The 72,089-nt window shown below is 40.5% G+C and overlaps 1 protein-coding gene and 1 long non-coding RNA gene across 2 annotated transcripts; one reads left to right on the top strand and one right to left on the bottom strand.

The window, feature by feature from the left end:
* Nucleotides 1-10,331: 10,331 nt before the first annotated feature.
* LOC148224619 (uncharacterized) lies at nt 10,332-16,077 on the bottom strand. The gene is made up of 2 exons (XR_015800033.1): nt 15,990-16,077; nt 10,332-11,303 (listed from the first exon to the last, which is right to left on the bottom strand). It is a non-coding gene; the product is annotated as an uncharacterized LOC148224619 (long non-coding RNA).
* A 30,011-nt stretch (nt 16,078-46,088) lies between these two features.
* CXADR (CXADR cell adhesion molecule) lies at nt 46,089-69,284 on the top strand. Its single transcript, XM_014883614.2, has 7 exons — nt 46,089-46,234; nt 61,353-61,522; nt 62,242-62,446; nt 62,728-62,883; nt 63,897-64,019; nt 64,302-64,440; nt 64,798-69,284. The coding sequence occupies exons 1-7, from the start codon at nt 46,168-46,170 to the stop codon at nt 65,063-65,065; spliced, it is 1,128 nt and encodes a 375-aa protein (XP_014739100.2). The 5' UTR covers nt 46,089-46,167; the 3' UTR covers nt 65,066-69,284.
* The last annotated feature ends 2,805 nt before the right edge of the window (nt 69,285-72,089 follow it).

Here is a 72,089-nt window from a genome sequence, read left to right as displayed (position 1 = left end):
GGCTGCTCTGAGATTTCTTTGTCCAGCTAGGATTTTTATACCTCCATAGCTGATGATTCCAGAGCCTCTCTGAGCACTTGTACCAGTGTCTGGTCCATTGTCATTGTGAATTTTTTTTTTCATTATACCTAACCTCAGTTTCCCATGTTCCAGCTAGCCTGTGCTGTCCTTTCTCTGAGCATCTTTGACAATATTCTAGTCCAATTTTTGACCCATTAAGTATCTACAGAGAGCAGTTAGATCTTCTGCTTGGCCTTCTCTGAGTTGAAAAAATACAGTTCTGTCAGCATTCTCTCATACTTCATGTACAAATAAATATTTTTATAGAAATAGGGGAAGAAAGTGACAACTTGAAAATCACAGAAAGAGGAAAGAGAGAGAGGGAGGAGGAGAAGGATTTAGAGGGAAAAAAGTGACAGGAAGACTGACTTGATGTTGGCAGAAGATGAGAAAAGGCACTGAGGGAATCCTGAAGCAGAAAAAAAAATTAAAAAGGAGGACATGAAGCTAAAAATGTAATATGCAGAAGAGGCCTTAGAAGTTGAAGAGTTATAGAGGTGAGAAAATGGGTAGGAAATGGAGTGGTCACTTCTCTACCATTGTAGGAGAGGGTAAGGGATGTGCCTTCTGAAAAAAGATGCTTCTATAAGTAGAATTACAGCTTCATTTTGACCACAAAGCTCTTTTCTGCCCTAGAAAGAGGAAGATGAAGAAAGGCTTTCTGGGTAGAGATGTTTTATGAAGATGACATGACTGGTGCAAAAAATGAATGAGCACTGGAGCCTGCAAAGCAGACAGCTCCTTCATAGTTCCTGTTCCACTTGCAAAGTCTACAGAAGACTTTCTCTTTTTATCTTTTCACTTGCAAAGTCTACAGAAGACTTTCTTTGTCTCCAAAGTCTACAGAAGACTTTCTTTGCCTCTTTCATGTCTCTGTCCAACTCTAGAAACAATTATGACTATAGGACAGCAGGTTTAAGTGACAAACTTGGCACCTTTGTTTCAGGGTAATAGCAAGTTCCAAAGAACATCATCTTCCCATCGCCCTAGGCTGAGGTTAATTAAATTTATAGGTAAAAAAGGGCTGCAAATGTACTGGAACAAGGTTAGAATTCAAAGTACTCTTGACATAATGGTAGAGTCAGAAAACAGCAGGTTTCTAACTTTTCTTCTATTCTATACCCCTTCACAAATTTTATGATAGTTTAACCCTATTCACTAATGAAATTGCTCTGGATGGATACTAAAGCAAAAATAGCCTACAGGTTCTGAATTTTACAGCTCCTGTTTTTCATTCTTTATCCAGATGAATATTCATATTTCTTACAAAAATAATATAATGTAAAGCTGAAGAATATAGAAGTTAAACTACAAAGATATTCTTGCAATCAGGTAATATAATACAGTTTCTTTTGTATCTTTTTAGAGGAACCATTATTCACATACATTTGAAAGGAATGGAAATATAGCTATTCTCAGTATTTGACCTGGAAGAGTAGATTCAAGCCCATTAATAGTTCTTAAGTTACATTGCTCCATGCTGCTTCTTTTATTCCTCAGCTATGCATGTAGGAATATCAAATACACTCTGCCATTAGGCAAACGCCATTGGAAAAGTTGGCCTATTTTTCAGCAGCAAATCTTTCTTCTTCTTTCTTCTTCTGGGAAGAACTCCCCACCTTTCCCTTGGGCTGCTCTAATAGCTTTTTTGAACAATTTACTAAGTATATTATCTTGTTATTTTATTTTTAAATTTAATTGTTAACTCTGAATGTTTTAATGAGTTGAAAGTTCTTATGGCCATGCGAAGAAATCAGTGTAGTTTTTTCAAATATTTTCCTGCAATATGTAAGTGCTTGTCCCTATTAGTGTGGAGGAACAACAGTGCCAACCATGTGTATTTGGCCTTGAAGAGGCCAAAATAATTCTTTACTAAATTCTTGATTGTTTCCATTAGTTTAGTATGTTTAGCACTGTTGTAAGCAGGAGAGCAAAAAAAAATGGTTGAAGTGAACCAATGAAAAGAAAATTGTATCAGTCCCTATGTAACAATTTGACCAAAATATTGTTATGGTCATCTCTAAATTATTGCCAGATGAGTACTGAGAATGGAATTTCTGTGTTGGGCACTGTGCAAACCTTTGCCAAGGTTGACATAGTCTGTAAAGTCTTGGTTATTCTACAGTTATGCTGATAGTGTGCATCAAAGTGCAACACAATGCTCTGGATTAAACCAAGTATATAAAAATCATTAACAAACAGTATAGTGTGCTGTGCCAAACCACTGATCACACACTTGGTGGTGTAAACATATTTACTTTGCTCATTCCTGGTCTTCCATTAGAAGAACAACCATTTGAAGGAATGGAGCTCAGTAGTAAGCCTTTGACAACCACAATTTTAGAAGGTGGAATCCTATTTTCAGCCATGGACACCCAGCTGTGAAAGGGTTCTTTTCCATGGGAAGGAAAGCCTGGCAACCCAGTGTCTTGGGGGGAGTTGAGAGGCAGCCCCCAGAAAGCCAAGGCCAGCCAGGGCCATCAGTCCTGGCAGCTTTCATCTGGAAGAAATCCTCTTATGTTCACAGTTTTAAAAGGCATAAACCAAATTTAAGCAAGTGGAAGCTGGAGGAAAATGAAGGCTATTTCCCCTAGGAAAGAAAGCCTTACAACTCAGTGTCTCATAGGCAACTGAAAGGCTGCCAGGAGTCCAAGGCCAGCCAGAGCTGTCATTCCTGGCTGCTTTCATGTGGGAGCAACCCAAGAATGTTGACCATTTTAGGAGTCAGAATCCCACTTTCAGCCCTGGATACCTGGGCAGTAATGAGGCTCTTTTCCACAGGAAGGAAAGCCCAGCACCACAGTGTCTCATAGACAGATGAGAAGCACCCCTCAAGAAACCAAGGCCAACCCAAGCCATCAGTACAGGCATCTTTCATCTGGGAGAAATCCTTGGACATTCCCAATTTTAGGAGGCAGAATCCCAGTTTTGGCCATAGTCACCTGGCTGTGAGCTATGGCTCTTTTCCACAGGAAGGAAAGCCCAGCAGCACAGTGTCTCATGGGCAACTGAGAGGTGGCTCCCTGGAGTCCAAGGCCAGCCAGAGCCACTAGTCCCTTGTACAAATGGCTGGGATAAATAAAGTCAGTCCACGGATGTGCAACACTCGGTCCCCTGGGTGGATGAGAAATACATGCTTTTTTTCTGTGCTGGATTTATCTGGGTTTTCTCCCACTTGGATTTCTTTGTAGTCTGGATTTTGCAACTGTAGAGAGTTTAATATGGTGTTGTGAGCTGGTGCCAGCCAGCAGGTGAACTTCTACCCAGCCAAGTGGAACATGGGAGAAGAGAGGAAGAACAAGAGCAAGAAAGCTGATGGGTCAAGATAAGACAGGATGATCACTCACCCTATTTTGCCATGGGACAGACAGACTGCCAATTGGCTGGCAAAAAAAAGGGCTGCCCAGAGAAGTTGTGGATGCCCTGCATGATGGCTGCAGGGAAGATGGGAAGAGCAGCATGAGCAGCCAGTGCTCATCCTTCATGTACTTTGGCATCAAAGCAACCTCTTACTCCTGCTCTCCTCTTCTGGGGGATTGTAAGGAAGACAAAGAACCAGCTTAGGCCAAGAAGTCCTCAGTATGGAAATTCATGGACCATAATCAGGTGCAAGGTGCAGGCAGTCACCAGAGGCATCTCCTGGAGGCACTGATTGATGGGAACTGTGGAAGGGGAAAGAGGACCCAGGAGCTGAAGTATATAACAGTGTTTTGTTGCCTTTCCCTGCAGTTTCTCTCAGCTAGGTACCTGGATTTTAGGATGAATTTCCACAAATTGTAAGTGGGGAAAAAAATACAGGTTTAAAGGACGTAAGAGCAGGTTGAAGAAAATTTTGATGAATTAAATGTATTTAATTTGTCAGAACTTAATGAAATGTATTAAAGTACTTTGGAAACTAGCCCTAACATTTCTGAATCATCTTTTGGGATTTCCTAGTGGACTGGGGAGGCATAACCATGGCACATGAACTGAAATATGGAAAATGGATGAACCTGGAGAATTCTTGTTAGGACAGCTGAGAGAAGAAATGCAGCTAGCTCTCAGATTGAAAGGATCTGTCAGAGCATGGCCTCTGTTCAATCTTGCATTAATTTGCTGATGACAAAAGGGAAAAATGCACAAAATCAGCAAGAGAGGGACTGAAATTTTAGTGAAAATTGTCAGAATCCAAAACTTAACTTAGGGTGGTACACAGAAGGACTAGGATGGAGTCACCAAGTACATTTGTACAAATGGAAAATAAACAAAAAGAGCATAGAAGTTTGGAAAACATAGCTTCAGTGCAAGCTGGTCTCATGAATCATTCTCCAAACACCTTATCCTAAGATATCCCTGCCAATAGATCCTACATCAATTAAAATGGTGGTTTTTTTTTTCTATTTGCTACAACCTGAGAGAGCACTGACCTCAGTATGGCACATTAGATCCAACGTGGGCAAACCAGAGAAGATAACCACATCACAGCAAGAATGAATTATTTTATCATCACACCCCATGGGAAGGGATACAAAACTGAACTGTGTATTCCTAGAAAAAGAACGTGGGCAGTGGCTGTGAAGGCAAAAATGTGCAGGTGTGAGTACAGTGAGTGATCATAATTTTTTGTTACACACAATTTTAATGGAAACAATGACAAGTCGTTCATTCTATTGGAGAAGGAACAGTTATCTTGCTCCAATTATCAAGGCTCTGTGTGGAAAAAAAAACAAAATAAAACAAATCAAATTATCAAAACAGCTACAGAGATAATTTTTTTTTATTATTTTAATTAAAAAAAAAACTGTAAGAGATGCTCAGTGGCATTACAAGGGTAAGTCAAGGTAGGAGAAAGATTCATATGGCCATGCTGCACAAAATCCTTGTAAACTATGTGTCATTACAAGGGATTCACTCCAGCTCATGGAGCTCGTTTGAAGTAGCTGCCTGTGTGTCAGATGAGATGCAGAATTCCTGCCACCTCAGCTCACAATTGCTGTGTCCATGGTTTCCTGGCTTTCAGCTTCCAGAACTGCACAACCTAGGACTCAGATCACAGCTTCAGAAATAATAATTCACAGCTTCTCCTTCAATTGGTTTATTCACCTGTGTGTATTTATAAGGTTGCTGATTAGACAGTCCAAGAGTTGGAATTACTCCAATGGAATAAGAGTAATTCCAGAGAGCAAAAATATTGCTATTGTCTTCTTCAAAAAACAGGGATATTAATTTATTGACAATTAATACATAGTTAAACTGTGGGACATTCTCTACAAGAATTGCATGAAAATGACAAAAAAATCCAGCACAGAAAAAAAAAAAAACCAACCAGAGGCAATTTTTGCTTTTATACTTTTATTTTCTCTAATTATTATTTATATTTATTAATTGATTTATTTATTATTATATTTATTATTTATATTTTATTTTCTCTAATAATTAAATTAATATTAAATGGGGGGGGTTAATGGTGCTTGAATTGTCATTTTATTTATATCAATTATCAAATCTCGCTAGATCACAAAAAAATTTTCTCAAACAACTCAGCATTACTGTGCTCCAGAATCAAGAGCTGACCCACAGCCAGCCAGAGCCTCTCTCCCAAACCAGCCAACTGGACCACCTTGCCCAGTTGGCCAGACAAAGCATCTTGTTTTAGGCAGGCTCTGCTTCTCCAGCCACTCAGCCCCAGCCAGAGCCTCGACCCAACCAGCCAGAGCCACATTCCCCAGCTGCTCTGTGACATCCTCTTGCCATGCAGGGTCACTCAGCCTGTCTGGCTCACCACAGTTTCTCCTCCCTGGACAGCTGAAGCCTTTTTCCCCAGCCAGCCAGAGCCTGTTCTTCAGCTGCTCAGCCAGAGCCACTCAGCCCCAGCCTGGCAGCCAAAGATCCACCCTTGTCCCAGCCAGCCAGATTATCCTGCCTGGCCAGCCAGGCACCCAGCTCACCCTGGGCAGCCAGCTGGAACACCCAGCCTGTCCTGCCAGCCAGAGCTCCTTTCTCCAGCTGGGCAGCCAGCCAGAGCCAGCCAGAGCTTAGCACAGCACAGGATTACTATGGGAAACCAGTCACAAGTCCTACAGTCTGTACAGACAGCATTGTCTTACCTTCTGCAATGATTCATCTGTTTTAGCACTGAGGCCAATCAGATTGGTCAAGCATCATTTAACCTTAATGAATCCATATTGACTATTCTTGCTCATCTTGTTTTCACTCATTTTGCCCAGAGAGAACTCCGAAGAAGACGTTTCATCATTTTCCCATCAACTGAAGTGAAGCTGATATGTTTGCAGGTCCCCAGATTGTTCTTCTCCCATTTCTTTCTGTAGATGTAACATGTATCATTCTTTGGAATGTTCTGACCCCACCTCTGGTGTGGGGAAGTTTTCTCTCCTGAGCCCCCAGGTCTGTACTCCACTGCTGCCTCCTCCATACCCCTCAGGAACTCAATCTCCCTCTATGGTCTGTGCAGCCATGGTTCCCATTAAGACCCCTCACCAGAGAACCTTGAGAAATGTTATCACTCCATATCTCCCCATCGCAAACCTCTGGTGTGTGTGCTGCACAGGTCACAGCTCAGCAGCTGGCATTGTTACAACTCAGCTGCACTTTGCATTGTTACAGCTTGCTCTGAAGCTGCTGAGCCAGTATTTCCCAAAGCCTCTGCAATATTTCCCCTTCAGTTTTCTTGCACCATTATTTTCATCTACTTTTTCTCAGGGCTTTGTAAATCTCAATGGTGCTGTTATGGGAAGTTTTCACAGGAATGAAGAATTGGTTTTGGAGTGTGGGGACAAGGACAAAGCCTCCCCTTCACTATCTTGTTTTGTACATCTCAGTTCATGCTGGCAAAATCCAACCACAATGCACAACAGAATAGACAATCTATTTAGTTATTATTCAACAGTTTGGTTTTTTTTTTAATTTTGTATATTTGTCTAGCACAATTTAACTTCTTATTTTATCACTATTTAATTCCTCATTTAATTCATTATAGATAATTACTTTTTAAATTTTAATTTTTATTATGAGTATTATAATTTTATCATTGGATTATCTTTTTTCCAATAACATGCACAGTTGGAGATCAACTGATGTATGGTATTTGCACCTGATCACCCCATTCCAGTAAGCAGTAAAAGCATAATGAACAGCCAAAAGGGAGATTAAATGAATACTTGCAAATACAGCATAGCTGTGTCATCCTGCCAGACACCCTGTGGAGGGAGTCTGCAGTTCACTGAGGACCAGGCATCCCAGTGGCTCAGGAGTTCTACACAGATGGAGTCATAGAATCATAAAAGCATTAAAGTTGCTAGATACCTCCAAGATCATCAAGTCCAGCTTTCAATTGAACACTATATCAGATAAAGCATATCACTAAGTGCCACACTGAGTCATTTCTTGAATAATTCCAGGGATGATGACTACACCTATCCCAATTCCCAATTCCAATGCTTAACAAAAGCAGAGCAGAGTTTTGAGGCTCTTTCACATGCCCAGGCATGCCGTGACTCTTATTACACCCTGCTCCTCTACCATGGCCACACTGATCCTGGGACACTGCAGGGGGCCCCTAAACAGGCAGGAAAGCATATTTACATATTTACACATACAGAAGATTCTGCCCAGGAGAGCAAAATGGTCCTGGCAGGGTGCAGGTCCATCCACAGGGCTGGTGTTTGGGTATGAGGAAGGGCAGGAGGAACATCAGCTATCCCTCTCCTGCAGTTTTCTTGCTCTTCATTTTCCATGATGGTGAAATAACCTTTGGTGATTAAAAACTGCATGCAAAAGCTGTTTCCCCTAGCAAATGAAGACAACTATCAAATGCCTACTTGGCACATCCTTGCTGAAGCTGATGTGGCTTGGTCAGCTCAGGGTGCATTGTCTGCTTCTACCCAGCCATCCCTTCTGACAGATGCTCCCATCTCCACACCAACCCAACCCACGGGATTCTCTTGCCTTGTGGCTGAGTTGGCCTCTCCTTATTCCCTGCTTGGTTTCCTCTTGTGACTGCTGACTGAGGACTTCACCCTCTCACAGAAATGGAGATATGCTTGGAACAGGGACACACATGGCCTTCCTGACCTCTGCTTACACAAGCTTGTGTCACCTGGTGCTTTATCTTCCTTTATGTTCTTGGTTAGAGGTAAGTCTTCTGGATAGTAGAGATTTATGCTACTAAAGGAAATAGCTCAGGTGGTGACAGTTCACACCAGCTGGCAATTCAAATGAGTTTTCTTAGTGCCCTTCAATAGTGAGCCCCTGTTAACTGCAACTGTCTGTGATCCCTTGTTCACTGTTAAACTCACTCTTAAGTCTTCTGTATTTCACATCTGTCATGGATAATTATTTCTTCAGTATATTTACTCATTTTTAATGAGTAAATCCCATGCAGATGAAACGCTGAATTAATTTGTGGTCCCTCTGATTTCTGTGCCACTCCTCTGCTCTTTGGACTATCATGTCATATGCATTAATGTTATAGATTAATAAATAGAATCTTTGCTGTCAAATAGAGATAAATCATTCTAGTAACTTACATCTTTTGGGGTTTTTTTTCAAGGTAAATAACTGTTCAGGGTATCTTGCTTTTCCAGTATTCTCTAGACATTCCTATTTATATCTCCCCTTGCCAAATCCAGGTACTTACTTTATCTTACTGTCCACAAGAAATAGAAATGTCATTTTTACAGCATCCTCACCCTGCAATAGGTTTGTAGCTGGCCAGTTGATGAGCATCAGACCCTGAAAAGTGCAACCATCAAAAGTACACACAAGGTACTGAGTTTTTGATGTGTTTCTCGGCTGGCTAAAGCAGCTCAGTGAGCTGTTCTGCCCTGCTTAAAGTGACCTTTCCTATCTTGTGCTTCTCTGTTGCCAGCATCCAATTTCCAACCTTTATCCTAGTCCAGTCTCCTCATCACTCAGCCCCAGCCAGGTGTTTCTCATACTGGGTCTATCACCATCCTCAGGCTCCTCCTCTCTGCTCCTGCTCCCAGCCAGCCAGCCTCAGAGGGGTATAAAAGCATTATCTTGACCTTCAGTTGCCTCATTTTTTCAGGTTCCTTTATCCAGATCTTTAGCTCTGTCCAACTGGCCTTCTCTGATGTATGATTATGACTCACCAATTCAGCATCTGACTCCTCCCTCCCCAGACAGCTGTAACTGCTGGACTCAGCAGTTAGTGGGTCTGCCAGACACAACCCACCTTGTAGGTCTGCTCCCAAATCCCTTTTCAATTTTTAACATTTAAGTCTGTAGCTCTTCCTTATTTAGAATTGCTGTGCACTTACTTGGCAATTCAGAAATGTCATTATTTTATCAACCCTATCTATAACCTGGCTCACAAAGGCAAGCTCTCATATGCTGGGTTATTATATTTTTCTCAATCAATATAATGATTTTTTTAACAAAGGACTATGGCGAGATCAAACAGGAAAACAACACAAGCTTTCTATTTAGCATTTGTGCTTAAATGACAAGACCCATATCTCTCATTATTCAAGAGCTTTCCCTCTTAGCAATTATTCTAAATTATGTTCTTTCTTTCACAAAGGGCATTTGAGATGTTTAATACCTCTATACCTAGAGAAGCAAAACTGCAAGACCTGAACAAAGGATAAGGGTGTGATATATATAACCAGGAGAAAGCAATTCAGGGTGCAGTTCCTTTATCAGATGGTAGAATGGGGCTGCAGCCTCTACATTTTAAATCAGAGACAGAACATGCCACAATTCTTTACGTACATTGCTAAAGATATGGCCACAGAATATAACTGCAGCCGTGTGAAATGCATAAGCCAGGTCTTGTCCATGTGTAACACACTCAGCACTTCTACAGGGGTTCAATAATCCAGCCACCATTGAAACAGGATGAGAGAAAATACCTTAGGTGAGGGTGTTACAGGACTCAGAGCAATTGGTGGTTGAAGAGAAACTCTTATCAGTTTTACCTGGAGAAATATTATTTGATCAATGCTACCATCTTGAAAGGAGATGGATAAGAAAAATGGAAATGCATCTTGGAAAATATACCTGCTTTCCTCCTATTTCTGATAAGCATTCCTTGTTCTGGATTTCTGGATTTTTTTTGTTTGTTTGTTTTTGTTTGTTTTTTATTTTTGGGTTTTTTTTATATTAATCTAGCACCAGTGATCCTGAGGGGTCAAAAATTTCTTAATATACGTTGATTAAACATTGAATTACAGCTACCTTGAAATCACTTTTTCTAGGCTTCAGAATGTACCATGGGAAATCATTTGGAGATAGAACCTAACAAGCAGAACACAGAGCAGAGCTAGTTTATTCAAAGACAGATGGAAGTAATTCCTAAAAAAAAAATCCAAGAGTTCAAGAAGTGTTCCATTTGAGGACTGTATTTGACCTGGAAAGCAGAGAGCATGCTGGATTAGACAGCAATAAAATTATTACTCTTTGACATTTTTTTTAGCAGACAGAAGGTGGCAATTTCTTAGATATTTTTTGTGTCAGTTTTCTGAGATTTTCCAAAAGCTTTCCCGTTATGCTTTTGGTAAAATTTTCACTTAGGAACATAAGGAGTTACCATATTGGATCAGATTTGTGATCCATCTGGTATAGTAGTCTGTCTACAATAGCAAATAGTACCAGACATGTCAGAAGAAGGTGCAAAAACCAAGCAGTTGACAGAGGTCGTTTCATGCCTTCCCTAATTGTCAGGAATTTTTAAACCCTTAAAATAATTTGTCTGCATTAAATAACTCTAGATATCTTTATTGTTGCTGAAAATGGTCAATCCTTTCACATCCTTCTAAATGGCTTCCAGAATTGGCTTCCATTGTCGGTATGTTTAACAGCCAAACAATACTGGAAAAACTACTTTCTTTCTTAATTGTACATTTGTGACTTTTATTTTCATTAGCTGGTAGTTATATCAGTCAGTGTCCCACTGCATCACTGAATGTCTTAAAACAGATGGACTCTCTCTCACCCTTTCTACTCCAGGCATTGCTTTGTGCTCCTTTCTCTCACTCATTCTCTTTTTACCTTTCCAGAGCAGAAAAGGCCAGTCCTTTCTGCCCCTTTTGGTATGAGATTTCCCCCCGTGTCTGATAATTGTCTCCAGGCTTTGAGGGACCAGAGTGCAGCAGGAGATCCACTTGCCACAAAGTGCAGCTCCAGGAAAGGACAGGACAGGAGCAGAGGGGTCACATAAGAGCACAAGGCCTTGTTTTGCAGGAGGCTGAGTAAGAGTAAGAGGACACGAAGTCAATTCTGTCCTGCAGAAAGTAGAAAAAAGAAGCTAAGGTGAGATGGTGAACAGTCTCCCAGAGGGGCTACACGAGATATCCTAACCTCCACTGCCTTGAAATCTGCCTCAGCTGGAAACATTGTGAAGCTAGCCCAAATTTCAGGAATGCAGAACTTTTCCAGCAGTACTGACCATGGACTGAATGGAAAATAAGAATATAATCTCAATAATGAGAGCCTAAAAACCAAAAGCTTGTGTTAGAGGCTGATCAGAATGAGCTAGTTCTGAATCTTATTCTTGACTGTGGTTGATGCTGTGTGTTTCTTGAGATACTTTTGACCAGAGGAATACTTTTTTTATTCAGATCTCTTAGACAAAGCCTGTCATTAAGAGTAAAAAAACAAATTTCCAGATTTTACCAACTTCACTGTGTTTCTGCCAGCTCAGATAAATTTTTCCAAGCTGCTGACAGTACCACTGCTCAGCACCCATGTATTGAAAGTAACTCTAAACAATGTCACATGGCTGTGCACAGAACAGATGCCATTGCAAAATAATTCCTGGAGGCAAATTTAAATCTCTCTCTCAATTTCTTCTTAAACTGAAGAATGACATTAAATTTTTGAAAGAAGACCCAAACATTCTCTATGGGACTGATTGTTTCTTTGGCAGGCAGATGTAGGAAATGTTGCCACTTTTGTTTTTATAGAGTTTTCACAAGTGTAACCAAAGGATTTTGGTAACATGAACTGAGCAAATAAATTAAAAAGAACAGAAGAGAAAGAATTCCACTCCTATGTGTATTTACTTGTTCAAAAGTAAAATGACACAAGCAAATGAATATCCACAAAATATTAATTAATTCATTCAGAGAAAGGATTGTAGAATGAGTAATGGACAATGGATAGCAGAAACACTGAGAATATCTGTAAAATATAATCTTTTGACTGTACAATTCTTAATTGTCATTATTTTCATTTATTGGATTTAATGCATGCGAGTAAATTCCAATACAACATAAGGAAAGATAAAAAAATCCTTCTTCAATTAGTGCATATTAAGAGTACAGCTTATATGTCTACATTCACACTTTTACATTAAACTATGTTTAAAAATGCAGCTTAAATGCCTTAGTTGGTGGGATGCTACTGAATTGTAGAGTTTATCAGGATCCTGGAAGGTTATTAACACTGATGTAGATGAAATCCATCACAAGATCTTATAGTATTGCTAGACAGTTGGGTTCTGAAAAGTGTAAAATCTAAGGATTTCAAAAGTTTTTGAAAAAGATCACTTCTAAAACAAGATTGCAAGTTAAGTAAATATTTAATTTTTTTTTATTCTGTTGCATAAAGGTTTCAATTTAATAACAATTTAATTTCAATAATGTATTGATCTCTTATTTTCCTTCTATTTACTTCTAGACTACTGATTTTAGGTGTGAGTTGGAACTTTTTTTAAATGTAATAAGTAGTGTGTTTGTAGTTGATCATTTACTTCTATAGAATTATAAATCATGCTCAGTTTTATTATTGTTTTAATAACTGATAAGACTTGTTTTGTCATTGTTCACTAATAGGTTCAATTAGTCACCTGCAATTTAGTCAGTACTTTGGTGCAAAGCTCTTTAAAACAAAGGTGTGGAGAAAGAACCACAGAAATAATGTAAAATATAATGTGGTGGAGGACTACCACCAACAGTAGATATCTATGTCTATAGGTATTAGAGAGTAAGAAAAGAAGAGTGGCAACTTCTGTGTGTGTGAAGGAAAAATATACCAAGACACAGCACACACAAACGTGCATTTACACGTGACATGGGAAACTTCATTTGAAAAATTATCTACAAGATTTTGATATCAGGAAAGCTGTGTGATGCTCATTTGTGCAATCACTGGGGATTTGTTTGTTTGTTTGTTTGTTTGTTTGTTTTAGTACTTGGCCTTCCTTGTTCAGTTCACAGGCTACCCAGAACTGGCCAAATTCACTACTCCTTGAGGTTTTGTGTTCTCTTACTAAGTTTACAAGTTGAGACCTTCATTATACACTCTTTTCAAACCGTCTCCTAAAACACAAAGCAATGTTCATTTTTATTAATTTAATAAATTTATTAATTAACCTAGGGTCTTGTTTCCATGCACTAACTCTTCCATCTGTTAGTGTTCACAATAATTTTGAATTAAGAGGTTTTTACAAGACTTCTCTGAGCTGACAGACAGAGGGGGCTTATGTCCACTTTACAGATGGTCAGCGAGTCACTGAGAGTTGAAAGTTTCCACCCATTTTTGATGCTCGTAAGGATTTATTTTGTGGAGTATTTAACATTATGCTAAACATTATACCTAGACTTACAGTTAACACTATACTTAAAGTCAGCTTTCACCAATTCAGCTTTATTTTACAGCTAGGTGCTCTTTGTTTCTACAGGTTAGCTTTCTAGATGCCAGTCAAGAAACAAGAAAAACACAATTAGTGTGAAAAACTGAAAATGCTAGGCAAAAAATAAATTTCTTGTTTAAAATAATTTTCCACTCTCACTCTGAACTTCTCCAAATGAAAACCCTTCCACTCAAATGCCTGGGCACAAACTCATCTAACAGGTTATGCTGGACAACTTGAATAATACAGAGTTCTCTGCCCTTGCCATAACACACATTCATTAATATCAACATTCATGACAGGTTTCTGCAGTCAGGGGATGTTGCTGCAATGTCAGGGATTTTGTTAGGTGGAAGGTACTGAATACGAAAGGTTAATTCTAGTAATTAGTTGATGATAGATTAGGACCACGAAAAGCTGCAGAGAACATCAATATGAATATTGAAGAATGTCCCCAGGGCCATTTAATCTAATTCAGGAGTCAGAGTAATAACTGAAGTAAATGAAAGCCTGGCACCAAAAGTCAACCAAGTAGAGACAGCAGAGCCAAGGTCTGATGAGCTGTTTTGGTCCAGAGATTTAGTGAGACTGAACCAAAGAGAGCAACAGATAACAGATTAGTGGATTGTAAAATATTAAACCAAAATATACTACAGGACAAATCTATGAGGAAATGGCACTCGATTTGATGAAAAGCTCTTGCACAATTAGGGTATGCAGCATGCTGTATGGATTGCCTCTGGAGCACCATCCTGCCTGCCTTCCATCTGTGTCTGTTCAATACTGATGGAGTCAAGCTGGATTTTGATTCCATCAGTCTATTCTGTACTGTGCCTCAGTTTTGGCTTTCCTGCCATAGATCTTACTTCCTTTGTATCACACAGAATGTCTTTTTCCAGGTTGAAGCCCAATGATATAACAGTGAATGTGCCACTGCAGAGACTTGTATGACTGGTAGAACCTCAAATATGTCACTGGGGGAGATTGCTCTACTAGAATGAATTCACATTAATCTAAATATTTTAAAGTACCAATTCAAATAATCTAGCGTAAGAAGAGGGAAAGGAAATATTTTTGTTTACAAAATTATTCCATTGAGCTTTATGTAATTGACATTTCTGTTCAGGAATGGTATTTTTCTGCCTATTTCAAAAATTGATTTTTTAAAAAACATTGACTATATAGGTTTCAGATGTAAGGCTACGATTTTCAATAAGCATTTTTTCTGTCCTTTTATGCCTCTGTTTTACTTTTATGACCTTTCCTCAGCCCTATTAATTCCCCTCTTACAATATTTTCTCTGTACTTGGCGCTCTTTGGGCACAGAAATTATGCATGAACATAGATAAATTTGGGGGGGATATTTTGTGTTCTTTGAGTGTGCTGGATTAGAATTCCCTCCCTTAGAAACTGATAAAAACATCTAACATTGGTGAGGGCAACGGGGGCAACAACCAAGAGTTGTCTGCATGCCAGTCAGTAATTCCTCATCTTCCTTTTTGGTTGTAGCCAGGTGGGGGTCAGCCTAAGCTCCCGGGCAAGTAGTGACAGGACAAGAGGACATGGCCTCAGGATGCACCAGGGGAGGCTAGACATCACGAAGAATTTCTTCACAGAAAATTGTTAAACATGGGAATGGATTGCCAGGGGAGGCGGTGGAGTCACCATCGCTGCAGGTGCTCGGGAAATGACTGAGCAGGGCTCTCGGTGGTCTGTTTGATGAGGGCTGGTCTGTCAAAGGTTGGATTCGGTGATCCCAGAGGTGTTTTCCAACCTAAATGATTCTGTGGAATATCCTTTTAAGGATGCCGAAGAGGGATGCCAAGGAACTGTGTTGTTCCCCGGGGGATAAGCGGCCAGCAAACACCGGAGGAGAGGGGATGCTCTGGCAGTGAGTGCCGCCCCTCTCACCCCTGCCCCACCGCATTCCCGGCTGGTTCTTCGGGCACTGCATCCAGCGCACCGAGCCCGCCAGCACTGCAGATCATTAACACACAGATCATTCACATTCCCGGCACTCCACGGCGGCTCCTCCGCTTGTTCCCTGCGGGTCGCGCCCGCCTCCATCCGCACCGCCATCCACCCGGCACATCATCCCCTCACCCTGTCCCCGCCGAGCCTCCGCACACCGGCACCGCGCCGCCCCACTGCGGGACGCCTGCCCCGAGCCCCGGCACACAGCATCCATCCTCCGGCACTCCATCCCGGCACTCCATCCCCTGGGACTCCATCCTAACCACGCCATCCTCCGGCACTCCATCCCGGTACTCCATATCGGCACTCTATCCCACCCACGCCATCCTCCAGCACTCCATCCCCTGGGACTCCATCCCACCTACTCCATCCTCCCGCACACCATCCCGGCGCTCCATCCTCCGGCACTCCATGCCCACCCGGCCGTGCCCCGCACCGAGGCTCCCGTTGCGTCCCTCGGCCGCCGGGGAGCGCTGCGAGCCCGCCGGGGAGGCTGCGGGAGCGGCAGCGGGCAGTGGCTGCGCTCCTCCCCGGTGCTCGCTGCTGCTCTGCTGCCGGCCCAGGCTGCACGGACACGCTCGCACACGTTCCGCGGGTATTGCCCTTCCTTCTGGCTGCTCTAATTACGCTCCATCTAACTTGAGTCTAGCTCTGAGGCGTTGGTACTTTTGGTTCAAAGCTGCAAAGGCATTTGACTACAGAAAGTTTGGGCTTTTCTTGAGGCTACTAACTGCTCTAAACACATCTCTGCCTGCAGACTTACTTCTGCTTTTCCCAGAGACACAGACTTTAGCCCAGCTGGTTCCTGGGGTAAATGAGCATGTACTGTAAGGACAGTTATTGGTGATGAGATCGTAGCCACCCTGCCTTCAAGAGAGAGCAGGTTACCTGCCCACCTTGGGAACAGCAGAGGCTGCATCCTTGGGCAGTGTCTCAGAGTTCATATTTCCATAAAGCTGCCTCAATTTAAATTAAAAGTGACTCTGTCTTCAGTGGATAATTTCAGCTTGGGATCTGCACCATTCGAACTAGATCATTGAGCCAGGAAAGTGCAAACTCCTCATATAGGCAAGACCACAAAAAAATTATGTGTATGCAACTGATTTTGATAATCAGAGCCAAATGGTCTGTGCCTTTGGTGCAACTCAGCCCTTGCAGCTTTTGTCTTGATTGTCTAAACAAATTAGGATTAAGTGATAGGGCTGCGTGCTTACATGTGTATATATATAAACACCTGTCTGTCTCTTCCATCCTCTGCCCAATTCTGACCAATTCAGGTAATTAGTCAGAGAAGTCAGTCATTTTAGGCATTTTTTGTGGAGATAGGTAGCCTAATATAGAAAGAGGCTACACTAGTCTACAGCTCAGGAAAAGCCTGCAGCTGGCATGCCTTATTACACAGTAGATAACCCATACCTTCCAACATTAATCCATAGAAAACCAGGCTGCATTGCTCCTGCTTCTCTCATCATTATTATCTGGTTGTTTTTTCTACTTCTTGTCTATGAGAGAGCTTAGAAATGCAGAACTCAAGAGAAGAAACACATCAGAAGCAAAAGCACTATGACTTATCTGGTTACCTGCAAATCAAGGGGTGGTTCAGACACAACCTGAACTCATCAGGGCAAGAGAGAGGTTAGCTCAGAAACATAGCAGGAACTAACAAGAGGAAAACATATCATATCTTGCCAGTTGTCAAAGACAGGTATGTCTGAGCTTGGAAAAATGATAGAGCTCAGAGAGCTGGTCATTGAAAACGTCCCTCACTGACATGGGTCCTATGGTAAAAATGCTTAATTTTCTCTGTGGCTGTAAAGTAAAGCTAGATTAAATCTGATTACACATTTCTGTGTGGAGGCATTATGTATAGCTGCAGCAATCTTCCCTCTTGTGTCCTAAGGGATAACAATTTGGAAGATTTAGAAAATTAAATATGTAAGATTAAAGATTAAATAATTTACTATTAAATAAAATTGACTGTAAAGAATATATTAAAATACAGGTGAAAAAAATAAAAGCTCTCAACACAAGCAAATTTTTTTCCAAGACTAGCTGCTTTTAGGCAAGACAGAGCTGGGCATAAAGATAACTTTGTCAAGAGTTCTTAAATGAGCTGGAGTTTCTTTGTTAAACACAACTTTGGTCTTTCTGAGCCCATGGTTAAGTGTATGTCAACAATGCTTATCCTTTGAGAATTCAAGCTCTCACATGATGTGGATTCTCAAGAGAAAGGAATCAGCTCTACCCCGCTGCAGGGCAGAGGGAAAATCTCTTTCTCCAGGTCTCAGGGAGAAGGCAGACCCCATTCTCCAGGCTGGGGAATGATCTGTCATGTGTGGGTTATCCATGCTGGGAAGGGCACACACCAGGTTTCCTGAGGCTCTTTGGGCATTGTGGACTAATTCCTAGCAACTTTTTTTAATTAAGATTCCCACTCTGTTATTAATAGACTTGGCAAGGTAGAACTTCCCAGTAGCCTCATAGTTTCAGGCTTTGCTGCAGTAAAATCCCCATACCTGGGGAGCAGCAGCTGCCAGCAGCAATGACAGCCTCAGAGCCTGCCTTACACCCGCTGTGATTTCATGCACCCATTATCACTGCTGTCTGCTGCTGCAGAACAGCCTTTGGTTTCCAGTCAGATTCCACACAGAGACAAGGCTTGTGCAGCCTCACTGCCATCACCACCCTTTCAAACCCTTTAAGCCCTAACAGAGACATGTCAGAGATAGTGCTACATCTTAAAAACCTTGTGTCCCACAGGTTTCCTGGAAACTGGTGAGCAGATACGGCTTTATTGCTCAGCGACGCAAAGCTGTTCCTCTTTCTGCTAGACATGCCAGGCTGCTGAGTGAGTAGCATGCCTAGAGTTTGAATCAGTATATAGGGTATCTTGCCTAGCTTTCATGTAAAACACTCAGAACAGGAACATTACAAGAGAGATACAGAAGGTATGAAAGCTGAGATGAGTGTAGCAGGAGGCCTCAGGCAACACAGGAGGGAGCTACATGTCTTAGTTGACTTAGGAGAGCACAGGTGAAAATGGAGTCTAGAGATGGTTAGCAGGAGGAAAAAAAGAGAACTGTGAACACTGCAGCATTGACTTTATGGGATAAGAAAAGGAAATCAATACAGAAAATATTAGAAGACCCATAAAACATGGGGGGAAAAATGGAAGAGGGGAGGCTATGTCTTGCTGCTCACAGAACTATCTTGTGCAGATCCCACATAGCAGAGGATCAGTGGGGCACTTATAAAAAAAGTGGGAATACCTGATCAAGCACCAAAGCACCAGTTAATTCCTGTAAAGAAAAGCAATTGAGTACATCTCAGGAGAATGGGAGTGTACATGGATGATAGGAATAGACAATCCTCACTTGTGTAAATGAAGTCTTAAGATATGTTTGGTTGCTATGGATTTAATGCTGGTGATCTACTTCCTTTCCCATTTTTGCTCACATTGCCAGCTTACTGTGACAGTCACTGCAGAAAGAAATGTCGTTCTGCTTGAGTAACATCAGCATGCAAGAACAGAGTATGATGATTCATTCCAGTGTCCCACAGAAGCCTAGTGGTAGGAGCCCTTTTTTGGCTTCCACATCATTAGATGGCTCAGTTCCCCATTTCTCTGACCACCAAATGCTGGCAAAGGGGAGCACAGGAGGAGAAGCAGTTTCACTTGGCTTGTTCTCTTGGTGATGTGCCAGTAAATCCCACATAGTTCAGGAGTACATGTCAGGGTAATAGGGCAACTGGTACTCAAGGGCTTCCCATTTCATGCTAGTCACAGTTTTGGCAGCCTGTGGCTTCTCCTGTGTAAGTGGCAGCAGTGAAAGCACAAGCACCTTTTTTTGCCCATCTTCAACAGGAGCACTGATAAAGGGGCTCACCTGAGCAAGGTTGTGGGGAAGGTAGAAGAGGGCTTTGCATAATGGTTTTACATGTTCATACAGTGCTCTGAAATCCTCAGGGATAAAGCAACACACTCCTCAACCTGAATTACCATAGTGCAGATAGGCGGATTCCTTATATGCCACTATTAAGAAACTGAAATTTCTTATTAAATAGAAATATGTTTTCTGCCTAATGAGTAAAGCATAAGATCATATAATTATAGAATATGCTGAGCTGGAAGGGGCCCACAAGGATCCTCAATCCAGCTCCTCACCCTGCACAGGACAGCCCTAGGAATCACAGCACATACCTGAGAGCATTGTCCAAACCCTTGTTTGATGTGGCCATGATTTTTTTTTTACTATTAATATCATGAGGGTTTTTTACTATTAATGTAATGATTAAAGGCAAAGGAGCTGTTTATTAAAGGCAAAGGTGTTTTGGGGTTTGGGCTTGTAATAATTTGTGATTAGCATTTTTTTCCCAAGGCTGCTTTGGTGCAAGCAAGCCAAAAGCAAACCTAAGACTAAGGATACTCCAATCACTTCTCTGTGGAACCCCGGGTTCTCCCGGCATTTCAAGCCGAACTTCGGGAGGGTATTAGGAATCCCTGATGCAAGTGCAGGCAGGAGTGTGGCAATGTGGGCTGCAGTTGGGAAAGGCACCGGTGGAGGTCAGTGTCTCCCCGGACAGGCTCGCCCCGTCCCCGCGGCACAGAGCGCCCGGCGCTGCCTTCCCTGCCCCGCTTAAAGACCCGGCCTGGCTCTAAGCCCCGCTTAACTTCCTTCCGGCTCTCCCCATCTTTTCCAGGGTGTGAGCACAAGCTGCTCAGCCTTGATATTCAGCCTTGTCACAACAGAAGTGCTGCTGGATCTGAGCAAAGCTTCCCGGAACTTTTGGGACGCAATGCGGGTTCCAGGCGTCGCCAGAGTCTGGCAGCGCATGAATGTGGCTGTTTCGGGTTAACTGTAAGCCTCTCATCCTGTGCAGATGCAGTGAAGATCTGCCCCTTTTTCATGGCATTCTTTAGGCAACAACTGCGTGTTTGAAGATTCCACCAAAATCCATACCAAGGGCATGAGCAAGGCCATGTTGTAACACTGAAATCAAGCCAGAAAACCAGATCTTTAAATGGGAGGGGAAATCACATGGCTAAGACCTAATCGTTGTTTTATCTAGTTTGCTAAATGCCTGTCAGTATCTGCATGTGCTTGTGCATGCAGTATCAGGAGTGCCCGGAGAGCTGGACTTTCAGTTTCACGTGGACTTGGAGCCAAAGGGAGAAAAGTTCCCTGCTTTTGTACACACTGCGAGTGCAAGCTGTCCCTTCAAAGGTACACAGCAGGGTACTAAAATATGTAAAGGTAATTGCCAGCAGAGTCTGGCTGCCTGGCTGGGGACAGCTGTGTTGGAGACACACAAATTCTCACAAGCACATGGAGAGCCCAGAGGAGAGGGAAATGGATGACAGCAGCTGGAGGAAACATGGCCAAGAAAGGAAAAGCTGGAAGACTCAGCCTATTTTGCTCAGAGAAGAGCCATGTGAGGGGAAACACTGCTGCAAAGGAGGAAATTAATCTTTTCTCCTGCATGGGCTCAGTAACAGGCTTAAACTGCAAGAAAAAGTTGAGAATTAGAAGTTTTCCATGGAAAGTAAGGAGATGTGCTGGAATGTACTGAAGGCCTAATAAAAAATCCTCAAAAAAAGTACTCAACCTGGAAAAAACAGGTTAGACAAATGGTTGTGACATAGTTGATCCTACTTTGGCTAGCAGGCAGGCAACAGTCCCTCTCAAAATCATTCCTGGCCTGTTTTTATCATCCATTGATCAGCCAAAAATACTGAGTTTCATACCTCAGGATCTATTGACAGCAAAAATAGCTTTAAGCAACGAAGCTTTGTATTTTGTTTTCTTTCCTTTCTTGCTCAGATAGGTACCTTTTAAGGTTTAAACTTTCTTAAGTATTCAGGCAATTTATCTCCTGGACATGTTAGTGGAATACGCATCCATCTGGGCATTAGTGAGAATTTCTCATTATGTGCAGATAAGGTGTGTGTTTACACATTTATTTTGAAAAATTTTCTGAAATGTAAGAACAAACTCCAAATCTTCCTTTCTGTCCCCACGACTTACACACACATATATTCCAAAAAAGACAAAGAGATTGGGACAAAATATCACAAAATAAAGCCTGTGACGTTCCTTTTTCTTCTATAAGGGATGCCTGCTGCTCTAAATAATTTTCCTTGGCTACCTCTTGAGCAGGGTTCGATGATGGGCAAGCTTAGAACACAGATCTACTGGATGCAACTGAATTGAAATACAGCACAACTGCAGCATGAGAGGTTTGGGGTCATTTTTGGACCATTTATCTTGTCTTGCTCTGTATGGAAGTTGGTTAGGCAGGGATTAAGTGGAATAATCCTCATCTGTATGCTTCAAAATTTTGTCATGGACACGAGATCCTGGCACTGCTGTAAGGAAAAGATGCTCTCTTCTACTTCTCCTTCTCAATTCCTGCACTTACTTGCAGGTAAGAAATAAGGCAGCTTCCTCAGGTGACCAAGATTTAATTTTGCAGTTTTCCATTGCAAAATTCCTACACTTATTTTGCTGCTCTAGAAACTGACAGTAGTATGAGATTCACCAAGAGTGTTCTTCATGTCCTCCTCACAGACAAGCTAGAACCCTTAAATGGAAAAAAAAAAAACAAACACAAAAACAAAATAAAACAACAACAACAACAACAAAAAAAAAAAAAAAAAAAAGAAAGAAAAAAAAAAGAAAAAAAAAAACCACCACCAAAAAACTAATAAAAAAATCCCCCCACAACATTAATTTTGGAAAATAAACCACCAGTGATACTGGGTGTTTAGTTAAAATCTACCAGGTCAGCTGGCACTCCTCCTAGCACAGATACAGAACTGTCATGCACAGGGTATGGGAAACTGATTATGAGAAGCCTAGATGGGAATGAAAGACAGAATCATTTCCCTTGTGAGTAAAAGTCTGAGTTGTCTTTGACTCTCTTGAAACTGGTGATATGAGAATTCCTTCATCCCTCCCTCTCTAATAAAGGAATGTGTAATAAGTAAGTTTTTTATGAAGTAAGTTTTTTATGAATTGGATTAATTGTTCTGGCCTCCTTGTAAAGTGCTATGAGTGCCATTACTGCAAAATCCTAGATAAAAAAATATAAGGAATAGCTACATTTTATTACAAAAAAAAAAGTCTGTACCCTTAGTATCATGTAAGGCAAAAAGACAAACAGGCAGAAGGGCTTCTGATTTGTGTCTGGGCTTTTGATTAGAGGTTACTAAGCAACACTAGGCCTGATCTTAGCCCTGCATTCCTCCTTGGAATGCAGTGTCTGTTAACACTCAGGTCAAAACTGTATATACATTCTTCTGACATCAAAGGTATGCATTGGGGCAAATGAAACAGTGATTCCCTGATTTTCAAGGAGAGGTTAACCCAAACACACACATTACTGAGCATGGTTTGGTGGGTCAGCTATCACCCTGCCCAATACTGGCATGCATTTCATTTCAACAGCTGTATTTCCTTCCTTTTCCTCCTCTCTTCTTCTTCCTTGCCTGCTTCCTCCCATCCCATGCCCCATAGCCTCTGTGCTCCTGTTGGGGATGTTCATTCCTGTTCATTCCACAGTGACAAGGAATACTAGGATATGTCCTCATAGAAATACATCCTCATAGAGATACTAATGCAAGAATTACTTGGATTAATTACTCTGGAATAACGTGAGACTTTGTCAGGTGTTTTCTCTAAACGCTTTTCCCAGGCAGTATTCCATCACCTGAATGATGCTGCTCTCAGCCACAGCTCACTAACCTGCCCCAAGGCCAAAAACTCCAATCAGCAGAACAAGGTGCCCCTTTGGGATTTGGAAGAGCACAAAACAACTTCAGTGCAGACAGTCTTCTAGAGAGTTGTTCAGAAGGAAACCTCTTCCCACAGTTCACGGAGATCCTGGTGTAATTCACCTTAATGGAGTGAAATAGCCATGGGATATATCCCCAGAAATCCCAGCAAGTGCTGACACGGTAACTCCTGGAGTGCTTTTGGAGTGGCTGCCCTCGCCAATTACATAAATTAACTCAGCAAAGGCTGCTCATACATCGAGAAAATCCTTCCTGACAGAATTCTTATGTCCATTAAGATCATTCCTCAGGACCCACCTTTCTCAAAATGAACTGCTGAGAAGAAGAGAAAAAGGTATATTTAAACTGTTTGTGATAACTTACCAAAAAAATATCTGTGTGTTCAATATGACAGAGGTGGCTGTTGGTGACTTCTGTTTCCCATGCCAAGTATGTGCTGGCAGTGACCTGTATAAAACAGTCTGAATTCAAAACAGTGTATAACCATTCCACGAAGTTCTACTGCCATCGGTATAACAGCTCTTTGCAATTCAACAAAGAGAAAGCCCACGGGCAAGAAAAATGCCCCCTCACTGGTAATAAACTTGGATTAAATGCATACGATTTAATTAACTCAATTTCATAAAGCTGCATTCTGGTTTTGCTTGTGCAGCTTGCATGCCAGAGAAACACACTGGCAAGCTCCCAAATAATAAGCAAATACAGAATATTCCAAGGTTGGGCTTGTGCCACTACCAGACCGAAGACAGCCAAATCTGCAATAGAAATGTCTGCAAACTGCTGGGGGAGAAAAGCCAAGGCAAAACCCTCTAAATAAAATCCCAGGCCCACAGGTCCCACTGCAGAGCTGTGGGGTTAAGAGGTGGGAGAGATGAGAGTATTCAGCTGTTTGGGCAAAAAAACCAGGACTTTCCAACAAACCTGTTATGTTCTAATATAAAGCAAGTAAAGTTTATTTTCTTCTAATGTTGTTCTTAGGACAGCTATATTTGTCAATATGTTTATCAATGTATTTGTCAATTTGTTTTTATTAATTTGCTTGTAATTCAACTTGAAGTATACATCCAACATGGAAAAAATAGGAATGGAAAAATCAGAGCTTTGATAACTTATATCTGATAAAGTTAGAAAAAACAATAATCAGAAATTTAGAGGGTAGTTGTGAATAACCTGAACTAAACTTAAACATGACTGCTTTTTCCTATAACAGCATTCATCTCTGCTAGTTTTTTAGTAAACTGGTTTTCATTTACAAATTTCAAACACTGGAGTAATTACCAAGGAAAAGCTTTTAGGCTGACTGCACTTTGAAGTGAAAGTGCAATGAGGTAGTATTTAGTCTTAGCCATTCTGGTATAAACATTTTTTATACTAATTGTGAATTCGGATTGGAAATACGTGCTGGTTTAATTATACTATAATTAAATATGCTGAATATATATTAGTATAGTATATTAGTATATTATATATATGTTATTATAGTAAATACACTATAACTGGGATGATATCACTTCTTTAATTATATTGATATTTGCATTTTTCTAGCACAAAAAGAGGACCATACACACATTCCATTGTCAGATAAGTGGCTGGTCTGATTGCAGCAAATGCAAGGTGCTGTTTTGTGTTTAAAGCTACACCAAGTCATATCACTTCAGCCTTACCATGGACTAAAAAGCATTCATGTGGGTTGTTTTCATGGCTCACTTGGTCCATAGCAACTTGCTAAGCCATGATGATTCAGTTATGAATTTGAGCTTGAAGGGAAATGTTTCAGAGTACTCCAATAATGGTGCTGCAGCTGTGAGAATATAAGGATAGGTTTTACATTAACACAAACCCTAACAAAAGAGCACCATCATCTAATCTAGGCTTGCAAGAGAATTAAACATAAATACTGCTCAAATAAATGAGGACTGTAAAGAGAATTAGTGCAGGTTAGGATACAGCTGATGATCAGCCTGGAACACAGCACAGTTCCTTGGTGCTCATATAAATATTCCACTCTAACCCTGAGAAAGAGGAGTTTTGGTTGAGGAAAGTGCCCTCATTCAGAAGTGCACTTCAGCATGTACTTTGAATTTCACTAAAAGAACTAGGATTCAAGTTTGAGCTTCAAACTAAATATAGGCCTGCATGTTTTCCTGTATGGGGGACACAGATTTAAAGGCTGCAAACTATGCAACTTAAGCTCTTTTAAAAGCCAGCAAGGCAGTGCTGAAGAAGGAAATAAAATTAAAACTTCAAAACCAAGGAAGTATTTGGGTCATTTTGTTTCAAGTTGAAAATTGTGGACCTCGAAGTGGAGGATCACAGCGAGATAACACAGGAATGTCAGAAACTCACTAATGTCAACAAAGATGAATCACCTCTGGACCAGGAGGTGGGGGAGAAAGGAGTAGGATTTCCCAAAGGTAACCTAATGCTGATTAGCATGGCAGAAATCACAGCCCTGGGAGGGGACCATATGATGCCAGACTGCTTTTGTATGATGGACCAGTCACTAATCAGAGCACATACAGAAATACATTGGTTATATAATCGAAAGTTGAGAAATGTACACATTATTGTGCAGCTACAAGCTCTCCAAAGAGGGATGCTAGCTTTGGGAGCTATGGCCTAGCACCTCTCTCTGAGAGAGCAGCAGAGCAGAATTATATAATGCAGAACAGTATTAAAGGTTGGAAGGTGGATCTCAGCCCCATGTGCTTGTTGGCTCCTGCACTCTGAGAACAGACCTTACCCCTCTTTGAAAGTCAACAAAGTGATATCACAGATCTGCTGCATCCCAATCAAATTATATGAGTTGTACCAATTAACCCCGAGGTATTTTTGATGATATAGTTTGTTTGCTGCTTGTTGTGTTTTTTAACATAAGAACTGGGTACTGTTTAATTTGGGATTGGAAAAGCTGATGGAAGTAGGGTCTTGCCAGTGCTCTGAGAAGCTTACTTTCCCCTTTGAACCTCACATGTAAACTATCCTGGCTACTCTAGATGTGTAAATAAATAAACATGGGAAGACTAGCGTCAGCTCCAGGAGTCTGCTCAGTCTTCCTGTTAAATCTGTAACATACTGGGATGTGTTCATATGTAGGGTGAACGCTTACAGTCAATTACACTCAATTTATTAGATTAGGTATGCAGAGGAATGGAATAATAGCAGAGTCATATGGTAGAGGAGGTTTACCATCTGCTGTCTGCCTTTAGCAATGGAGCAGTTCTTACTGTGGACAACAAAAAATAGGAGTAGTGAAAAAATTAAATGGAGTATATTCTTTTAAATTCCCAGATGGAAATTTTACTCCAAATTCTCAATTTGTAATCAGGCCCTCTTGTAAGTGAACTATTTTCCAGTACTTTACAGCTGAATAGATTTGCTAGCAGGCTCTTATTAATTACATTTAATAGTTTTCTGTTAGAAGCCTGTGCAGAGTGTGCCAAAGGGTACAGGCTAAGGGAAAAGATCCAGATAATGCAATTGACAGCAGCAGAATTGTGCCGAGTTCATTTTGGCAACCATTCATGTGTATACGCTGAGATTTTTGTATTTAAAAAAATGTATCTGTGCATAAATACTAACTGCTAGAACAGAGCTGAGGAGAGACATATATGACACACACTCTCAGGCAGCATCATCAGGCATCTAAACCTGAAATCTGAGGACTAAAACTTCTATTCCGGAATTTTATCCAGTTATTAGTCAGCAGTGTTGCCCTGGGTGAGGTGAGGATCCTCAAGAACCAAAATACCATTTCTGTGCAACCACAGTACCTCATTCTTCGAAAAAGATACAATTTAGCCTGATGTCAAACCTACCACAAATCCCCATCTGCTTTTAGAAACCAGGAGTATCACCACATGCTTCCCTAATGGCCATCTGCAGTTGTGCTTTATATTGTGGTTTCTTTTTTTTTGTTTTAATTTGTGTAAATGAAATTTGCCTTCTCAAGCCTCAGGCCTTTCTTCCTCTGTGCTAAACTAGCAAAGTTTGATTTATTTATGGAAACAATCAGTTCTAAGTAATTTTGTGACAGCTCATGAGATCTATGACTTAACTAAATATAGCACTGGTACTGCTGCAGCTGTTTTGGGAGACTGACTTTTTAGGATCAGTTGATATCCTTTATTCCTGCTTTTCCTCCCTCACTTTGCTGGGGATTGGTATGGGGTGGGGAGAAGTTACTTGCAAAACAGACCTTGACCTTGTCAGCAGCAAACAATTGCTGCTGAACAAGCAATTAAAGGCCATTTATTGGAATTTTTTCAGGAATTTTGGATTGGGACTGCATTTGCCATCTCATTTACTACTGTGACTATTCCAAGAGCTTATAAACTAGATTCTCAAACTCAGTCTACCTAATGATAGTTCAAGTTTGCCAGTTCCTGTTTCTGACCTCCATTAAAACCCTCACATGTTTAGAAATACAGACTCTAAAATTTTAATATTAACAGCTGAACTAACATCATTCTTACCGTTTAAGATTCTGTTATTGTAAAAAAAAAAGATACACAATCAAGAGATGGGATCATCTTTAAGAATGGTTTTTGAAGTGAAATATTTTGTAAATCTATTTGATAAACTGAATTATATGAAAAGATTTTGCATTTCCTTGCTTTTAACTTGATAATTTCGATCCCATCTGTAAGCAAAGATAAATTAACTCCTCCAAACTAATCACAAGAGAATGAAACTCCTAGTACTACATCCATCTACAGGTGTGTGTGCATAAAATGTAAAGTTATATTACTTCACATGTATTTGTGTGTCTGTTTTTGACCACGTTATTCTAGTGTAATTTCAGAATGAAAATTTCTTTGCTCTCACATCAATGTCATGAGAAATTCTCAAATTGCCAGAAACATCCTTCCCTCCATTTGACCTCATCAACATGTACATTGGGACAGCTTGGTGGTTTTGGCATCTTTTTACCATAAAAAGAAACTTGAATTCAGGGACTTACTGACCTAACTTGCCCATTTTTTTGCTGAATTTCTACAGAAACAAGCCTTTTATTATTACACTTAAAATTTCTGTAAATCTCTGCCTGTGAGTCCTCCCTGTCCCTCAGTAGCTCAGGACATGCCAGCCAGTTTCATTTCACATTTCATGCAGAGGTCTCCAAGACAAAGCACGCAGCTGAAGAGTCATTACTACATAGAGAGACTCTAATAATTAACTCCTGGGGCTGCTGTGTGAGCTCAGACCTTACAATGCATTTGAGTTTACCTGGGAAAGAAGAGAGACAAAGGCAGGACTCTGCACAGCAGGAAAAGCACGCACGTCAGTCACGCACACGGCAAATATGCAGGAATACAAGTTGCCCTTGTTCTGCTGCTCCTTGAGTGGCCTGGAAGGGTACAGGATGCTCTTTTTGTACCCAGTACACTGCCCAGAAACCAGTGCCTATCAAGCAGGATTAAAGACTGGTCTGACTTTGCTTGGTTGTTGTTTGGTGGCTATAGGTCGTGGTCAGGGCCATAACTCTGCCGTGGCATTTTCTATGTGACTCTGCCCTGGACTTCTCCAATTGACTCTTTGGTCTTGCACAAACTTGAGTAGAACTAAGTTTACTAGTGGCTATAGTATAAATTCACCAGTGTAACCAAGCTGGTAATACCTGGGATTTATGCCCTTGAACTTGCTCTGATGGTGGACAACAGAATGTATTTTATTGTGTGTATTTATAGGCTGTTAAATCAATAAGCTGCTGGAGGGGAATCTTCCACATCATTTATAAATAATAGTGAGAGATGTGCTCTCAGCAGCACAGCTGTGCTGCAAATGCAAAGTACTTCCATTGACTTCTGCACTGTTATACATTTTGCTGCATGATTAATTTAACTTCTTCCCTCTCATGAGCTGCCCACACCAACATTTACTGCTCTAACCAGAGACATAGCTGTTGCAAGGAGCTGCCTTCTCAAATCAGCCTTTCTCATTACTGGGAAACAAAAAAAAAATATGAAAATCAGAAGATATTAACATCAGAACTTCTGGTCCACAGGCACCTACACCAGACCTACATCTACATCCAGGAATGGATGTTCTGCTGGTAGGAAAAGTTCATTTGCACTCCTGCTCTTCCACAATATGCCAGGTTTCAGATCCACCACAGTTCTCCTCCCATAGCTTTGTATTTTGGTGTCAATCACTCAAAACGTTGACTCCTGTGTTCCACACGCAACTTTCTGACCCTGAAATTTATTATGATGATTATTATTATAGCAAATTATGGCCTACAGTTGAACTCTGTTGAAACGTCATCATGGAGCTGATGCAAGAAATGAAACGAGTCAAAAGCATGGGTGTGGGCACAAAGTCTGCAATATTACTTCAGTACACAGTGAGAAGAGGAAGTATGGGTGATCACAGATAATCAAGACATCCTAGTCAGAATAATGGCAAAATAATATCAGACTGGTCAAATCCAAAAAAGAAGTCTGAAACAATGACAATATAATCATTAATTACTCAGATGTTTTGATGAATGAAGTAAAACTATGTTGCATTATGAATGAGAAAAGCATTTAACTGAAGTTATCAAAGTAGTTGAGTTTCATGGAACAGTTTTTCCAAGTAAGAGGTTTTCTACTCAGAGCCTCACCACCCTCATAGTAAAGAATTTCTTTCTACTCTCTAATCTAAACCTACTCTCTGTCAGTTTGAATCCATTCCCCATTGTCCTGTCACTCCAGGCCCTTTTAAATAGTCTCTCTCCATCTTCCTTGGAACTAGAAGGCCACAATCAGGTCACCCTGAACCTTTCTCTTTTCCAGGTTAAACAATCCCAATTCTCTCAGCCTTTCCTCACAGGAGAGGTGCTCCACCCCTTTCCTACGCACTGATGAATATACTGAATAAACAAAACAAGTTGTACTGCCAACTCAGTGAGATACATTCCTTTTCTTTGCACCTGAAGTTCAGTTGTACCTTATTCCCACTTTTCTGGCACCATACAGAAGCTACAGTGGGCAGGTCTAAATGTCAGTCAGTAAGTTTGTATATTTTCCTAATATATGCTGAATTCTTATCCTTTTGCTGAGTGGGAATTAGCCAGGTCCTGGAACTCATGAAAAACAGGTGGCTTTGAGCAAAGATGAGTTTAATTGTTCGTTTCAGAAATCTCTGCCCAAACATTAGGGCTCATTTCCTCATAGCACGTCCCTTTGTAATTGAAGTTACTTTGACAATAGAGAGAAAAGTTCCTTGTTGATCTAGTGACCCAATAAACCACAACAAACAGGGAGCCGTGAAACACCACCAGCAATCTCTCACACAGCATTTTTTCCCAACACTACAAGACTGTTTCATGAGAAGCAAATAAGCCTAAAAGATTCTGTGCTTTATAAGATGCATATATGCAAAACTGCTGGAGCATTCTCTTAATAGATAACCCCACTACCCAATAAAAGTCCACATTCCTCTTGGTCTGCTTTGTGTTTCCTTTGTCCCAGTCAGAACCTTTGACTGGCAGGGCTGGCACCAGTAGCTCAGCAGAACTGCACTTGACTGTGTTTCATACCTGGTTCTGACTCATAAAGGCTGTCTGGGAAAGTTTGTAAACATGAGAAATAGCCATTAGACATAAGGATCACATTACCTGTCTGACAAATCAAGGAAGTTCTTGCTGGGTTAGGATGAATAACAAAGGGCAAAGAGGTATATTTAGAAAGTAAATGTGTATGTATGATGAGTTACATACATTTCACAAGCAGTAAAACCGAAAAGTTGGTGAAAAAACCAGTTCTCACAGAGCTCCACCCAGACGAAGACAGCAAATAAGCAGAAACATGTGATGAAGCAGGCAAATGAAATCAAGGCATACACACCCAGCCTGGGTTACTTTCAGCATTTATATGATCATACATAGCCTAAATGGATTAAATCGGTTTATTGCACTGTGAAATATGAATCTAACTAATAAGACTACTTCATAATTATTTTTTGAGACAGGAGTATGTTTCAGTGCAGCAGTTTTGCACTGAGAGATAGGAGTGCATGTAGACAATATACTAAATCTTGCTAGAGAAACACTCCATCCAGTAGAAATGAAGTGCAAATTTTTTTATATAATTTTAATTTTTTATGGCACTTCGTCCTCTGTCTCTTTCTTCTTTTGTTTTCTTCCTGTACATTTTGATCGCCGACCTATCTTTACTTTTTCATGTTTTGATTCTCTCTTCTCCTGATGTTTTGGGCAGCACTGCCAGAAAGAGAAAGAACGAGGGGGAAAAAAAAAAAAAAAAAGGAGGGGCGGGAAAAGACCAGAAAAAACCCAACCCAACCAGGCTCTGCTCCTGTTATCTGGTGCTAATGATGCTGTAAAGAGCAAATGCCTGGAGTTCCTCTTATTGTGAACAGCTCAACTGCGTGGAAGAGGCTGATAGGAGCAGCCCCTCTTCTGATGATGCTTATTTTAGCTGGATCGCGGGATCGGGTACCTGAGTGGAAAAGCCGATGTAGCTGCTGCCAATGACGGCGAGGGGCTCAAGGGTGTGTGACTAGAGACAAACCTTGAGTGGCAGTCTGAAAGCACGGCGATCCCCGTTAGCACACGGAAAATAATGCGCGGCAGGTACCCGGTCTCAGACCAAGGCAGCATCTTTAACCCTCCCGTCAATGCGCTGACCTCCTTTTGCTCGGTGTCGGGAGGAGGGACAGAGCTGAGGGATGGTGATGGGGTGCTGGGTTACCCCTGACGTCTAAAGGATGGTGATGGGGTGCTGGGTTACCCCGATGTCTAAAGGATGGTGATGGGGTGCTGGGATACCCCTGATGCCCTAATTCTGGTCCACTTTACTGAGACACGTGGTGGGGGAACCGCTCCGCGCGTTTTTTGCAGGTTATTTTTAGCTCGTGTAGATTTATAAAAGCACAGCAGAGACGCCCTTTGTCAGGGATTTTCTTTTTCGACCAGCTAGCCCGTTAATGAATCGCTGAGGTGGGAACATCACTGTTTACCCCGGTCGGAAATCAGAATTCCCAGAAAGGCTCACAGCTCATTATCAGCACCAGAGGCAAATAGCGGCATTGTTATTCCATGGGTTTCCACCTTTTCAATGGCTGAGCTGCCAGCCCGAGGCTGTGTCTGGGTGTGCAGGGGCGGGGGAAGGGCTGGGGGGAAGGATTTGCCTCAAGTCCTTTGGTTTCAGGCTGTTCCATTTGTTTTCCTAGAGGATGAGAGTGCTTTAGCCGGCTGGTGAAGTTTTTTGTCTGGCCAGCTCTCTCTGTGTATTGAGCCCCGTGTAGCCGCTGCGCACTGAGCTCTCAACGAGAGGGTTTTGTGCATGTGGAAAGAAAAATAAACCAAAAATCGTCATGGAAAAAATGTGGAAACTTGATTAATTAATTCACATGGTCAACATGGATATTTTCTCTTCATTCTGTTCTTCTCCACCAAGCTGTTAGTTACCAGCCCTTGTGGTGGGTTTTCTTTCTCTTTATTTTTTTTTTTTTTTTCCCTCTCCTAAATCCTGCACAATGAAATGGGATTCAGAGTTCGTTTTGCTAATCAGTCCTCCTTTGACCAAAAAGCTCTTTACGGAGGCTTCACCCCAGCTTGGTGGTATCAGATTTCAGTGTGAAAGTGTTACATTCCTGACTGCCCTGCACTCTCTTTGTGTTTGATTTTGCCTGGTAAAATAAATGGAATACTTAAAAGACTAATCCCATTCAGAAAATAAGAGAAACAAAAGGAAAAAAAAAAGGAAAAAAATTAATTTTTTTTTGTGCATGCTTGATTTCACCTTTCCATCCATTGTATTAATTTTTTTTTTTACTGTTGTTGCCCTGCATTTTTTTTCTTTTATTTACTTCAGGTTTGATTCTGCTTGCTGACTTCTGGTTTTAGCTGCAAAAAGCCCTTCTCTACGCCTCTGAAAAATCACAAAATCTTTTTTTTTTCTTTTTTCGATATATATAAAAAGTTATTCTGGAAGACAGATGTAACTTTCACCTTTCACTTCTTGCTGTAGTTCATAACAGAGATAGCTCTTGCTGGAAAAGCTGCTTGAATCATTTGAGAATCATAAAAGCACTCTGGGTTTTTATATGTATTCTTTTATTTATCTATTTATCTTTTATAGCATATAGCTAAAGCCTGCATTTTACATATATCTTCTATTTTAAATGCTGTTTTTTCCCTGCCTTTAGTCTTGTCTATAATTGTCTCTTTTGAAGGCACTCGAGGGGGAGGAAGACCATTTGCATCACTGTAGCTTTTTGTCTGAATGCAGCTACACTAGCACAAGATAGTATAATTAGGGTGTCACTATAAAGTGACAAAAGTGTTGACTAATTCTTAGAAGAAAAAGGACTTTAAAACAGTATTTGCTGTGAACTCCTGACATACATTTGAAAATCTGTAGGAGTCTTTTTTGTAGGCAGTCAAATTTTAATGTAAAAAAAAAAAAAAAAAAAACATTTTTAATATAAAACATCCCTCTGCCCATTGTCAGTAGTGATAAAAACAACAAAAACCCCCAAAACATTAGAACATCCTTCTGTTTTGAAAGTTACACTTATAAAATAAGTAGAACCAGATTTTGATTCCTGTATCAGATAATCTCTTTGTTTTGCATGCAATCTAACATTTGTGTTAGCTGTTTGTTGGGGTTTTTTTTATTGGAAAGATGGGCTTCTTTTACATTTTTAAAGACTGCATTTTTATTATCTTCTTTTTCTCTGCTTTTGCCTCTTAATTTTTCCTTAAACAGCCTCACTTGCTTTAGAGACACAATTAAGAACCTGAAGACCTTCAGAAAATGAGCTTTTCAAATGAATTATTCTGAATATTATAATGTATATTAAAAAAGAAAAAAAAAGGTTTGCATTTCTAAGCATCCCTCCTGGTCTTTCAAAACTGAAGCTGGCATCTGTGTTGGCTTGAATTTAAATGGTCCCTGCAGGCTCTTTAACTCAAAGGGTTATTTTATTCATTTGGTTGTTTCTTATTTCTTCCCGGAGGGTAACTACAAACCTAGCTCTTGTGTTTGTTTACTTGCCTCACTTTGTTAAAAGATTATGTCTTCACCAGCGCTTACGAATTTATTAGTGCTTAAAATGCACTCAAATTGTCGAACAGTTTGCCTTTATCACTGTATTTTACCTGGAGCATTTTGTGCAGTGATTGTTCCCCGTGTATCCCTAACAATAAGCTCTCGGAATGAGGAAATGCACCGAGTGAGCTGAGCAGAGGATGCAGGGAAGTGTCAAACATTATTTGTCTGCCTTTATTTGCTCTTATTAATATAGCCTTCGTTTGTACTGCCTGCGGTCAGCATTTCCAAATACTAGGGATTCTAACAGGGTACCTGACCTCCACATCTGCTAAAATATGTGACTGACACTGTTTGACGGGGACAAGCCCATCTGCCAGGCTGTGTTTCCTGCCGTGCTCTCCCTGGTTCCCCCCATGCCCAGTCCAGGGTATTCCTGCAGAACCTCCTCCTTCCCTTTCCTCCCTTCCCTCCGGCTGATTGCTGCTCCCAGTGCCCAGAACCGTCCCCGTGGTGGTGCCAGCAGGTTTTTGAGGGATTGTGTGGGAACAGAATTCCCTGAGAAGACCTGAGCTAAAGAAGAGGGAGATGTGAGAGAGTAAGACCAGAGAGGTCTCTTACACCCGAGTGTTTGCTCAGCATCACTGAACTGCACCTTCCCCTGTCACCCCCAAAGAGAGCTACCTCCAGACAGCAAAGTCAAGTCTGCCTCTTCTAAAATATCTTCCTGAATTCTACACCTGCAGTTACAGCAGCCAGTGAGGGAGAATGGGTGAGAAAACCATCACTGGGGATGTTGGAAATCCCAGGACCAGCTTTACTCTGGTTCTTCAGCCTGCCTTCTCCCAGGGCTGTTCCCAGCAGCCACACGAGCAGCTTTCTCCATCCAGGAAGTTTCACAGGGTCATAGTGCATTTCTAAAGCACATAAAACACATGTCATAATCTCCTAGTCTGTGCTTCCAGCCTGACCAGCCTTTGATGTTTATAACCTGTGTTCTGCTCAGTGTTAAAGTATTTGATAGTTTTATGCTGTGTTCTACTCAGCATTAATTATTTGATAGTTTTATAACCATTAGCAAATAGAAGAGATAGTAAATATAAGAGACAAGCAGTGGAAACATAAGAGTCAGCATCTGGCTCAACGTTTTCCCTCTCTGGCAAGAAAAAGAATAGCATGTGAGAGCGTCACTTTTTTTTTTTTTAAGTATATGTGTATCTCACCTGTGATCTTAAAGAAACAACTGGGGGAAAAAAATAGGGTTATATTCGTACCAGTGCGGACAGGTTTGAAGTATTTCTGGGATGAGTCTTGAACTAGATAGTGAGAAGATAAATCTTTCTTTTTCATAAAGGTAACAAGACTTCCTGTGGCAGCAACACACTGTTACTGGTGTCAGAGGACAAACTGAAGGCTGGTGAGAGGAACTGCTGTGCTTGGGACATACATAAATACCATAATATTCAAAATAGGCTACCAGTTCCCATTTGTATGAGAGCAAAGAGACAGCAGAACTTGACAGGGGCAGAGATATCTGAATATGAATTGGTGAGTGAAAGATTTTGTAGTCTTCACTTTAAATCTGTGATGCAAAACATAAGTCCATTAAAACACCAGGGTTGTATTGACTGTCTGAGACACTAACTGAAGGCTGAAGAGACACTAACCATTTCTAAATTGCTCTGAGAGACTTACACCTACAGAGAAAGGCAACTGATTTTATTAGATTGCTTTTATTATTTTATTTATTTATTTTATTTTAAATAATTGTTGTGGAGCTTCATGGTAAGGTTTTAAATTGTGAAGTGTTTGCTTCTTATGTTACAGGAAAATCTTGAACATAGGCTGCTGCCATCAGCAGATACAATCTTGTTCTCTAAATCCATATGTTAACACATCTTATTTCCGGCTTCATCAATTTGAGCACAACACATTTCCTTTTGTGTCTTTCCATTACTTCCTTTTCCCAGCATGTCATAAATATTAATTATTTTGCTATATTTTCTTACACCCTTTCAATTTGTTCACCTTCTTGGTCTGTGCCTTTTCAGATGGCATCATGTTTTCTTGCACATAACACCTTTTTGCTTTCTCCTTTGATTATCAAAAGACATTATTTGGTTATCAAAGTAGCATCAAAGGACACCTACCACTACCCCCTCCAAAAATAAGCTAAGGCTACTAAGCTAATTTATTCTACATCCTTGCTTAATGGCTGTCTCTCCCAGGAAACATGTCAGTCTGCAAGTAAGTAGGCAGTTATGTGTTATTATTCATATCATAATCATCTCCTTGCATCTACTTCATACCCACCTTAGAGGCACTTAGTATTTTTTCTTACTGGATTTGCATGCATTGTTTAAATGATAAATCTGTGCCATATCTTTGGTTGTTTTTTTTTTTTTTTTTCCCCAAAAAATGGTATTCCCTGTTTGCAGGGAGAAGTGGGGTCTCTAAATTTCTGGTCAAGACTTATAAACGCTTTGGTTTAGTTCTGGTTTGTCTGTGCTGCTAAAGGATAATATAAACAAAATACTTAGCTTCAGGCTAGCTAAAGCAAATTATATATATTTGCTTACAAAAAAAAAAAAAAGAGGTAGTTTATAGAGCACCCTGCCCTGCTCACCCCACTAAGATACCCCTGCCCCAGCCTTCAGCTACCAAAAGTTACAACACACAGAAAAAGCAGGAATAAAAAGAAGGGCTGTTCTCCTTCTTTCCCTTTTTTGGTCATTTTTTTCACCCTGAAGCTGATGAGTGCACTTCGATATTTCAGATTTCAAGATGTAAACTAGACAAGTTGAGCTTGTTGCTTCCTGTTTTGCTTTTTCTGTTATTGGAGTAGTAACCTCCAACAGACAGACAAGAAAGGCATTCAGAATAGTACCATCTTAAATGACAGACAAATAACATACCAGGAGGCTACACCCTTAAGAAGGGCGTATGAAGTAAATAAAGTCACACTTAAAATGAATTGTGTTTGATCTGCTATGAGGTTGCAATGCCAGGTCAATTATCATTGGAGTAATGCTACTTTGTGGTAAAATGAAAATGCTGTATCTCCACCAAGATAATTTATCTTTAATAGTTGACTTTTATCTAGTTGGGTTCATGATGACTGATTAATTGCACACTTTTTAGAGCACAAAAAGGAAACGCTTCAGAGAACAGAGTAGATATTACTTAGGACATTGATCAATATTTTGTTATGCACGTGTACTGAATGTACAGAGCCATAACTGGAACTTTTTAGACTGCACTGTAGCACAAAAGTACAATAGTACTCATAATTTTGGCAGTCTTTTAGTAACAGGTTAAGCTAAAATAATAGAATTGTTAAGGTTGGAAAAGACCTCTAAGATCAAGTCCAGCTGCCAACCTAGTACCACCATCACCACCATTAAACCATCAAGTGTCCTCAAGGATCATAACCATATTTTTTGAATACTTTCAGGGATAGTGACTCCATCACTTCTCTGGACAGCCTGTTCCAGTGCTTTCTGAAGAAATTTTTCCTAATGTCCAATCTAAACCTCCCCTGGTTCAACATAAGGCCAGTTCCTCTTGTCCTGTCTCTTGTTTTACCTGGGAGAAGAGGCTGATCCCCACCTGGTGCACCCTCCTGTGAGAGAGTTGCAGAGAGTGATAGCATCTCCCCTGAGCCTCCTTTTCTCCAGGCTAAACACCCCCAGCTCCCTCAGCTGCTCCTCATCACACTTGTGTTCCAGACCCTTCCCCAGCTCTGTTCCCTTCCCTGGACAAGTTCCAGCACCTTCATGTCCTTCCTGTGATGAGAGGCCCAAAACTGAACACAGGATTTGAGGTGTGACCTCACCAGTTCCCAGCACAGGGGGATGATGACATTCACTTTACCTGATATAATAATCACTGCCTGCCTGACCTTTTTCTGGGGCTGTGTCACAGCTTCCTGAACCACCACAGGTTGCTGCCTAGGGGATGACAGGAAGCTAAACTTTGCAAGGACACCTTCTGACCTATCTGAACCCTGTGGGGGCTTGGACCTTCATTCCAGAGGGGCCAGGACTTCTCCTGCAGCCTGCATTTAGGGGAAGTATTGCTTAGTTAAAATATGAAGAGCCATCATCAAAACTAATGATATAAAATTTGCTCACGTGCCTGAGAGGGGAAGGTCCCAACCTTCATCTGTCCTGATGATTCTTTTTCTCTTGCTAAATTGTGGGATTTGCCCAATCCTATCTCCTCAGTGGCTGCAAGGCACTGAACACTGTCCAAGAACAAAGGAGTAGCAGGGAGCAGTGAGAGCACAGGGGAAGGGAAGGGCCAGGACTTCTGCTTTCTATGTCCCTGCAGACACAGCATCAGCCTTTGCTGCCCTGTACTGTAAACAGATCTCCGAAATTCCAGGACATGTCATAAAATGCATTAAATTGTCCTACAAAATGGACCTTACAAGCTCCTATAACTTTTCTTCACTTCAAGGTTTCCTATATGATGGGGATAAAGCAAAGTGTTTTGGCAACTGTAAGCTGTTGATTTTATTATTTTTCATACTGTGCCTTTCAGAAAAGGAAATATTTAATCATACAATTTTTCAGATGAAGCAAATTGAGAACAGAAAGATGAAGCAAATTGTACAGAGATTTCAACAGCAGCAAAACTAAGACTCTGGCTGTCCTACCTCTCCACTCTCCTCTCCATGTCAGGCCATTTAGCTTTGAACTCCTGAATACGTTTTGCTCATCCTTCTGGAGCATTTCACTAATTGATGAAACATTAAAACATAATTCAGGATGACATTCGTCACTGAAATCTGACTTAACGAGAGGCAATAAGCTGAAAGCATGGAAAAAAGGGGGAAAATGCTTTCAGAAAAAAACCTAAAGCATATAATTTGAAAAGCAGTTTATTTTTTTGGTAGAAGACTACTCACAGAATGTCTCAGATACACCAGAATTCTGCAACAAGTGCCACACACAATAAGCACTGACATTGTTCTAGTTTGCCATTGGGTTAACAGTTCTGGATTTCCAACTAGGTGCTACTTCCCCTGGGCAAACACTTTCCACAGGCTCTCTGGAGAGCCATTCTAAACAGGTTTCACTGCAAACAGTTACGCAAGACTTCACAAAGGTTGTTAGCCATAAAAATATGTATTCGTACACCGTCAGCATTTTTTTTCCAGGCTAATGGAATTACAAAGCACTATTGAAACCAACCCAACCTGTTTATACAGTAGGAAGGGAAATTACATAACCCTGCCTAGAAAACCGAAACAAACCACAAAAAACAACCAGCCAGCCAAAAAAAAAAACCACCCAAAAACCAAGTGAGATTTTCACAATGATGGGGTGCTAAAAGATCCAGCAACTAAAAATGCATCCAAGACGACCTGAAACACAAAGTAGAACTCACCCTTACAACAGGACACTGCTTAAATGCACTGGACAGGGAAAGAAAATCTCCACAGAGGACAATTGCATGTATGAGAGGGGAGAGCTTCTCTTTGAGCCAGTGAGCAACACTCACTGCTGTATCAAGCAGCCACATCATTCATTCCCTTCCAGAAACTGGTGAAGTTCTGCACTGAGAGTTGTTCCACCTTTACTTTTACCTCCATGGGGGAAGACTCCTTCAGAACATCCAACTTAGACAGCCAGAATCATTACCCTGAAAAAAACCTGTGGTTTCCCTGTGCCAAGGTCTCTGCCATACCCAGCGGGGTGTGGCTGCAATGAGGGAAGCAATGGAGGGCAAAGGGTGGTTTCTGTCACATTCTGTCGGTGCAGCAATAAAGGGGGGCCTGCTCTGTGGGTACATGTACCCAGGGTACAGAAAATGGAGGAGGAAGTGGCATCCACCTCAGAATGGACTAGGAAAATTATGTAGTACAGCCAGCCAAAAATTTATGGGCAAAATCCTTCTCGACATATCCCCAAATACTTAGGCTGAATTAAAACAAACAAACAAACAAAAAAAATCTGGAGACAAATGAAGTTAAGAGTATTTTTATTTGGGTCATTTTTGTGATTTCTGCAGGTCTTCTTCCCAGTCTATCAGCCGCAAACAGGTTCTGATATTTTTTTCATTTTTAATAAAAGATCTGCTTTTCATGACAGTAGAAGCTGATACTTTAGAAGACTGATCAGCACAAAGCTTCAATCAAGTTCGGAAAAATTATCATTTTGCAACAACCTCTTATGTAGTGACAACAGGTATTCAGTGGAAGTACTGTAACTGTGGTCCCCAATACACAGATCCTTCCTGTTATTTAACTATTTTGTTGGAAACAACAGCAGTTAACTCTGAGCTACTTTTAAGAAGCTTGGCTGTAAGAACTGTTGCAGTTACCCTAAAACACCTAAGCTCCTGTGACAGCAGATTTTACAGCCCTGAGCTATCCATCTAGGCTTTCCCAGGAAATGGGAGTGCCAGACACCTACACAAGAAGCATGTCAAAAAGCAGCCAGCTGAGCACAGTGTGTCTCACACTGGTCAAGAGTGAGAGGTGAAGTGTGAGGCAAGGAGTGAAGGCATCTCAGCTACTAACTCCATAGAAGAGCTGACAGACCCGAAATGGCACCTTCCTGCCTGCTCTCGAAGCTTCAGGCTTCATGCTTTGAAAGAAGGGGTAGTTTCCACAGATTACAGAGAATCTTGGCTCAGGGGTTCTGGGATTTCATCCCAAGAAAGGGTTTTGAGTAGCTTGCTAGTGGCCAGGCAATGTCAGCAATGCCAACCAGGAGAAACTTGGCTGCCTATCAGGACAATGGCAGCTGAGTAGCAGTTCAGGAAATGTCAACGGGAGTCTTAAGTGGTAGGTACAGGCACCAAAGAGACTGGTGAATGCTAAAGCACCATTTATGAATGCCTTGCATAAATAAAATAACCTGAAATTTCATAATGCAGTCCAAGCCACCATCAGCTACTAGTTCTGCACTGTTAAAACTGACCTGAGTAGGATTAAGTATGAAAGCCCATTGCCTCTGGCATACCTATGATTAACTTCCCATTCAATTGTACTCTCCAAAGAGTTCTTTCCAGTATCTGAAGGGGCCTACAAGGAAGATGGAGAGGGACTTTTCAGCAGGAAATATAATGATAGGACAAAGAGTAATGGGCTCAAGCTGAAAATCTTGAGCTCAGCTGCTAATGATGAATTTCCTCATCTTTTCTGCAAATCACATCTTTTTTTCCTTTTAAGGAAAGTCTTCAATCATCACTGTGGTAAATATAAGCTCAGAAAAAATAGTTAGCAAGAGTACGGGTCTGTATTGTCTATTGCATTAATGTTCCAGCCAACAGACATTGCACTTTTACTGCCATCTGCATGGACAATGGAAAATTTGAATACAAATATATGACTAAAAAAAGACAACACTCATATTTCTATAAAGATGAATCACATGATGTACTCCTCTTCTGGACATCAAACAAAGCAAATCTATTTTATATTACATGGATTTTGCTTCCTTTTCACAGAAAAAATTTAAAGCTTTAAGCCTGGGTTAACTCTAACTGCCACTGGTAGGGGACTGCTCATCTTTCTTTCTCCTTTCTCTGTTTCAAAACGATGCAAACATCCACGTAATTGCTGAGAGAAAATTATTCGAGGCAATTTTTTTTCCTGAGCTTTAATATTGTATAGAGACAAAGGTGTAAATTGCTGCCCTCTTAAAACGTCTTTGCTAAAAATTGTCTCTCTGAAAAGAGGAGCACAGCAAGGTGTGAATTCTACCCTGAGTGCAACTGTCACTTGACTGAGGTGCTAAATGGGAAAGCTGTTATTTTAATCAGAAATGAGACTGGCTCTCAAAAACATTAACTCAAAGACAATTAAACCTCAGCTATCGTTGGATAATTTTTCTTTTACTCCTTATTTTCCCCAGTAATGGATTGTGTTTAGTTATTGTAAGAAGGCCATAAGTGAATGAAAGCTTAGTTGGAAACAGCTCAAGGTTGTTAAAGAAAAGACAAACCCTGGTCACAGGGTTCACTCCCCCTGGTCACAGGGTGCACTCCCTGGGGATGCTGAGGATGGGGTGGTGATCCCTCCCTGGACATGTCCCAGTGGGGAGGTTGGAAAGCTGCTCTCAGGACACTGCTCCGGGCTCTGCTGGCTGGGACAGAACATGAGAGCTGCACTCTAAGCTTTATAATCAAATACTCAGCGCTCTGCAACTTTGCCTTCCCAAATCCTGTGCTGTAACCATCTCGAGTTGATGAGAACTTGATGTAGACTATCTCTTCACTCTGGCAGCTATTTTCAGCATATCAGCCTGACTCGCCCCGGGCTGGTTTAACTAATGCTGATAAGGACAGTTAGTGCCAAAAAGGACAAGTGTCTGCTCCTCCCATCGGGCACAGATGTCAGTATAAGCAATGACAAAATTTATTTTGGAAAACGTGTCTGCACAAGTTAGACCTTCCCGTTCACACAGTTCTAGATACGGTGCCAACTTAAACTGATTCCAGTTAACTCTCAGTCCTTCCCTTTCTCTGCCTGCCACCCAGCCACTCCCTTTTTTAATTTATTTTTTTTTAATGGTAGCTGGCACGCAGGCAAATAACTTGGAAAAAAACCCAACACTTAAAGGAGCTCAGCTGGCTGAAAAAAAAATGTCTTCGTGTTTGGGCAGCCTGGCTTCCCAAACTATCTTATCCACCGGTGTCCTGAGCTCTAGTGCCAGCACACATGGGAGTTTGGGGCTTGGGGGAGAGCAGGACTGTGGCACATCCAATTTAAATTATTAACCTCCAGGTGGGTCCACACTGAACACCAACAGCCTGCAACAGAGATGGTCGTGTCCTCCTACCTCAATTCCCCAGTCCTGGCCAGACACTCCCTCATGCTGACTCTGACCCAGATTACAGGGTAAAGCGACAGTTTGGTGATCAATTCCTTTTCCAGAACAATATGTGTCCTAGAAATAAATACAATGACTCCATCCTATAACTAGAAATCTAGACCCAAAGTCCCAAGGGTTTTCTCCTTCACTTTATTTTTCTTCCCTATTTTTTTCCCTCTTGCCCTGCTATGTACTTTAGGAACTATATGGTCCTTTGGGGAATATTGTCTCAGGTATTGCAATGGCTGATGATATCAGCTCCTCCTGCACAAGACAGAAACTGAAACAGAAAATAAGCATGTTTTCCTTGTATGGGATGGACATGTCCTGTGTGACCTCTGTAACACAAACATGGATGATTTCCATATCACTGCTTCTGGTATGTCAAGCCTGTAAGTAACTTCATTTGGTGCTCTTTCACCAATCCCCTCAAGAAGCTAAACACATAGTAATTTCACTTCATAGAAGGCCAGGCAGATAAGGACTTATATAAAATTTAGAGAAGATTATATTGATTATACATTTTATTTCAAGTTATCTATTAGTTCAGGCTGAGACTAATGTAGGGGTAGTACTGAAGGATTTTTTTTAACATTAAACACATGAGATGGATTTTTTATATTCAACATAAAACATAAGATTCTTGAGCATGGGGCAGCATTTTCCATAACAGAGATCAGAAATAATTTTCCATTTGCAAATTGTGTGTGGGTCTGGATTGCAGACCTCTGCTCTGGCGGATACATTTTCCTTTCTGACTGGATTCTGCCTGCATCCTGAAGCCTTTTTTGGGCTTGATCCAAAATGCTGGCACTAGTAGAAATCTATTCAAAAAGTTTTGAACCTGACCTTTTCTTTTGTGAGTGTCATTTTCACAGTTATCTCTTTCTCCCATTGTGTCTAGTGTTCCAGGAAGTATCAGTCACTAAAAATCTACAGAATGTCAGGATGACATCCTCTAATAAACCTGCTAGTTTTATGTCTTTTCAGCTGGACCAATGCTTGCGGTAGGGAAGCAGGGAATTTTTTTTTTCTTTTAAAAAAATAATTATTGAACCCTGTAGTGTTCATTTGCTGGAGTGTGAACAATTTTCATGAGTGTGAACTTGACTACATCAGTGTTGCCTTTGATTTAAATAAGACTAGGAATAGGTCTGTCTAGGCTAGCCAAAATGTGGAGCTCATGTTTTCTAGATGCAGTATAGTATTAATTTTAATTACTAGCTAGGATTTATTTCACAGGAGGGTGAGCATCTCCATTCTAATGACAAATCATTTTCTCTTTCTGTAATGACTGTGATTGCCTCATTATACTTTCCATGGTATATAATTTCTGTGTTGACAGAAGTGGATGTACAGCAAAAAACCTCACTCATCCAGTCAGCCTGGGACACTCAACTCAGATTACCCTTTAAAGTCTGCAGAACTATTAGAAACCAGAAGAGTGCAAAATCTTAATACCCCTACTTTGAGGTTCTGGTTCCTTTAGCTTCAGATTACATGAATATTTTCTTTCACTCACAGAAAGAAAAGATAGATCTGTTCTGTCATTAAATAAAATGCTTGAAACCTCCAGAAGTGAAATTCTATGCTTTACATATAGTATCCAGCATCTTATTGGGTAGATTTGTTTTTAAAAGGAGATCTAACAGACACTGTGAGTGTCATGTCCTTATAAGATGTAAGCACTGCTTATCTGAACCTTCATGGAAAATGACAATGCGTTTGCCCTACTTATCAAAAAACTGATTCTGAGCTGGCAGGTAAAAGCTGCTGCTTTACTCAGAGTAACCGACCATTTTGAAAGACATCAGTGAGTGTTCACATATTCACAATTCCAGCAGAAATGGAGACATTGCCGATTTTAGCACTAGGAACCCTTTATTGAATGAAAGGTGTAGCACCTCCTAAGTGCATCTGAAAAAAACCCTTTTGATAAGGGCAGAAAAATTTGGTTTTTAAACTCTCACCTTATACATACAGAACTTAATCATATAAATACGTATTTGAACTTAATTTATTATGGGCATCATAGAAAAACAACAAATGGTAACACTTTCAAAATTTGTTTGGAATGCAAATCTGGATTGCGCAACTTTTATGTAACTATTTGGTTATGGGAGCGTTTTCCCAATAGAGACAGAGCCGTGGACACAACAAAAGATATGGTACCAATACCCTTTACAAGTGTCAGAAGCACATTTATGTCAAACAGTTTTGGTATTGCAGTACGTTGTAACACACACATGGCAATAAATTAACGGAAAAATAAACCTTGTCGAATGCACTTTGTCTTCTGATAAATGTATCTGGTGGTTTTGCTGTACGCGAAGCATGAACTAGGTTTGTCTGGAACCGGCGAGGGCTGCTATTTTGGACACCATTCTACAGAACCAAAGTCTGATTTGCCCCTTTCTGCACAGGCTCTCGTCTCCCTTTTGTCTCCTGAGCCAGTTTTCCGCAATTCCAGATCTTTCACTGGGAGGACGTGTGCTCTGCACAAGGAGCGCACAAGGCACTACAGCCGCGTTGCTATGGGGACCAAGACAAGTCTGCCGAGCGCTCGCAGTAATCGCAAGGGACAAGCGCTCCCGACGGGAGCGCAGCGCTGCCCGCCGCGCCCCGGGCATCCCTCCGCCCACCGCGGGCAGCCTCCCGCCGCTCGCACGCCGCGTTCCGAGCGCCGCGGGCCGGGCGGGCGGTCGGGGCAGCCCCGGGGAGCCCCGGCGGAGCAGCGGGCAGGCCGTGCGGGCGGCGGGCGCAGGTGGCGCGGGCGGGGCGGGCGCTGCGGAGCCGCGGCGGGGCGGGGAGCGGCCGGAAGTGACGGGGCCGGGCCGGGCTGATTCACCTGCTGGGCGGTGCGCGGGGCGCAGCCCGGGGACGGGGACGGAGTCGCCGCTGGGTGCCCGCCGCGCCATGGAGCTGCCGCCGCCGCCGCCGCTGCTGCTGCTCGGGGTGTCCCTCGTGCTGCTCTGCTTCGCAGGTAGAAGGGACGGGACCGACGGGGAGGGAAAGGGAATGAGGGAGAGAGGGGAGGGTGAGAGGCGGCGGCTCTGTGGGGCTGGGGGGAGGCGCGGCGGGGGTGAGGGGGCTGCTGCCCGCCCGGTGTGCTCCCCAAGGGCTGGGGTGTGCCGCACCTCCGCCCGTCCGTGTGGGTGTGGGTGTGTGTGGGGTCCCCGCCATGTGTGTGGGCGTGGGGGGGGGGTCTCCGCCCTCAGTGTGTGTGTGTGCGGGTCTCGGCCGTGTGCGGGTCTCTATCGCCCGGGTACTTCCAGCCCCTCTGCCGTGCCCTGCTCGCCCTCAGCCCGAGGCGCGGTGCCCGGGCGGGCGCTGGCGGTGGGGCCGCGCCGCGGAGCCGACCTGGGCTTTGTTCGCCCTCAGCGCGGCTTGCCGAGCTTTATCTATGGCCTCCCCCTCCCCTTCCCCCGCCGCCCTCCCGGGCAGCCCCCGGCGCGGTCGGGGCCGCTGCGCCCGCCCGGTGTCTCCCGGCCGGAGCGGCTCCCGCGGCGGAGTCACGGAAAACCGACGTGGAAAGAGCAAAAGGGAAAAAAAAAAAAAAGAAAGAAAAACAAACCAAACCGCAGCCCTGCGTGTGTAGCACATCCAGCATCCAGGATGGATCTGCTTTTGAGTGCGTGAAAAGGGCCGGGAGGCTCCCGGAGAGCCCTCGGAACCCGATGGCCACGATTGAGCCCTGCAGAGGAAACGTGCGAGGATTTGAGGGTGGGAGGAGAGGAGTTTGGATGGGCCTAAACGCATTTGTTTTTCATGGTGAAAGAAAACAAAGGAGTAGATATTCTCAAACAAAAAAAGCAATCAGCCATACCCAGAACCCACACATACCAAATCAAACGTGCCTGGGCTGCTAAAAAGTAGGCAGATGTTTTTCATCTCAAATACTAGATGTTATTAGATTCCTGTAATGAACTTGACTGCCATATCAGTGTCTCCTCAACACATCTCTAAAATAATAGTAAGCTTTCATTGAAGTTGACCCAAACTTGTGTGAAACTCTAAAAGGTGACGAAACACCTATGGAGGTTTAGGTTCACAGTAAAATGCGTATCAGTAGTGTCAGGAGGTCAGGCTTTATTTCCTATTGAAATGCTAATGCCCGTGTTGATGTCACTGCTGTTTTGGGAAAATTACTCATGGGGTCAAAATTCTGTTTATAATGGAATGATGAACTCTGATCTCTTGAATGAAAGGGAATAGGTAGTTCTGCATTAAATGTGTTTCCTGAAGCAGAGTTAGAAACAAGGTAGGTGCTGTGTAAGAGCTGTGAGTTACTAGTATTTAGTTGACAAGGTTAGTTATCAAGATTTATACTGAACTGCTTCATGTAACAAAAACTGTGGAAAGAACTTGTTGTGAGTAGAATTATATGTACTGCACTTGCACTGCTAGGTTGTCAAAGGCTATGATTATAAAAAGTTAAGAATAATTAATATATGAGAAAATGTCAATCCAGAACAGAATTTTACACTTTAGTTCTGCTGAAGGATACAGGTGTCTGCAGACCTCAGTGTGAAATTGGATGACTTTGTAAATAAATAAATATTCCTAATAAAAACACACATACCTCTTTTAAGATACAGTTATTTGAGTGACTGTACTCTAAACCATGTATATTTCACAGTCCTCTGAAGGAAATAATTTAATAACCTATGTATCATAGGAGTTGATATATCCTCTGAGTTAGCTTGGGTTTTTTTCCCATCAGATTGGGTTGCTGTTTCTGGGTTTGTGCTGCAGATAGACATTACTTCCTTCACTGAAGGAACAGATGTCAGTAAGTTGCTGTTTCCATATGGACCAAACTTAGAGGAGGCTATTTTTTGTGCAGTTGAGTGAAAGCTGTTGTCAGTGAAGCATTGCCGAGGTGCTGAATTTACTTGAATTTATAGTGGTTGTGGTTTAACCCTAATAAAAACTAAGGACCACCTACATAGTCACTTGTTCCCTTTGTGTTGAGCTGAGGGAGAGAACTGGAAGGGTGAAAGTGAGAAAACTTGTGGGTGGAGATGAAGACAATTTAACGGGGAAAGCAAAATCCATGCATGCAAGCAAAGCAGAACAAGGAATTCCCATGGGCAGGGAGATGCTCAGCCATGCCCAGGAAAGCTGGGCTCTGTCACAGGTGAGGGTGGCTTGGCAAGAGAAACACTGTCACTCTGAACATCCTCACTTCCTTCTTCACCCAGCTGTGTTCCATGATCATGACATCTTGTGGTGTGGCACTGTCTCCCTGGGTACACGGTGTTAGGGAAGTAATCTCATTCCATTTGGTACAAATTCAAAATTTGTGTAGGGTTTTAAGTGACTAAGAATAACTAAGAGTGCTGAACTTGTGGTCCTGATTTAACAAATATGATAATAATTTACAACATTTAAGCTTCTGAAAATGTGTAACGTCAGAACACAAATTTTCAATAACTGAGATGTTAACGTAGCCAGATTATACCTATACAAAGATAGATGCTAAAAAAAATACTACATGCATAGTGACCCATTTAACCTTTGGAAAAAGGTTTTGCAAAACAGTAATGCTGTGCATATAAGTGCCCCAACTGAGGATGAAGCTTTTAAATAAAGTAAAAGTTCTGATAAACCTTAGGAAAATCTGTGGTTATTGCCCTGTCTTTAAACTTGCAAGAGTAATTCCAATATCGTGCATGCAGGAGTAGAACCTAATGCAGGCATGGTAAGTCAGTATTTGGTGGTTAATACACTTTGCCAAATAAGTATAATAAGGAACTTAAGCCTGTTCATGTTTTTATGCATGCAATGGGATCTTGCAGAAGCTTAAATTAGAAGTGTGACTACCGCAGGAGTTTAATGATGACTCCCAGTCTTTTAATTGCTAACCTAGTGCATTTCATCTGTTGGGCAGTAATTGTAACACGATGCAGAGTTCAGGTTGTTCTAAAGTATCCACTGACGTGAGAAGTTATCTGAAATTCAGGACCCATTTTCTGGATCTTAGAGTTTTAAGAAGTATGAAAGTCTTTAACCAGAGATTACTTAATCAACTGTTAGTCAACTGCTGTGACATCGACCATGACATTTGAATTAGTGATTTTGCCTTGGCTAATCTGTGTTTCCCAGAAGGTATTTTATGTGTTGAGAATGCTGCTGCAGAGATTATTATAGCTCGTCACTTTGGTCTCTTCTGACTGCCTCCCTGTGTTGCATCAAACTTCAGCTGCCTCTTTGTCTTCACTTTGAGTTCTTGCCCCTTGCACAGCCAAGCCCACTTATCAGAGATGAAACTACCCCTCCTGAATGTCTGGTTTAACACCTATTGCTGCTTTACAAAAAGTACATGTGCTCATGTTTTTATATGAGCATATGTATGCTTTGCTACTGATTCCCTTCACACTTCAAGAAAGTAATCTTGACTATCTTTAAATCTGCCTCAGTATTGGAGCATATTAAAACTCTTTTGCCACAGTGCCTGTAGAGATTTGTACATACTAGATGCTTGTTTTTGGGGCTAGTATTGTTTCAACATACTTCCACAATAATTTAATCAATTATTGCTTGCATGCTTTCGTAAGCTTGTAATGATCCTTTTTGGTCTTGTTGCAACTTCTGGTTGATTTCTTGAAACTTTTAGATACTGTGTGAAACATTATAAACGTGGAGATATTTTAACAACTGTGTGGCTCACCGGCATGAAGAATATATGTGTCCCCATCCCTCTACTACATCAATTTAGATACACTTTCTTTTTGTGTTTTCTTCTTTTTCCCCCTTCTTTTTAGGGAATTCCTCTTTTGCTACTTTGCACCTTTCAGGGGATGGCTTAGAGAAAAGTCACTTCAGCCAGTTGCCACTGGAGTAAGTGGCAGGAAAGCCACAGTTATGTGCGATATAAGCAGCCCCTGCATCCTAGCTGGTGCTTTCCTTTACTGCAGTTGTAAATGGGTCTCAGTTGCTGACAGCTTAAATTTTTTAAACTGATTAGATCACGTGATTTGAAACAAGAAAGTACTTTGCCACCAATTTGTCCTGGTACAGGGCGGGAATGAGTGACAGGGATAGCAGAAGAGCATTAGAGGAAAACTTGTTCTGTTTGATCAGTATTTTCCCAAAGTAGGGAAATATCTGTAAAACCTTGGCCTGGAGAGAGCTTAGTTGAGGAGTAAGAGTGCATTGCTAAATCAGGCAATCAGTCAAATGTCTAGATGTCACCTCAAAGACTATTTTTGCATCCCATTTGAAGTTGTACCTGGCATTCATCTGGATCCATGATGAGCTAGTTCAGGGGATTTAAAAGTTATAAAAGGAATCAAATTTTGTGAGGTCAATTTTCTACCTGTTCTTTTTCCTGATCCTACTCAGTCAGATCAAGTCTGAATTATAGCAAAGAGGTGTCAGCTGGAACCTCAAATATATTATGGCTATTGTTTATTTATTAATTTATTTAAATGTCACCTACTTACTGGGTCATGTGTTCAAAACATGATAAGGAGGTAAGATTTGGAGCTTTTTTGGTTTTACATTGGAGCCATTCACTGGTGCTCTGATGTCCTTTAGCTGCTGTCAAGAAGCATCTGAGCTACTTGATGGTTGCAAGTTTTGCAGTTGCACTTGCTGCTACGTTTTTTTAACAGATTTGCTTTTCATGCCCTACAGCTAAAGCCTGTATGCTGAAAAATGATTAGCCAGCAAGAACTATTTGGTCTTGGAGGGAAGAATAAGGATTTGATACATTCTCAACTGTCTGAACTTGTGTAGAATTAGTTTGCATAAGGAAGTTTCCTGTATTCACTTATCCTGCATCTTCAGTTCTTCATTTGAGATGTATTAACAGTATAAGCTACAAGGAATATTTCATCTCAGTTGTTTTAAGATGTAAAAATTAACCTGTATGTGTGCATATAAAAAAAATGATATTTTAAAGTCTCCCTAAATTTTTAAATTATTAGTTAACTTTCTGGCTAATTAGGGCAGATATTCTACTTATTTGAGCTTATTCCTTTCTGTCTGTTACACGGTGGGAGTGGGGCAGGGAGGGAGACAAGAACAGGCAGACAAGAGAATTTTCTCTGACAATTGTGATGCTTCACCTTTATATTAAAACAAACAAACAAAAAACAGCAAGAAAAGAGCCCAAAATCAATTTGTGCTACTGAATCAAATAGTTGTCTATCTTAATGCAAAACTTGCATGTACTGGGAAAAAAGCATTGCCTGTTCAGTAGCTCGGAAGAGCCAAAGCCTCTTTACTCAAGTGAAATTAATATGGCTGCTCAGTTAAGTGTTGGATTGTAGTGAACTCCCTGATGCATTGACTGACAGATGTGCCCAATGCATTCACACTGCCAGGGAGCTGTTTCATTCAGCTTGCTTTTAAATGCCATCAAATTGGCAGGAAAAAGATCGAATCATGTGGCTTGATTGCTTAGTGACTGTGTAAGCCTCCAATATTTGCCTGTAATGGGAAAGTGACTTGCAGAGCTAAAGGCAAAACAACCTGTGCAGCTGGTGTAGACTTGGTAGAGGAGAGGCAGGATTTTGTGAGTAAGTCGTGTCAGGATTTCAGCTCTGATCTTTTTCTGCTTTCACTGAAAAACGTCTTTGTAGTGGTTGACCTTCATTTCATTTTACACTTCTCAGTATTGTTTCTAGGTGGTTCCTTAAAGTGCTGTCTGAAGGTGCAGTGTCACATTACACCTGCCCCCATTACAGATGTGATGTGGTTACACCCGGTGTGTAGCTTCGTGTCTGCTGTGGTCACTGCCCCTTCCAGCGGTGGCATTGGATTCCTTCTCCCCTCCCTTGCGTCAGAGCAGCCTCGTGCATCTGCTGCCAAAGTCCATCCAGCTGATAGCATGGAAAACTTGGAACTCACTGTCATCTTCTGTAGATACTGGGCTAAACACTACTCCTCTGCTTAAAACTAATCTTAATCGTAGTTTGTGTTACACTATCCCTTCCCTCTTTCAGTTGCCTCCCGAAAGCTTATCCTTCCCTTCAGTAAGGAGATCTGAATGGCCCCTCTCTCCACTTGATAAGCAAGTCCCTGTCAGTAAGGTCATCAGCCAGCAGTTGCTAGGATACAGGCTGGTGGCTTTGGGTTTAGCAACCCCAAACCTTCAAGAATGTGCTGAACAAGTAAGGAGCACAAGGACAGTTGTAAAAGGAAAGGGATGTTGGAGAGCATCTGAAAGCAGAGGGTGTGTTGAGGAAAAAACGAAGTTGAGGGTTAAAAAAAAAGTTTTAGCTTGTGATTTTTAGGTTTTCGTTGTTGCATAACTGTTTCAGCTGATCTCAGTGAACTGTAGTGGGGAGTGAAATCAAGCTCATGGTATGTATTTGCAGAGTTGGGGTTATTGGTAGTTTTGTTTATATGAGCCTTTAAGATAATTTTTTTTTTATTAGATTGGGAGGCTATGTAACTTGTAGCTTAATTGTGCAGTATCTTTTAAACTGGGGCAGGAGTATGCTACACTACATAAATTGGAGCTATTTATTAATTTAATGCTGTCTGAAGACATCCAGACTGAAAGAGATTTTTTTTGTCTTTGAAGAAGTGTGTGGAGTCAGTTTCCTGTCTAGTTTTTCTTTTTTTTTTTTTTTTTTTTAACTCAGAGGATTTGTGGATGCAAGTAAATGTGCCTCAGAAAAGTGGTACTTCCCACCACCCTCCTCAGAGACAGTAAAATTTGGAAATACAAGCCCACTGTTCTGAGACCCAGCAGCAGAGTTGACTATCTGGATGGTAGAAGTTTCCCAGGCTTATTCTTATATGTAGGGGGATTTTTTTAGGGTATGTTTCATTTTGTGTTGTTGTTTGTTTCTTGTTTGTATTTTTGTTTGTTGCGTTTAGGTTTTTGTTTGTTGTTGTTTTGTTGTTTGGTTGGTTTTTTTAAATAAGTTCCCTGCAGTTTCATCAGCCTTCTTGTTGTAGCTTATGGCAAAAACGTATTTCATGCATATAAGTCTTTTATCTGCACCATCTGTGGAAAAAGTGTTCTGAAAACTGGGAATTTGGTCACTCAGCCTCTTTAAGGTGTTGGTGAGGTAGCTGAGATGAAATGTGCAAGAGAAGATTTTAAAATCTTGCACCTACTTTTTTGGGTGTTTTTACCACTAAAAGCTGTGAACTATGCTTATCTCTGAAATTTGTATCACTGCATTGTATGATAACAACACTCAGGGTGTGAAGCATGGAAAAAATGTGGTTCGTGGTGGGGCGAGTTAAACAGTAACTGTTTAACACTTGATATTAGCAGGACAGTACTTTCTTTGTCAGGAAAAGCTTTGTGATTTGCTTTTATCAGCATGGGATTATCCTAAAAACTGAATTCTTTGTGGAGTTCTAAAGTCAGAATGTACTAAAACCAAACCTCTTTAGATGCATGGATACAGATGCAATAATGCTATGAGAGCTTTTCTTCTCTTGTTTTATTTACTGCTGCATTATTGCATAGTTTTTGTTAGCTCCTGACCAATTGCTTGCTTATTCCTGTCCTTCATGTCTTACTTGTTTTACCTCCGTTGAGGTTATGTGAAGCCTGAGTATTCTTTGGTACCTAGGTACCTGGCTAAATTAATAGGATGTGTATTGAGCTAATATGTGTTTTGGAATCTGTCATGGAACATTTTTGAGTTTCATTCGCACACCAAAAATCTCCAAGTCTATTGAATTTGCTTTCTAAAGGGACGGCTGTTATTTCTTTTTTATCCTTCTAATTAACTTCCTTTTTATTGACAGTATTCTTTTAATGTTTATGAACTTAAAGGATACTGTTTAGAGACCGTTCTTTGTGTTGCAGAGTTTGACATGTGAAGAGTTAGACTCAGCAAAGCTTCATGGTGTTTTGGGCCCAAGCTTCTGAAAGCTGTAACTGTGCTGGGTCCTTTTGCTCTTGGAGATAAGATGTAGAAACTGAGAATCCAAAAAACCTGAAGCTAGGCCTTTTTCTTTTTTTAACCTTTTGGGTAGGGGTATTACTGATAAATTTAGGATGTGGTTTTGTTTTTCACTTGTGGTAAACTGTGGCTAAACAGCGTAACAGCAGCTTTGTGGCCATCTCAACTGGGCTGATGTGACTCAGCTCCTGGGTGCTGCAAAAACCACTAAACTAAAATAAGTACTGCCAAATACTTGTTTCCCTTTATTCCTTTGTGAAGGCAGTTTTTAATCCAGTTACTTGATCAGCAGGATTGTTCCCTTTGGCTGCTGAGGATGCTGATGTTTGGTATTGTGAGGAAACAGGGGGTGATTGTGGGATGGTGGCTGCTTGTGAGGATTTCAGCTTGGGAGACTTGTGTTTGTGTTAGATTGCTCCAGTAAACACCAGGAAATCTCCTCAGCCAGGCACTCCTCCGTGTGTACCTTCCTCCCTGCATCCTCCCTGCTGGCTAATGGTGTAAACTTGACTCACTCTTACAGGGCATGCATTCAGAAGTGCAGGTTTGAAATAAGATGTTGTAGAACTTCTTCCGAGTGAACGTGAGAGGGGGGAGAGTTGGTCAGCTTTGATCTATAAAGTCATTACAGCTAGTTGAGAAAACTAGATGAACTGTTGAGAAGAGGCATATTCAGAAGTAAAGTTGGGATGTTGGGGAGGTAATTTTTGAGACTGAAATCTGCCCGGTGAAAAGATTTGATCACAGGTACATATCTAATCTGCATTTGAAAGAAAAGTCTAAGCTGAAGTGTCTCTTAAGTGAATTTTATAGCTTGTGGCTCTCAAAGCACTTATAAGCATTTCTGGTTGTGATCGTTACTTGCTGCTTAAGGCCTCATTCGTGGAAAAAAGCGTTTATATATTTAGAGCCTCTGCTTGTTTGCAGTCAGTATTGGCAAACTAGACTGGTTTTGGAAAGTCTGGTAGTAAAGTACTCTGAAGATGCAGTTGAAGGTGTATCACACTAAGTATAGCAGCATCTCTGAGCTCAACTCAGAGAATGTATGTAGAAACTGTCCTATTCCCTATCTAGGGAGGGACTGTGTCTGCCACATTACATAACCTTTCTGTGGCACAGCCCTATCTGATGGCAGAAACATTTGTGCCAAATTTAGATGCACACTTACATTTGTGTAAGCCAGCAATGCAGGATTTCAATGTGTCCTGAATAAGAAAATGCTAAATGTGCAAGTAGTTCATAGAGTAATTTGCTTTCTATTATTTATTAGTATATATCACAGCTCTGCTTATGTCTGTATTAGAATGAAGAAAGCTTTGGTCCATTTTAATTTTGTCTGCTTTCTGTTTTGAAGATTCTTTTGTGCTTGAGAACAACTCCTGTGAGATTCCATAAAATATTTCATTTTTCCTAGATTATTCTTAATAATAATGTAGTTTGCTAAACTGTATTGTACTTGAGTGATACTTAAAGGTAAGTTCAGATATTCAAAGGAAAGAGTTTTTCTAAAGATTGTCTACTGGTTTGCACTCTGTCTTAAATCTGAATGTTCAGAATCCATATTGTGTACTGACCACTTACTTCTTCCAATACAAACTTTTGTAAGGGATAATATTTATTATTTTTATCAAGGAAAGAGTGCATGTCTCTCCTCAACCAGTCACAAATATTCATTCTTTTGTTTGCCACAGCTGAATATGGCACATGTTCTTCTTGCAAACTACTTTGAAAATAATATACAGTCACTTGGATCAGGTGCACTTCAAAGTTAACTTTCAGGGGTTTTCTTGAGAGCTTGTTGTGTGCTTCTGAGTCTACACTTTGCAGTGATTTATTTGCTGCAGTTAGAAATTAGATATTGTAATGCTAAGCATATTCAAACAAGTAGGATAAATGACTTGAGTCAGTTATCTGTGTCTAAACCAGAAAATATGTCTAAAATAAAACCATAAAACTATGCTAACAAAAAGAAATAGACATCTTCCTTCAGCTTGAAAAAATGTCTGCCTGTTGTGTACTAGCAGTTAGATATTGCAGTGGAGCCTCTTATGTATTGAGATGCATACTAGAGAAATGAATTGGATAGAATCTCCCTGATGTGAGTGGAAACTGGGGTGCAACTTGGGAAAAAATTGAGAAAATGTCATCTTGTCACTGTGTGTTGGCTTCATGAAGATCTTTAATGCAGTTGCACAATTGTTTGTGTTGGACGTGATCTCAGTCACATCCGACCTTCTGCTCCAAACAGCATCCACACTAAGTATTTTGGTCTTCTGTGCATCAGCTATCACCTGTCCTGTTTTTCCTTCTGATTCTTTACTGCTCATGTAATAGTTGAAGGTTTTCATGTGGCACTGGGGTCCCATGCTGCTTTCAGTTTTGGATGTGTTTTGACTTCCCTGGCAGGGGTGCTGCATGCCTGGGTGATATTTGTGTAATCTTCCCTTGGTAGGCTGCTCTTGTTTCTTCCTCCTTAGGCCAAGCCACTGATTGATCTGTTTGTTTTGCTGGGTTTTGGAATGTACTCCTTGTGTGGTTAACAATTGTCCTTAAATACCCCCCCTAGTTTTCTTGAGCTCTTTTGCTTTTTAGAACTGGATCCCACAGAACTCCAGGTACTGGGTAAGTCAGTCTGCCCATATGAAGTGCAGGCTCTGTGCTGGATTTGCCTTCTTCCTCTCAGGATTTTAAAATTCACTACTTCATGGTCAAGGCTGCTGTTGATCTCATCCCTGGCAAGGTCTTAGGGTTTTTTCCTTGAAAGCAGTTTCAAGAAAGTATCAAGTGAGGAATGACTCATTTAGTGCTGTTTTCCCTGAAATCTTTCAAAAACCTCTTAGATTTTGTCTTCTGCTGTGTTGCCCTTCTAGTAGATGTCACAGAGGTAAAATGGTAACCAGTCTCTCTCATTTTCAGAAACATTCTGGAACTGCTAAAATGGTCTTTATCAGCTTTCTTACCCCGATGAGGTGATTTGTAAGAAATTTTGACTGTGATGTTGTCCATACGATCCTTTCCTTTAATCCACAAGCTCTTAGCCAGCCTGTTGTCTGTCCTGTAGAACAACTTTGTGTTCCAGCTGCTCCTGCAGGTAGAGGGCAGGTCACCTGCTGTTCTTCTCTTCCTGGCTTTGTTAAAAAGCCTGTGTCCGTTTGTGACAAAGTGCCAGTCATGCAAGCTGTCCCATGTGCCTCACTCTGGTGTCAGTTCTGTGTACAGGTGCTGTAGGTGGCTTCCCTTTTAACATGCTTTATGCTCACCAGGGTGTCTCTTCCTTCAACCAGTCTGGTCCAGGTACTTCCCATAGCTCAGTCTTTATTCCCTCTCTGACTGCAAAGTTCAATTTCCATTCCCTGGTAGATCTCTCATTTACAGTGCTTGTCACCAGCTCTGATGAGGTTGTTCATAACCTGTTTCCTTGATTGGATCCCATGTCTAACTTGGCAGCCCTTGTTTCTCAGGGTACTTGTGGCCATAAAAGTTAAAGTGCTTCCTTGCAGTGCCAATCTTGTAGTGAGTTCTTAACTTGAAGGATGTGTCCCTACAAGCCTTTTCCCCCTCACAGGAAAAGAGTAAGGATAGTAAGCATCGCTTGGGATCCCATGTCCTCCTTTGTCCCTGGAGTTTTCTAGTCACACTTGATTTGCTCCAGGTCTCTGTTAATAACAGGTAATAATTAAGTGGGAAAAGAACAAAGAAAGAAAAGAAAAAGGCACTAGTGGTGATGATAAGGGTCGGAGGACCCTTGACAATCTCTGACATGTCGAATCTGGTGAAGCCTCCTTCTCCAGCATATCTGGCAGCAGATATGTTTCTTCCCTGAAAAAGGGAATCTCCAGCTAGTATTACCTGCCCCTCCCTTGTGTTGCTAATGCCCAGTCCAAGCCCAGCTAGCTCTGACATGTACCTTAATTGAGGTGCTTGCTACTTCTGCATGCTGATGTTTGACCCAGAAAAAAAAATGTGTTTGCAGCCTTACTGTAAGGAAAAGATTGTGGAACACTGGTATAATGAAAAAGAGATGTTGGGAGATATGCAGTAAGAAAGGAATTGAGATTTATGGAAAAGTTCTGATAATTAGAAGGCTCAGACTAGTGTTTGAGTAACTCTCTTAGCATCTAGGTGTGCTGGAAGCTTCACGTGCAGGAGGGATTGTTCAGTGTTATCCTGAGGATTGTGTGCTTTAGCTTTCATTGACATGTTTGCATGCAGTCAGTGTGCATGAAAATACTACTTGGGCTTCAAAAGTATCAAAAATCAAAACTTTAAAAAGATTTTTGACAATCTTCTATTTTGGGCAAGGCTCTTCAGGCTGTTGGGTTTTGCTTTTTTTTTTGGCACGTGGTTATTACTATGTTGATTTGTGTGTTTGGACCGGAGAAATGAGTGCTGTAGTTGCAACTGAAACATTTACTGTTTCTGGCTTTTAAAGCACTTGGACCAAGCTGCCAGGCAGTGACAGGTGGGACTACTGGAGTCTAGTTTCCTGGCAGTGTATCTCTGAAATGTAGTACTTCCAGCTTTTAACATAATTTTTCTTCCCTGTTGCCACTTTTTCAATATTCTGCCATGAAACTGTGTAATGTCCACTTTGAAATTTGACTCACATGAGTTGTCTGGCAATGAAGAGGCAAGAGATAGTTGAAGAATCTAATGCTTATTAGCTATGTCAGTACAGATGAGTATTTGAGAAACTTCTGGTTGTACTGAACTGTTCTTTCTGCTTTTATATTTGTTCAAAATTGTCAAAGAAATGAACAAATAACAGCTGAAGAGGGAGAGAAATAAAGCATTGATTGTACAAATCCCATTTGTTTAGAAAAGCAGTCAAAAAAAATCAACATATGGATACTCATCTGTCCAGTTTGTTTTGGCTATGTTGTGTTTCAGCAGGTATGAACTGAAAATCAGAGGGGTTGATACATTTTAGTAGTAGGAATGTGTCATATCTTCCTCAGAGTATGAATTCTGTTGCCCACTATCTGCTGTGAAAAGGCAGAGTGTTGCTCTTACATGAATTATTGTCCTGTTTGCGAAATTCTGAGCAGGCTCTCTTGTGAGGAGGGGGAAGCAAACGTGTGTGCTATGGTCTTTTGTTGTGGAATTTCAGATGGCAAAGACTGGAGATGCTGCCACAGAGCAGCAGCTCTGCTTGAGTGATTTGCTTCAGAATAGAAGCTTCTGATTTCCCAGGTTTTACAGATTTGAGGCTTTTAAGGAAGTTAGTAACATCATAATGTATTTCGTTATCAGTCACTTAAACTGTACTTGAGTTCACATCCCTTTTCTTTAATATAGTAACATTGAAGATGCAGAAATGCAATTTGGAGATGAACTTGACAATATTGTGTTACAGTTCTCTAATCAGGCTGTGGGGGAAAGGGAAATGGAAGAGTATGGAAGTCACTGAAAAACGGTTCAGTAATTTACATTAATAGTGTAAAAGCTACTATGTGTTATGGAAACATGAATGTACTTTAAATCTACCCATAAACAGAGGTAGGAGTAGTGTTTACTTATTCAGAGGTTTAGAATGGCTAGTTTGGAAATATGAAAAGATCCTTTAGGAGGGGATAGGACTGTGACAAGTCAACCAGTATTCATGGAAATCACTATTATTTAGGGAACAGTATTAATTCAACCTAGTAGCAGAGAATTAATTGTTCAGATCTGTTTACTATGGTCAAAAATTGGGTGGTACAAACCTATTAGAATTGTCTTTGAAAAGGTGTGCATTATTGGTAAGAGGCATTGCACATAAATCTCTTTCCTACCTCAAGTTGATGTGGGTTTTTTTTGGTTGGTGTTTCTTTTTTTTTTCCCTTTCCCCTTCTCCCAGACTGAAGGTAATGTGAAAAGTAATGCTATGAATGGTAGGAAACATAATAATCCTACCTAGTTTGTTAGTAATCGGCTATTGTGAAGGCCTTTGCTTGCAAGCTGTGATCTGGAACTTAGTATGTCAACTGATTTCTCTTTCTAAAGGTTTTTTAAAATAGCTGGTAAAAATCCCATTGTTTTGTCATCAGGAAGAGAATGCAAAGACTTGATAGAGGGCAAAATTTTAATAAAGCAGAAGGATATCTGTTGAGTCCCTTCCAGCTCACCATATTCAATGATGTACTGCACTGGAGCTCCTCTACTGCACTGGAGCTCCTCTACTATATGGAGAAGTGCAAGTTAAAACATAAAAGCACTGTGTAAAATGATTTTAAAACTTTTTCATCTGAGGCTGTTACTTTACATCTGTAAAAAGCACCAAAGCCATCTATCTTTCTCACAGTGTCCACTCTCCTGGTGGCCTTGCAGCTCTCATGGCTGTGGTCGCATCTGTATTTGTGTCTACAACCTGCACACATAAAATGACTGAAAATCTGAGCTTGGTTTCCAGCAAGGTGGACGAAACAGTGGGTGTAAGTGCTAAACCTGTTTCCATCATGAGCAAAGGGTTTGCTTTCCATGACCTGGCTGTCATGTGCAAGTACTCCTGATATAAGGGAAGCCTGTGTTTGGTGAAATAAGGGGAATCTTGCTTCAGGCCTTTTGAGTAGCTCTTTTTATGTCACTATATGAATTATTTTTCAGGGTTGAATTGAGGAAATTTTGTTATTTGGAAGCTTGTTTGCCTAGAGGCATGCAGATAAGGATTCCACAGCCTTTTTAGAGGAGTAAGACAAGCAGAAAAGACAAACAAATGCAAAAAACTCATTGAGATTTTTGGAAAATATTAATTTGTCCTCTATCTCCCTATACATAGAGGAGCCTTTTATAACTCAAAGCAAAGTAACTTATTTCCATCCCAGGACTTCTCAGGAATTCTGTCTATCCTGGCAGGCTTCATTGCTGTTCCATACTTTCATTTTACAGTGAGAGACTAATGGTAAGGTGATTATATAGTGACTGGAAAACCCACTACTGAAAATGTTTAGCTTGGGTTTTTGTGTGGGATGTGGATTGTGGAGAAGAAAAAAACAAACAAAAAAAGCCACCCCCAAAGAAAAGGCTTGAAAGATATAGCTGCCTGTTGGATGTAATTCCAAATGAGCATCACGGGGCCTTTGCACTGCATTGTGTGACAGGGTCTGCACAGACTCTCTTCAGCAGTGACAAGTCTGACTGACAGCATGATTTCTATACAGGAAAAGTATGTCATAGGGCACTTACAGTGAATAACTGAGTGTGACTTGTTTTCAAAACATAAAAAAATTATCTTTATAGGTCTGACAAGAAGCCTAACTATAACTTCAGTTGACCAGTCAACGTTTGAAAAAGCACAAGGAGAGAAAGTTACGTTGCCATGTACTTTTGAACTCTCGGAAGAAGATGAAGGCCCACTAGATATTGAGTGGGTATTGATACCAACAGATAATCAAAAGAAGGAACAAATAGTAAGTAGAGACTTCTTTTTGGATGGTGTTGATTCTGTTGTTTGAGTAGGTCAATGTATGAGTCTTGCTCCTGACTTTTTAAACTTCCACCTTTTCAGGCTGGGATGCTTGTGATCTTAAATTGCTTTGAAGCACCAATCACATAAAATCTAGTGGAAGTTTTGAAATACCAGATTATGGATGAAATGTCAAGACATTTTTCACTTATAAACTTGCATTCTAATAACTCCCAAATTAAATACCCTTCAGTTCCAAAAAGCAAACTTTGCTTCAGTACCTGCATTATCTTCCTTATTGAAAATAGATTTTCTATGATAAATTATCTTTCTATCTGAAAACAGATTAATGAGGACTTAATTTTAAATATATTAATCACTTTAGTTATTAATACTTTCCTGTCTTTGAAAGCCTTATAAGTAAGATGATTCATATTAGTAGGCAGGTTTTGCAGAATTAAATTGGAGCAATTCTAAACAGTTTTCTTTCAGTCAGAAGTCAATGCTGACATATTGGTACTTGGTCAGGGGTTTTGTTGGAGTATTCACTATAAAGCAGTGTGTAGTGATACTTTGAAGATGGAGATATTTGACTCTGTTTTATTCCTGGGCTTAAAACTATAGAAAGAAACTTGAGAATTCAAAGAGACAAAATTATTTTAAATGTTTGCACACTAAGTGAATTTCTGATTTGTGTGTTTTGTTTGTTTGTTTGTTTTATAGATAATTATGTATTCTGTAGACAGGGTTTATAATCATTATTATGCTGGTTTGACTGGGCGAATGCAGTTTACTAATCTTGATCCCAGATCTGGTGATGGTTCATTGGATATCCTGAATTTAAAGGCAGCAGACACTGGCACATATCAGTGCAAAGTGAAGAAGGCTCCTGGAGTTCAAAGCAGAAAAATACAGTTGACTGTATTTGGTAAGATAATTTCTTTTCTTAAATTTTCAGCAATGTTTTTTATGTGCTTATTCTACCCTATTTTCAATGCGTGTAATGAAAGCTTCAGTTGGGCAGTGTTGTACTGAATCTGTGGTGATTATGGTCATTATTGAGGCCTTGGGAGAGATGGGCATAATTCTGTTCTGGGAAATGAAGGGAATGATATTTAGAATAACAAACATTTTTAGAAGTTCTGAGAACATATCTAGTAAACATTTTGATTGTGACTGTTACTAATTCAGTGATGTTTTGTTTATTAGTAAAGCCAGCACGGACTAAATGTTCCATTGAAGGATCACAGGAGATTGGAAAAGACGTTACCTTGAAATGTGTGTCACAAGAAGGATCCCCACTTTTGTCTTATGACTGGAAGAGAGTCTCTGGCACACAGAATCTTCCTGCCACTTCCGTGCTGAGTACTGTCAAAATTCATTTATTACTCTGAAATACTTAAAAAGATTGCGGTAGTGTTTTTGGCTTGTCCTGACTTGTAAGCATCTCTGGGTTAGTATTACTCTATAGAGTAGTCAAGATTAAATGCCACTTCTGCCCTCTAACAAAACTGACTGAAACAAGCTGGAGTTGATTCTGGTTTCTAATTCATGCTTGGAAATGTTTCAAGCTTTAAGTTGAGATTCTTACCATTAGGTTGCAGTATCATGCTCACCTGTATCCAGATGTTGTGAGTTCTCCTGCTTGCTGATAGTTTTCCTTTTGTGCTTATGTGGACATTAGGGAATTCAGGTGTGGCTTCAGTTTGATTTAAAACAAGAAAAAGTTTCCATTTTTTTGTAAGCTTCTGCACTCTAATAGAGAATGTGATATCTTAAAACACAGATCCCTAAAAATCAGCTACAAAGGGAGAACCTAATCCTGTTCTTCATTTTGAACTTGACTACTGGTTTCTTATTTGATGTCTCTTATTTATTGTTTTGACAGTGAATCAGTTGATCGTTAATGTCCTTCTCTGTAACACTCACGACTTTAGGCTACTGTTGTTATGCCCCTTCCTTCTCCACATCCCAAATTTGGCTTGTGGTAACAACAAGAGCAATTGGCAATATAAGTGCTGGACAAGAATGAGTGCGAAATCGTGCAAGAGTAGCTTGTAACTCACTAAAACCATGTTAGTTTTGGGCTTGTGAATGTAGTTTTGGAGACACTTGAGTGTGTTCTAAAGAATCTAGACACTACCTGACTTGTTCAGCAGACAGAGCAAGTCAAATGCTGTGGAATATATTTCTAACGGGGTAAGACTTTTACAAACAATAGCATTTTACAGCATGATAGAACTGTTTTAATCTGGATTACTTTTTGTATAGCATTTTAAGTTAAGATTTTATGTATATCCTGATTTAATAATTCTGTGATGTTACATATGGAGCTATATTTAGGAAAATGATAAACCTCTACCTTCTGTTGTTTGTAGATAAAAATACAGGGGAACTTCTTCTGAAAAATGCTTCTCGAGAGTATTCTGGTACATACAACTGTGTGGCCTCAAACAGAGTTGGCACGGATGAATGTTCTGTTGAGCTGAATGTCACCCCTCGTAAGTGTTTGCTGTGTAATGGTCACACAGTGTTCTTGTATTAAAACTGAGCAATCTTTTTCTCTAAACTCCTGAAAGGTTAAAAACTCCAATGCTGTTATGTAACTTGTGGGTGCCACTTCAAGTCTTACTGTTTTAAATGCATGTGATTGAGCACTCCCCCTGTGATTCAGTGATGTCTTATTGACCTGCCTCATGTGAAACATACTGGGCTTAATGTTAAAAGAAAGGTCTTTATAACTTTGACATTTAACAAACAGTTTTGTTATTTGTTTGTTCTAGCCATAAATACAGCTGGTATAATTATTGGAGCTATTATAGGAACTCTGCTGGGTGTCTCGGTACTGTGTTCTATCATCTTCTGTTTATGTAAGAAGCACAAAGAGAAGAAATACGAGAAAGAAGTACATCATGATATCAGGTAACAACGTGTCTCTAGTTTCTGAACAGTATTATTGGAAGATTAACTTTTAAATGTGTATTTCTGCAAATAAGTTACTTAGCAGTTGAGATTTCTGTCTTAATCTGGAAAGCTTATTATAACACACTAATGGCTTGTCAGAGAACTTTTTGTGGTTTGTCTAATTTCAACAAATATTTTAGAGGCCATGAATATTGAGGGTTTGGGGGGTTTGTTACTTTAAAGGAAGATATAAGGATATTTTTGACTACTGCATTAGAATAGAAAAAAGCAAATTGAATATTTGTCTTAAAGTAATGGTGACTCTTTTTCTGCAACTGATTTTTTTTTTTTTTGTGTGTGTTTTATTCATTTCAGAGAAGATGTTCCACCTCCAAAGAGTCGCAGTTCTACAGCTCGCAGCTACATCGGCAGCAATCGTTCTTCCCTGGGCTCAATGTCTCCCTCCAACATGGAAGGATATACCAAAACTCCATATAGCCAAGTCCCAAGTGAAGACTTTGACCGTGCTCCTGCTCAAACCCCAGCCTTTGCACCTTCAAAGGTAGCTGCACCTAATTTAAGTAGAATGGGAGCTGTTCCTGTGATGATTCCAGCACAAAGCAAAGATGGGTCAATAGTATAAAATATTATTAATTTAAAAGCTGTTTTTTAAAGTGTTCATTGTAAGTATTAGAGAAAACTACGGTGTTCCATCCCTCATTTAAACACTGGCATGAAATTTTCCTTGAAGAAAATATACAAGTTAGTTTGAAAAGCCACCAGTTCTCATACTTAAGTTTAAACTTATTCAGATATGACAGTTGAACTATTTGCTAAAAGCATTAAAGTTCATGAATAAATATCAGACACTGAAGGTATTTGGACCTCTGGTAGGTTGCTGAGGAGGCTCTGACACTGTCAGCTGATGTACAGTTCTGAATGTGTAACAGTGATACACAGGAGAAATAACAAAAGCATTTCATGTGTAGACCATGAAGTTTCTCAGAGTTCTTGAGACTTTATTCTCAGTTGTGGAATAGCAGAAATATTTTAACTTGGCCACTGTCTGGTATAGTTGCAGGGGGCTGAAATACCAAGGATAACTTTGAATTCTGTTCAAATTGAGTATTTATGTGGTTCTTTAACCTGGTGATGTTTGTTTGGAGTATTTGAACTCTTATTTCGAGGGCAGACAGTTATTTGATGGTTCAGTTAATTTAATTAATCTATTCTGAATTTATAAGGGCAGCGAGTGGGAAGTGTGACAGGAAACCTTGCAAATTCTTTGAAACACATTTTTCTACAATAACTAATTCAGGTCGTGTCAGATAACTTAATACTTACATTATCTGGTGCAAGAGGTCCTATCAGGTTGTCAGTAGAAGTATCTAAGCTCTAAAACCTACAGATCAACTGTTACTGCCACAGTAAGAATGAATTAATGTATCTTTATACAGGTCTTTAAGTTAATTGTACCTTGCATTTTGCAATGCCTGATTAGATACTAAGGCAATGCTCTTAGTTTTTTTTCCCAAAGCAATTTCCTAGAAGCTCCATGGGCATTTGATGAAACCTGTTAATAACTGGTATTTGATGTCAGTCCTCTTGCTCTAACCACTGTGGAAACAACTTTTCTCATATGCACCTAAGTAGTAGTCAGTCCTTGTTCAAGATGCTAATGTCTGGCTGTATGAATTCACAAGGAGTTCAAAGCGCTTCAAATTTTCAAATTTTTTCTTGCCCTCTTTAACAGCCCTAAATATTCTGAACTAATGTGGAGAGCAAGAGTTTCATGTAGCTGAGAGGAAATAATTACCCAGAATTTTGATACAAATCTCATGTTGCGAGATTGAAAATGCTTCTTCCCAATTTTGCAAACTTAAAGCAATACAGGAGAAACACAACACAATTCCTTGTCTTACTTTCAGATGCATTTAAGGACTTCTGGTAGCTTCTGATGACTGTTATTATATACCTGCAAAAGCTCCATTTAAAACTCAGTACAGTTTTGTGAATTCTTTCTTCCTTCCTATTTTCTGCCTTCTTTGTCTTGTGCTGGGGAGCAGGTACAGGAGAGCGTTTTTTAGCTTACTCTAGCTAGAGATGTTGAACTGCAAGGTATTTTGGAAAACTGTAAATGCATTACAGTATGTGCAGTGATGCTGATGAAGGAAATATCTGAACAGCCTGTTGAAAAACGTTAGGATTATTTGTGTGTAGCAACAGTGAGAGGAAACAACATTACCCCAGGCTTCTAGGTTTAGCATCTGCTTATCTGTAGCTGCCTATAGATCTGTGATTAGTTCTTTGGCTTACTACTAAATGTTTGTCCTATCTGTAAATAGGTGCACAATTTTTGGCTGGCACTATTAATGTAAAGAAATTCCCCTGCCCATGGCAGTGGTTGGTACAAGGTCATCTTTAAGCTCCTTACAAGCTAAACAATTTCATGATTTTAACATACCCTTCATACTGAATTTAGAAACTTGAATGGCTATTAAGTAATATAGTTAGTTTTACACATTTGGGACTTTTTTAGATTGTAAACTGATACTGTTAGAGATCAGATTTTTTTATCTTTCATGTGTGCCTTGTCAATAAACTTTGCCTGATTGTAACTTAAGTTTTTATGAAATTTCTGGTGCCTAAACATACTGTATGAACAGGTGCTTAGATGATGGTACAGTTCTTAAAACATGACACTGTGATCTGATTTCTTGATTCTTATGTACTATTTATACCTCTTCATGCCTATTTTTGGATGTGAACTTCAGTGTCTCTCTCTGTATTGTTCTGTATTTCAAAATGTCACTTAACTCCTTCAATTGCTAATTATGATTTGAGTGTTTGTGTTCCTGAAGGCTCTTCAGTTGTTGTACCAGTGAGAGGGATGATTGACTTTTATTGATGTGGTAAAATAATAAGTTTAGTAAATGTGCCAAACTTAGCTTCTGAAGAACTATAGATGAAGAGACATCTTTTTGCATCCAATTATTGTGATAGAAGAGATTTCCAAGATGTTAATCATACACTGATTGTTTACCTTGAAATTAAGGCCTTTCTTAAGGAAAAGGGTATAGTTACTACAAATATAAGTGGAGTGCAAGACTAAACTGAATCACACACTGAGAGAGGTATAAACCTAAGGAATCAGGCAGCAAACCTACTAAATTTGGTTCTAAGCCGTCTGTGGACCTATGTGTTTTTGGTGGTTGGAGATTTTTTTGCAATTAATTTTTTGTTTGTTTTGATTTGGCCTGAGACCCTGTAACTTACAGTAAGGTAAGCCCTAGGACACAAACTCAGAAACCTGTCTCAGTAAAGCACATGGAGCAGAGTTTACACATGCTTGATGCTCTGTCAGCTTGTGCAAAATAATAAATGGGCAGAAGGACAGCCTGATGTGCCCTCAGAGCCTGGCTGTTGGGCTTAGCAGCCTTGACAGTGTCTGTCTATTTATGTAATTGCATGGAAAAATGAAAGAAATGGAATCTGACACAGTCCTTATCTGAATTATAGAACCTCTGACTTGGGGTAAACTCTGCCTCAAGTTGCTATCATCATGCCTTTTTGGGTGGATGCAACACTACTATGAAAACATAATACTGCTACTATAAATTATTTCTTTTGTCACTAGATTTTTCACTTACACTGGATTATGATTCTCAAGAGCAGCTACTATATTTTAACAATAATTTCTAGCTGTGTGGGAGATGAACTGGTTAAACATGTGAGGTGTCCGATGTGACAGAGAGCTCTGCTGACAGAACAGTTTTAGGAAGTAATGGCAGCTGATATACCAGTTAGGAGGTGGCATTTTTAAAGTCTCATTTTGTTTAAAAAAAATGGGGAGGGGGAAAGGGGAGGGAGGGAGATACCATTGTGTAAATAATCTAAGTGAGCTCAAGAAACCTCTAGTTAATGTCATGACTGTAAACTTGCCTGTTGAGGACTACTATATATAGAAAGAAACCCATCAATTTTAGCATGGTGTGAATAAAGTGTTAGACTTGTAATACTGTAGAGGTTACGTAACACTTGTCCATACATTACAAGAGTTTTCATCAACTTTCTGCAGTGGGTATTTAAAGATACTTGTGTGAAACTTCCTTCCCTAAAAACAAATACTTCTTCCAAAACTGTGGTGCACAGAAATGCCTTGTTGGAGGAGTAAAATATGACTTTTGAGAGAAATGTACAATGCATACGTCTTTCTCAGCTCTTGATAGTCTCATTCATATTAGATGTATGCTTCCTGTTTAATAGTGCAAGTAAGACTTCTGAACTGCAAGTTTTTCTGTAATGCTGAATATTGTATATTACTGGTTTCCATTACAAGCTTTTAGTTTTGTTCTGAGCAGTGTATATATTCTGGATCACTCTAGGTCTTTTTTCCAGTCTAAAGATATTATGCTATTTGTGTCACTTGAACCTTGTTTTATACACTGGATAGGTGCTTTTTGGGGCCCTTTGTTGAATAGTCCCCTAGCACTGAGGCACAGCTCAGCTGAAATCGGAGCAATAACAACTTCCTGGGATCCAAAATGTTACAATGTTACATTACACTTCTCATGCACAAAGCATGATCTTTGAACATTAATATGAATTTCAGTATGAGGTTTTATATTCACACTTTTGGGGGAATGGTATTTTAAAATACAGGTATTGTGATTGAATTTGTAAAAAACAAAATCCAAAATTTTAAAATGCTGTAGTTCCATGACAGACTTGTGTACTTTTTTGAAATAAAACTGTTGGAGAAAACAGTAGTCTGTCTTTATTTTAAAGCAGCACTTGTATATGGCTTCAGCTTTTTCTTTATGTAATTGGAAGTGAACTAATAAATATGGCTGTGTATACCATGCTGGCATGAATAATTTTATTTATTGTTTCCCCCCCTCTTCCAAGGCAAGTAAAACTTGAGGTATTTTAAAATACGCACTTCTAGGTGGGGTTTTTAATTGTAGATACAGTTATTCTGAAACATAAGGCTGGAAAGGAACTTTAGATTAAATTTCATCCCTCTTTATTTAAGGTAGAACCAAAAATTCCTGAAACTGATTAATCTTTGTGTTTTAAAGTTCAAACAAGCAGGCTGACAACACTCAAAGTATGTTGGTAAAATGCTCGGGGGTTTTATTGTTAATGTATTAATTTGCATCTCTTTCAATTTCAATGAAGCTGACTTGGGATACTTTGCACTACTTCGCCTTGCAAACCAACTGATTATTGTCCTGGTAATTTTACATGAGATTAATGTGATTTCTTCAGGGGTGGAGATCCAAAGTCTGACATGGGCTCTATTTGCTTTGATGGCATGTATTAAGTTCATATAATTGGAGGCATAATTAGCTTGCATTTGCTCATTATGTATGCATGTTCATATGTTATAGTGCATGCCTATCTCCATGTATTATTGTATTCTGGGCCAGGCCAAATGTTCCAGTCACTTCTTTGTATATATAAAAAACCCAATACATGTGTGCACAAGCATGTGAAAAATGGAGTACTGGTGGATAAACCTAAAATTTTTTTTTTTAGATTTCAAATGAAGACTTGTGCTTAAATATCAAAGGAAACCTAATAAAAAATGGAAGTTCAGATTTGTCTCTATAGAGTTCTAAGAAAACTTTCTTGGACTCTTAACATTCATGTCAAAACTTGGGAAAGGACAGAAGTGTTGAACTTAGGGTGGCAGCTTGGTGGCAGTTTTGTGACAGATGGCTCTTGCATGCCTCAGCTGCTCCTCAGGTCTTTTATTTGGAGGATAGGTGGCCGTGAACCAGAAGTTGAGTTCTATCTCCAGCTTGTCTGTGGAATTCCAGCAAAACAGCTAGAAATTTCCTGAGTGTCCTGGCAGAACAGAGGGCACTCAGCACCTGGTAGCTCTACAGAGCCTCTGTGTTTCTTTATGTGTGTATAGACAGTGCCTTGCATAAAGTGTCATAAAAGGTCTGTCTGTTTCTCTGAACATCTTGGCTGTGTCTTTTGAGCTTACTATCTCAAATTTGTTTCTCTGATGGAGCAGCTTGACTTCTTTCAAAGCTCTGTGATAATACTGATAGGCAATTAATTGCTAGACTCTTTTAAAAAGTAGATAATGACAGCAACTTAGCCTTGTTTCCTATCTGGAAAATACATAAAGCGGAGTAGTTAGTAAAGAACATAGCTGATTGGGTAGCAGAAGCGAGAATAGGATAAACAAAGCTATGAATGTTGCCTACCTTTCCAAATACCCGCTTAGTCTAAAACTGCTTTTAGCTTGTGTATGACTACAGGTGATTTCTCAAAACATAGAGACTTGCATCTTAATATAAAAAATAATGTGTGTACTAGAGTTAGGATGTTTCTGTTGCTCTTCTTAATTTGCTTTAGGCTTTTTTTTTGCAGAATGGTGCAGGCACAGCTACCAGGGGAAGAGTATGAACCTTTAATTTTATAAAACAACCACTCTGGCAGAAAACTGCCCTGGAGGATTGTGTTGTCCCTGCTTCTGACTTCCATTCAAAGTCAAGTTTCTGGAAATATGGAGTCTTTAAGTATCTTTTGATTTTTGTTTTGTTGGGAATCAAAGTCAATGTCACCCTTGTAAGTTGGTATTTTGATGACTTCAGCTTTCAGCTGTTGAAGCACTGGTCAGGTTGCTTTGGATATGCAAAGTCACAGTAGTATTTAGTGGCAGCAGCTTCTATTTGGGTCCTCATTTTTAGTAAAGCTTCTTTTGGTCAATGTTGTCTAGAGAAAGAGATGAAGGACAATTGTACTGTATTATTTGGGAAACAAAGCACTGCAATACCTACAGGAATCCTGCACGATGCTAGGGCTGATGGATGGATAGAGGGAAGGAGAGGAGCAGCTTTGTAAGGAAGTTGAGCTCGTTGGTTACACAACTTGATTATGTAACAGTTTAAAAAAGTGGCAATATTAGAAGAGACATTACCAAAGATAAAATGATGTGCTTTCAGATGTTAATCTAATTTTTTCTTGGGGGAAAAACCTCTGGAGGCAGTGTGTCCGCTGGGAAGCGCAGGGAGCTGCCTGATGCCTTGACAGTTGTCCCACTTCCAGGGCTGGATGCTGTGGCTCTGGGGAGCTGCAGGCAAGGCACGAGCCGAGTGCTGTACCTGAAGGGTATTGTACTCTCTTTCCCAGAGAATTGTTCCTAATTGCGAAATGTGGAGAGGAAAGCAATGAGTCTAATCAGTTTCTGTGGAGTTTTGTACCAGGGATGGGAATTCTGGAAGCATGCATGACCTTTCCAATTTCTTGAAGCCTTTCCCTACTCTGGTTTGTAGCAACATCTGGTTTAGGGGTCTTCAGAGTCTGCAAAGTATTTATTATTTCATTCAGAGTTGCTTATGTAGCCAGCATACCTTCACTGCTTAAATTGCAGAGCCTTATACTCTGCCTACCATCCATAATTTCTGCAGGTGATGACTCTGGTTATATTACTACTAACAATAGTGTACAAAGAAGCAGAAGAAAGTAGATTCTCCTGAACACTCCAGACAGGGTAAATGGTGACAGCTCAGCTTTTTGGTGCTCTAGACACAAACATCTCTAGGGGTGTGGTGGTCACTTTGGTTAGAATTTGCTATGAAGGAGTACTGAATCAGATGGTAAAGAGCTATAAAAGTAATTTAGTGCCATTAGAAAATAGCTTCTAA

The sequence above is a fragment of the Sturnus vulgaris genome, chromosome 2, assembly GCF_052056855.1.
Source record: "Sturnus vulgaris isolate bStuVul1 chromosome 2, bStuVul1.hap1, whole genome shotgun sequence".
NCBI lineage: Eukaryota > Metazoa > Chordata > Aves > Passeriformes > Sturnidae > Sturnus > Sturnus vulgaris.
This window is presented reverse-complemented; position numbering and strand designations above follow the sequence as displayed.

Bases quoted from the DNA above. Each gene is read 5' to 3' on its own strand.
- CXADR (XM_014883614.2), top strand. From the start codon at position 46,168: ATGGAGCTGCCGCCGCCGCCGCCGCTGCTGCTGCTCGGGGTGTCCCTC. The intron at 61,523-62,241 runs GTAAGTAGAGAC...TTTGTTTTATAG, and splicing joins ATCAAAAGAAGGAACAAATA to ATAATTATGTATTCTGTAGA. The intron at 64,020-64,301 runs GTAAGTGTTTGC...TGTTTGTTCTAG, and splicing joins TGAGCTGAATGTCACCCCTC to CCATAAATACAGCTGGTATA.